Source organism: Erpetoichthys calabaricus, chromosome 12 (assembly GCF_900747795.2).
Source record: "Erpetoichthys calabaricus chromosome 12, fErpCal1.3, whole genome shotgun sequence".
NCBI lineage: Eukaryota > Metazoa > Chordata > Cladistia > Polypteriformes > Polypteridae > Erpetoichthys > Erpetoichthys calabaricus.
In genome coordinates this window covers 81,566,297-81,628,523 of record NC_041405.2, presented here as the reverse complement: position 1 = coordinate 81,628,523, position 62,227 = coordinate 81,566,297, and the positions used below count along the sequence as shown (strand labels likewise).

Here is a 62,227-nt window from a genome sequence, read left to right as displayed (position 1 = left end):
AAAGACAACATTGGAGAAACTTCATTTGATCTAAAAGAAAGGTATAACTGGGTGTCATCTGCATGCGAGTGAAAATGAACATTATGTTTCCTAATGATAGATCCCAGTGGAAGCATGTAAAGTGAAAACAGTAAAGGTCCCAGTACTGAGTCCTGCGGGACACCATATCTCACTTCTGTGTATAATGATGGAGTACTGTCAGCACATTTCTGTACATATTGGAATCGATTTGATAAATAAGAACTAAACCAAGTGAGCACAATGCCTGTAAGCCCGACATCATTTTTTAACCTGTGCAGTAAAATAGAATGGTCAATGGTGTCAAATGCTGCACTTAAGTCTAACAACATAATTACAGTGGAGTTTCCTTCATCAGAGGATATCAGAATGTCATTTACAACCCGCGTTAGTGCCGTTTCTGCACTATGACCAGTGCGGAAACCAGACTGGAATTTCTCAAATAAATTGTGATGCGTAAGGTGTGACTGAAACTGATTGGCGACTACTTTTCTAGTATTTTAGAGAGAAAGGGTAAATTTGAAATAGGCCTATAATTATTTAGTATGTGTGGGTTTAGGTCTGACTTTTTAAGTAATGGTTTAATGACTGACACTTTTAGTGCATCAGGTACTGTGCAGTGCAATAATGAACTATTGATAATGTTTAGAATAGGCGCTGTAGGAACATCTATTGCACTTTTTACTAGTTTTGTTGGCACTGGATCTAGGGAACAAGTAGTGGGTTTCATTTTAGAAATTAAAGTTAAGATTTCCTGCTCAGTTACAGGATTAAAATTACTAAAGTGCTGAATGCAATTTGAGGCAGGGTCTGCTAAGCTAGTATGCAGTTTGTACTGTGATCCTGAGATCTGGGATCTTATATTTTTTATTTTCTCATTGAAGAAGTTCATAAAGTCTGTACTGCAAATATATGTTGGTATTTTGTACTGTAGATCTGAATTCCCATTTGTTAATTTAGCAACTGTTCTAAACAGTACCCGAGGATTTTTATTATTGCTTTCTATTATTGTAGAATAGTATTCTGTGCGAGCTTTAAAGATAGCTTTTTTATATTTTTTAACACTCTGTGTCAATGCAATTTGAAAGACGTGTAGCTTTGTTGTTCTCCATCTGCGCTCCAGTTTTCGACACTCTAATTTAAGAGCTCGAGTTTTTTCATTAAACCAGGGAGAGTTTCTATGTGCTTTGATTACTTTTGTTTTAAGGGGAGCCACTGCCTCCAGAGCATCTCTCAAGGTCACATTATAATGTCATGTTAGCTGATCTAAATTGTTTTCTACATTTACATTTGATGTTAAATGATCTAAATGGTTTTCCACAATTACTCTCGACTTACTCAAAGTATCTATACATTTTGAAGCAGAATTACAATCTAGATGTCGCCCTGTCTTTGTTTTAATCTGTGCGTTGGCAAGGGCAGGACTAAATCAAACGTATGATCGGAAATAACATCATTTAATGGAGTTATATTTAAATTTGGAATTTCAACTTTGTAAGTTATAATTAAATCTAATGTGTGGTTATGATTATGAGTTGGACCTTTGACAATCTGACAAAATCCTACTGAATTTAACAAATAAGTAACACATTTGCTAAAAGTGTCACTTTAAGTGGTGGCGTGGGCTCCCGTCAGTGATAAGCTTAGCCTCAATAAATATTCTAAACCGTTAAAAGCGATAAACAAGAAAACGTCCTGTGGGTACATCAATTTGCAACATCAGCATTATGTAAAATTAGTTTCATTCAATAACGGAAACTGCCTTTCGCGCTTCATCTTCAAAATATGCCTATTTTCTTTTCGTACAATACTTATACCTTCCCATCCCCCACACGGCGAATTTGCACGAACATACAAAAGCCATTTCAAAGTTAAATTAGCGTATCAAAACGCCGACTCCTATGTTAGCCGTATCACGCTCAGCAGGTATTGCCTTTCAAACTACCGATGTGAGACAGAACTACAGCTTTGGTTGAGGTAAGTAACAAGGCGTTGACTTCGCCACGCCTTGTTAAACTACAAATCCCAGTCGACTTTGCGGCAAACCACGCAGTCAGTAAGGAGTGGGGGGTGTGACTGAATGCTGCAAAACTCCAGCTGACCAGAATAAATGTCGTGGCAAGAGGAGAAAATAGTTGAAAAGACGATGCCTAAGAGTTGTGACAGATCACGAGTTGCTACACGCGGAGTATGAAAAAAGCAACAGACATCTGACAGCAGAGTTAACATGGCAGCCTGCTAGGAAACGTTTGTCGTTAAAAGACGAAAGCCTAAGGACCGACAACTGAAGCGATGCAGACTGACAGGAGCGAATAGAGCTTCCAAATAGATTGGTATCCGCATCCCATTTTATTGTACGGAGAAAAGAGTGCATCAGAAGCAAAGAAGTCAACGTCTGTTCACCCGAAGATGCTGTCCATTGAATTTTGAGCACAGACGCGGTTGCGTTCTCCTCTTCCCCCTTTTTCCCTTGCTTTTCTGGAAGAATTCATCCTCGCAGTTGCAACGTTGCCAGCAGAGATGCAGCAGCAGCCGCCGCCACCACCACAGCAGAAGGAGTATTTGTTCAAGGTGTTAGTGATTGGAGACCTAGGAGTTGGCAAGACCTCGTTCATCAAGCGCTACGTCCACCAGATCTTCTCCCAGCATTACCGTGCCACTATAGGGGTGGACTTTGCCTTGAAGGTCCTTAGCTGGGACGAGCATACAGTCATCCGGCTTCAGCTCTGGGATATTGCGGGTAAGAAACTGAGTCCACCTCCCCTCTTTGTCTGCCCTGCCTCAGCCCCTTATTCCGCTAACATGTAAATTGTCGTTTCCGGCATTCCCCATGTTCTTTCAGAAATTATATTTGAAAGTGTTTTTTAATGCGGACATTTATGCTTTCTTTAATCCTTCAGACTTTTTCACCCTGACTACTCTTAAGCCTGCTATTATTATTACATCTATCACTTTTTAAATTACCGATTCAACGTTTAATGACTTTTCTCTTCACAACTTGAATTACTCATTCTCAGGTTTTGTTTTCTCTAGTTCGGTCTTGCCTTGTTACTCTTCCATTTATCAGAATTTTTTGCCCCCACACCCATCTTTTGTATTTATTCCAGGGCTCAGTCCAACATTTCTATTTTTACCGACTTTCCCTTGTCTCCTTAATTTTCATTTTTACTCGTTTCATATTCTAATTATGAGTCCTGCACATTATGAAGTGTGTGTTTGTTTAAAGCGTGGAATTGGTTTTGTAGGAAGCATTAAAAAGCATTTATTAACTGGAGCGTGATATAAACAAATCTGTAAATATGCAAAATATACATAAGTATGTATAACAAAGTTTATAAGTCACATGCCTTGTTTTCTACTGGCATCACAAGTTGCGTATGCCTAACCAAGCACCATAAATATTATGCTCCAGCCTGAGTCCTCTGGCCATTTTTTCATTAATCATCAGTTTGTAATCTACGTGCTGTATGTGCCATCACAGAGGGCAGAATTGTAGCTTTCACTTCTTCCACTTACTTACATTTTTCTTAATAACTTCAAGGCCTCTGACTCTCTGGCAGGCAAGTGGGCCCTTTTCTCACAGTGCAGCGTCCAGATTTAACTGCTAAGCTGTTGAGTGGGCTTGCTGTTCAGTGCATTTTGCATGTTATTGGTCAAGCCTATTTGCTCAGCGGGAGTGTGGTCTTCCTTTTTCACAAATTTAATTCCACATTGATTTTTGGGTGTTTGCTTTAGGAAGCATTTTCACAAGAAATTTGGTCAGAGCCATCATATGCCAGCTGCAGGCATCATTGGTGATTTATGGTTCAACATATTTTGATAATAGCATAGACATAGACATGCTACTCATATGTGGGTTGCGTTATTAGTTTTAAATAATTCTAGGCCAGCGATAAATCTTTATTTTGTATGATGTACTTAACTGCATTCATTATCCCAAGGGCCAAGAGTACAATTCAGAATCTGACTGAAAGCTCTGTTCTCACGTAGTCATAATTAACATCTTTGAAAGTGCCAAAATCAGGATGATGAGTCAGTCATCCCAAGACATCTATTTAATTGACCTTGGATGTGGTTGTGTTTTTCTTTTTTCTTTAAAAAAAAAAAAAAAAAAATTTGTAAAGAAAATTGCAGGGTGACTGTACGTGTCATCAAAAGGCATTGCAAGTAGGCACACTAGTTTAATTCACTGGGCACCTCTCTGTTAACTGGGTTGCTTAAGTCCAGGTTTAATGAACTTGATAGTGGATTTCTGGATTGTCTCCACAAGGCTCATTTAATTTTCTTGTACATTTTGATAACTAGCACAGGTGTGGTATATTTATATGTATAATAATGATAAAATACTAAGCGCCATTCAATAAAAACACAAAACCCCACATAATCTGCAATCTCTCTCTCTCTCTCTTTTTTATATATATTCTGGAAAGACCAGCTTCGACACAGACCGGCAGACACCAATAGTTCAAACACCACCACACGTTTATTTACAGTGAGTAACAGTCCCGCACACAACCCAGTGTCCCTGCACCACACACCCTCAGTCCAGGCCTGTCACAATCCTGTCCTCTCTTCACTGCCTCCACTCCTCTCCTCTCCTCCAAGCTTAGTCCTCTTCTACCCGACTCCAGCTGACGACTGGAGGGAGGTGGCCCCTTTTATCTCTACCGGACGTGCTCCAGGTGCCCTCTGATAAGCTTCCTGCGGCACTTCCTGGTGTGGCGGAAGTGCTGCATGAGCACCCGGAAGCACTCCAGGTGTCCCCGGTATTCCTTCTGCCAGCACCTTCGGGTGTGGCAGAAGTGCTGATGTCCAGTGCTTCATAGTCTTCAGGGCACGTCCTGGCAGTGGACATGGGCCCCTATAGGGTTGAGTTTCCATGCTCAATTCCCATGGCCGCCATACAGACCAGGGCAGCTGCCCTCTCGTGTTCTGAGGGAGTCATAGTCCCTCTCCCGGTCCTTCTCGGCATCCCGGCTGGGCACAGCCACCTGCCACATGTCCCCTCTGTCAGCTGAGACCCGTATGGGCCAGCGGCCCGTCCCACGAGGGCAGGTCTCCTATGGCGGCGAGCCGACACACTCCAGTCCAAGGTCCGGTCCTGCAAAACACAAGCTAGAACAAGGGACGGAGATGTTGCCTTGATGCCACCACTTGGTGTCTCTTCTCACTTTGTACAGGCAACGCTCCCCCCTTCGACCTGCACCCTGGCACTCGCCACTTTGGCACCCCCTCCGAGGTTTCCGTGCCCCCCCAGACGTTTTATGTCGCCTACATATATATGTTTGGTATCATTGTTTTCAGAATTTATCGAACTTTAATGTGATGTTGTTAGATTTTCAGATTCTTATTCTGTTTCTAAATTATAAACTAAAAAATATCAAGAACTCATGTCCTGCGAGATGAGACTTTGTGCCAAGAGATTTAACCATGCCCGGGGCCAGAAATAAAGGACAAAGAATAGGAAAGCTGCTGTACAGGCTTTCAAATGTTCAAAGCACCACGCGAGATGCAGATCACGTGGCACGGCAGAGGCAGCAATCCAGCAGCTGATCGAGCAAAGAGGAGGTAAAAAAAAAAAATTTATTTGTTTCCCATTGTATTACTGTTTAAGAGGGGGTTTCGGAGGAGCGACTGCATCTCCTTAGGGGGTGTTTAGCCCCCCTCTTCATATTGCGAGTGGCAGAGACACGAAGTGGCTGCCGCGTAGCGCAGGCTGGGGGGGCGGGTTGGCGGGCAAAGCGAGCAGGGGGCGAACCCCCTAGTTTGTATATAAACAGTTTGACAGAGTGGTGTCTACTCCAGTGTTCTGCAGGATTTCATTATAATGTTTTAAAAAGCACCATTAAAAGCATCATAAAGTTAAACCCAATTCTGCATGAGGGTGTATAATGTGGCTTTCCCTGTACCACTGTGCCATCCTTTATAAACACCTTCTGCTTAAAAGTCTTTTTTTTTTTTTTTTTTAACCCACATAATTCGGACTAGGGTTGCAGGGGAGTTTTGCTGGAGCCTTTTCCAGCGAGCATAGGGCACAAGGAAAGAACAAACCCTGGAGTGGGTGCTATTCCATTGCAGGCTGAACACACACTAGGGCCGATTCAGTGTTGCCAGTTCACCTAACCTGCATGTCTTTGGGCAGTGAGAGGAAACCCACACAGATATGGGGAGAACATGCAAATTTCACATAGGGAGGACTCGGGACACAAACCCTGGTCTCCTTACTGCAAGGCAGCAGCACAACCTCTGTGTCACCCAAGTGTTACATGCTGCATGTTAATTGCAAATATAGCATTGTTAGATGATAGCACAAAATGAAAAGCGACTACAAAGCAAAACAAAATATTTTGAACACCAACAAAAATATCTTCTATAAAATATAAAAAAAGGAACAAGTATATACAGCATTATGAAATTCTAAGAAAATGCAAAGTAATAATAATAAGTCTTTATATGCACATGGAGCAGAGTGATATGTTTAGCCAGGTTAGGGGAGCCAAGACTGGACACTAGGAAAAGAGGGTCAGTGCTCGATCAATCTTTATTTTGAAACTGTAAGGCCACTTGGGTGGCCGTTGACTCAGTATATGATTCCAAGCACTTGAATTGTGTACATTTGTATTTCTCAGATGTACTGTATGTGTCATGGTCAGTGTGGAAAATATTGCAAAATCATCGACTGATTGTGCTGTGGCAGGACAGCAAACCAAGCCTAAATGTGCTTTTGTGTGATTGTTCACCATCATTACCTAGTTAGTAGTCAGAGATAAAACAGAAAGTAAGCCCAGAAGAGGACTTCAAGCTATACTACCATGTAATGGTACAGTTGGCTTTGCTAATTTTGGTCTTTTTTTGTAGTTTCTTAAAGGTCTGGTTAATTTGAACCCTTCATTTGTACAGGATTCTTATTCCCGATTCTTAACAGATAGTGGAATTTTTGCACTGAAACTAATTTCAGAAGTAAATAAATCTGAACTGTGGATTTGGCCAGATAAAGCTGGACTTTATCATAATCCTGACCTCCACTTCCCACTTGGATGTATTATGTTCGTTCTTTTTTTTTTTTTTTTACTGTTGGTTGTTATAGCTTTGTTGAGGATTTTAGGAACTGAAAGAAGGCTTATGGAGGTACAGATAGGGATGCACCGATACCACTTTTTTGGAAAACGAGTACGAGTACTTGCATTTCAGTACTCACTAATACCGAGTACTTGCCGATACTGAGTACTTAATAAAAACATGATTTAAATTTACAGGTAACAGCTTTAGTCATATAACTTAACAAAAAAAAAACAAGAAACTCTCGTCTATCCACTGGGAGGTTAGGCTAATTAGCGACACGGGGCTAACACTGCTTGTCCAAATATCCGTGGTGAAACTAAACGCAGAGGAGGCTTGCAGTAGGCTGTGGATATGTTTTTTCACGGAGTCGTGTAGTTTAGGCAGCTCCGTGTCAGTCATGTAGCGGCGGCTTGGGACATCATATCTGGGCACCAGAACATGGAGGAGACGCAGGAATCCCACATTTTCTACCTCCGAGAGTGGCTGGGCACTCAATGCAATGTACTCGATAATTGCCTGTGTTATTTTCACAGCACGTGGATTGTCTCTGGACATTTTCTCTCGTCTTGCAAGAGTTTGCTGCAGCGTGGGTTGTGTTGGTTTAGAAGCGTGGGTAAACTCTTTGTACTCGTTGTCGTGTTGGGATTTTAGGTGCTTGATTAAATTACTTGTGTTAAATGCGCTACCTTTTGAGCCTCCTCTGGACAATTTCGCTGAGCACAATTTGCAGTCCGCCTTTGTTTTGTCGTCTTCATTCACTTTGAAATAGTTCCACACGGCTGACATCTCTCGCCTCGCCTTCTCCCCGCTCTGAGCTGCAGCCGGGGCCTGGGGGCGGGCACTCGGCGCCTGTGATTAACCCCTTACACGCCGCTCAAACAGACATTTCTCAGACCGTGGTATCGGGGGACTTTTAACGAGTACGAGTACTTTAGAAAATGTGGTATCGAGGCCGATACCAGATACCCGTTTCGGTATCGGTGCATCCCTAGGAACAGACATTCTTTACACTTAATCTGTACTACAGATTTCTCAGTTCTGACTCTTTTCGATATTCTTTGGCTTGGGTCATGGAGAACGTCTAGTGCTGCAACTTCTTCAGTTCCACAGTTGAGTATTTATTTCAATTTTTCACATATTGATGTGAATTTCTAGGTTAACTGGACACCTCTTTATATGTAGACTGAGAAAAACACTATAGCATACCATAATGTAATGTTACATTTCTCAGGCCAGGCCCACGTAATCAGTTTGAGATTTGCAGGTTGTGGGGGGGAGGTTGGGGGGGGGGGGGGTTAATGGAGTTTACCTGACAGCATTAGGCACAAGACAGGAAACAATTCTAGAGAAGACACCAGACCATCGCTGTAGCATATGAGTTCAAATTTTTATATCCTGGTCTTTTATAAAGAGCTAGCTTTAAGTACAGTACCTAGAGTTGCTCAGGTTTATAATACATTTATAAAAACTTAGACTGAAATCCTATTGTATATATTTAATTCAAATAGTTTAAGATGCTGTGCATGTAGTGTATCGCATGTTTCATAGTTACTTGTTGTTGTTGTAGGATCTTAAAGTCATTTGAAATTGAAAGTCATGTCAGTGTATACCGGAGGAATGTATGGAGTAATTACATTAGCTCTGACACCGTCTCCTAATGCTGTCACTCCATAACATTTGGCATGAAGTCCTAAACACGTAGTCTGGTCCAATAACATAATTTAGGAGGATCAAGAGTGCACTTGATAATTGGAGATTCAGTTTTAAATATTAACTTATACAGTAGCCTATTAGGTGGCTCCAGAAAAGGATCTCCATTGGATAAAACATAGCCTGCTGGCTACTGATGATAGTGTCACTGGACTTAAACAGTATGTAGTGCCATCTCTGGGTAGCTGATTCTGTGTTTGCAGATTGATAATGCCAACTCTGTAAGTTTTAGGCCTACAATGTCGTTCATGGTTTCTGAAGTTGTTGCAAGTGTTCACAAAGAAATTCTTTAATAATTCTTGAATTGACTGAACAACAGTGTAAAATAACCTAAAGAAAACTAAATGTAAAAAGCTTTTAGGATCCTTAGGAAATTTGGCTTCTGAGGTTGCAACATGCACTAAGCATGTATTAAAAATGTATTTGAAAAGAATTTGTTTTTTGTTAAACAAGGATTGGTTTATTCCTTACTAAAGCTTACCATTTAACTTCAGCAAATTCCTGGCGTATTTCAGTGTATTCTGTCTGTTATCTGCAACCTGTAGGGGGATCTGTCACTTTCTGGTGAAATGTAGGACTGATGAATATCCGTCTTTCTATATGGGGGCTCCATATGTCACTTTAGGATCAAAGGAATTCACTTTACAAAGATTTGTCACTTTAGCTCAAACATTGTGGTGATGAATAGGGAGCAGATGGACTGTCAGATCTATATTTATACATTCTGTTTGTTATGGAGTTGTATGTATTTTAGTTCTATTTTTTCAAAGTTCCACTTAATTATTTCATTTAACTGTCATAGGTATCAATTATTAGAACAAATATAAAAAAATACTAGCATATCTAAACACACAAAAATATTTCAGCGTATCACCTGCTAATGCACTTGTGGCTTTAAAATGTAAAGCACAGTTTTGGCATTTCTGAGTTGACAGACTGTGAGCTGAAACAAGCTTTCTAATTAAATAAGCTGAGTTAAAACAAGAATATACATCTGAATGCAAAACTGGTGAACATGGAAACCCCCGTAGTCACGGGAATAAGAAACACCAGTTTAGCCTCTGGCTGTTAAAGGTACAAGTACCTTAAATACTGATCCTCTTGTACTTGTGTTGTGAATTTCCATTTTAGATTTGTTGTTGTTCTACCCATATTTCAAATGTACCTCACTCAAAATGGAATTATATGACCACTCAGATTAAACATGTGGCAGGCTATTAATTGTATTTTTAGTTAGTTCACATGCTATTTGTATTATCACATCATCCTCTTCTGTTTATCTGAAAAGATATCAGTAGACTGTTTCTGGCTGAGTTATTACTTGCTCCATCACTGCTACAAGGCAATAATCATTTTTATATTTATCATGCATGGATCTGGTTTTTTTTTTCTTCTCTTCCATTCTTATATACTGCCATCAAATTGCAGTTGATAGATTGACTGTCATGCCAACCAATTAGCCAAAAATTAAGGTTTGAATATTCATATTAAAAATAACTATTCAAATATGTATGAACATGGGCTAAAGGCTCTAGGTGATACATATATGTTTCTACTTTACATCTGTTTTTTTATGGTTTATTATTATTTTTATATTTTTGCTTCCGGTGCATCTGTAAAGCATGAGGTGCCTGTGACTTCAAATGAAAGTGACACTTGAAAGTACAGCCCTTCACAAAACCGTATTGTCTGTGCATACAAAGTGATCAAAGAGATCAGTGGAACTTGAACTCTTCATACCACCTGTAATGCATATATGAAACCAAACCAAAACAAAATCATGATACCATTAAACATGGCTGTTACTGGTATGCAGCTTTTTGGTCCTTGAGCTCAAAAGAAGTGAAGTCATCGACAATCTCTCTGTTATAGAAATTGAGTCACTATGAGTATATTTGTGTTTCACAATTAAAGCAACCGAAGCAACTAAATATTGCATTGTAATGATCTTTAAGTATTTCCTGTTTATTGTAATTATTTAGCAGATGCTTTTATACACAGCAGCTAAAAACAATCTGTAATAATGAATTAAAGTATTTATCCGGAAACTGTCAAGTTAACAAAAAATGCATAGCAAATTATTAAAACATATCACAAGAAAACTAGTGTAGGCCGTAGTTAGTTTTTAAAAATGCAGTTGGTGGAAGACATTTAGAGCGCACAGAGCTGCTTATATTTGAAGTGTGTGAAATTGGTTAAATGCTGCGGATGGAAACAGTGGTTGTGCACATCAAATACAATACAAATATCCTTAATCATTTTTCATTACGCTTTTGTTATAGGCATTATGTACCAAGGGAGCAGCCTCCTAAAAGTGTTAATTGAGATAGCTAAATTTGTTTTGCGGACACTGTAAATGGCCTCTAAAATGGTAATTTTAAAAGTGTTAAAAACTAAACCAAAATATGATTTTTCCATAATGTTTAAGGAAACCAGCTTTTGTATGCTACAGTGCTGTGTAGATGTATATATAAAATCCAATTTCTGTCCACTTTTCATGAGAGAACTACTTATTGGATTTATTTCTGTTTTTTTTTTCTATAATTTGCTTGAACATTCCAGTTGATTTTGTGACTTCTCTCATTGTGCCATGTATCATAGTTCGCTTGCAGTACCAATTTATCTGTGTGAATCTGAGAGACACACAGTGGGCCGAGGGGAGGGAGGCGGGGGTCCTCCTCACATGCCAGCCTCGGGGTGCTTCTTACCTCTGCTTAGCCAGTGAATGACAGAACTACTTAATGGATTTAGATTGGGTTTTTTTCTAGAATTTGCTTGAACCTTCCGGTTCATTTTGTGACTTCTTTCATCTTGATAAGAATCATAGTTTGCTTGCAGGAGCGATATATTCGTGCTAATCTGAGACAGAGGCTATGGGCAGAGGGGAAGGGGAAGCGTGACGTCGGGAGTGGGGAGTTGGTCTACATGTGTGTTATGGAGTGTTCCTTGCCTCCGCTAGCTAGTGATACCTTTTTGTTTATTGATTTTTAAAGTTTGTCCTGTTTCACTACAGCAGTGGGGGATGGCTAGTATATAATAGAGAGACAGAGAAAGAGAGAGGTTGGCAGCATGTACTGATACAGCGTGTTGCTGCACCCACCACATGACGAACCACCTCAGGGTCCCAGATTAGGACCCAAGTGCAGCTGTCCAACGGGTGACTCCTCAGCACCACACTAGTTTGAACAGTGTATAGTTAACAGTTTTAGCATAAAACAGAAAATCCAGCATCTCTGGTTCAAGGGTAACTGAAACAGAAGCTTACATTTAAGTTGCTGGAACAGTGTTTAAAATTCTGTTCTTGGTACAACTGTAGATCAAAAAAGCAGAGCAGTGGAGTAGAAAGTTCTGATTAGTGATGATACAAGCTAATAATTCAAAATTGTAAAAAGGCTGATTGTGGAAGTATTGTGCAAAAAGAAATCTGCAGAATACAGCAGTTTTTCCATAGCACGTCTTGAAAAACCTGATGCCAAAAGTAGAGTGAAGTAACATATACTAGCAAATGTCAGATTTTTCTCTCAAATAAGACTGGTTTTGAAATACATTCAGATTATGTTAGAATAGTGCCATTTGATTTGCCAGCTCATCTGTAGGTAATCCACATACATATAGTATTAAGTCCTTTTATTTAAACTCTTTTGGTCTATTCAAAAAAGAACTTGATTAAATCATTTAAAAGTGCATCTTAAAATTCTGAGTTAAAAAAAATATATTTATAATTTCCCTTTTAAAACAAAGTGGTAGCCTTAAAAAGGAAAGTGCTCCTGTGGCTGGTTCACTTCTGCTTTTTTGAGCTTGGTATCTTTTGCATTCCGATTAGTTTTGTAAATGAAAGAGACCTAAGCACATGGTTTCAAACATATTACCATGTATGTTTGCTGCATTTATTTATTAACTTTAATCTGACATCAGGCAAGTCCTTTTTGCTGTAGCTGCCATCCGAATTGATTATTTTTGTGTTTGTTTTGTAGCTCTTTGTGTAATAGGTGACTCATTCTAAATCAGGCTTATCTGTTGCATCCTGAGACCAGACACACCGTCCTCATTGTTTTAACTAAGTGAGAGAGCTGAAAAATTCCACCTGTGTGGATTTTGTGCTGGAAAGTCCTTTGATTCACATTTATGTTAAAATTATAAGTGTCTGAGTAAGTGACTTGTTTAGTTAATCTTCTCTACATGAAGTGAATTAGCTGTGAAAAATATAAACGACATGACATCCCTTGGTACTTGCAAAGGTTCTTAATCCATTTCAGAGTCACAGGAGCCTGGAGCCTATCCTAGCAGCACTGGGCACAAAACAGCTCTGGGCAGGGTGCCATTCCATTATAGGGCCCACTCATGCAAGTGCCCAGAGAGCCAATTTGAATGTGGGTACTTGTGTGGGAGGAAAAGCAGACTACTAGAAGGAAAACACCCACCGGCATTAGGAGATTTTACACATTCACACACACAAAGACTGGCCGTTCGAGTTCAAGCTAAGGCACTGGATTCACAGGTTGGCCCTTGCCACTGTGCCACCCAAGTATAAATAAGAAAAATAAAAAGACTTCATGCACAATGACCAAAAGAGATTGTCAGTAAGTGTTATACTTGGTGGGTATTTTAAAAAAAAAAAAAAAAAAAAGCAGTAAACCACAACAGTTTACTGCCACAACAAGACTTGTAGCATACAAGATTAAAGCATGTATACTGTAGATAAGACAGAAATGGTAATCAATTCATCTTAGGTCTTATGAAAAAGCAAACCTGATTAAAATCCATCCATGCATCCTTTTTTATAACCTGCTTATCCACTTCAGAATTGCAGGCATGTGGTGCCTAACATGACAGCACTGGCCACAAATCTAGAACCTACCCAGGACTGGGCATCAAGCTATGACCCAGCAAGATATCACACACACAAACACACACACAATGCATGCTCACTCATAATCTTGCTTGTTATCCAGTTCTTGCTTGAGGTTAACAAGTAAGAAGAGAATGAATTGCCAGAAATTTCCAATCATGCTTGTTGACCTTAACCAAGAACATTGCCATCTTAATTTCAGTTCCTGTTCCTTAAAGCAGTAAATCCTCATGAAAAACTGTTAACTTTTTTACTGTATTTGGTTTGGTGTGACATATGCTTGGGATATGTATAAATGTCTGGTTTTATTGAAAGCATCTCTTAATTATATTGTGTTTTTATGTAATCTCAAGGCACTGAGCAGAGGGTACAGAAGAAAAGCAAAAGAAATAAATTATAGCAATTTAACCTTTTTTCCATGGTCCAAATTATCAGTACCAATATCTTATAAGAAAATCACTCTGAGGGCACTGCTTTTGTAAGTCAGTTAATGTGCCAGTGAGCGAGGTACACATTTTATTGTGTTCTTACTTGTCTTGCTACTGGATAGTGGTGATGTCTTTTATTTTGAACACACAGGTAAAAATTTCATTGTACCCTGTTCATGTGACAATATTACTATTATTACTGTACATTATGCTTTCGTGCCTTGTAGTTACTTGGATCTGCATAATCAAAACTCTTAGGTAGTAGGACTTTTTTTTTTTTTTTAATGTTTGCACTAGTTTATGGTGATTTCCAGTTATCCAGTTCCAGTGATTTCATTCTTTCTAATCCTATCCGCACTTCTCTCTCTAATTTCCAAACTACTTAGAATGTCCTTAATAGCTACTGTGACTACTGAGAATTATAAAGCTCTTTACATGTGAAACTTTCAGAAAAATATGAATTGAGAGCATTTGCTTTTTTCCTTTTCTGTTAATATTATTTCCTTCTTACCATTCCTAATATACTTAATTTCCTCCTTGACCATTATTTTACTACCAAAGAAACTATTTGGGCCAGTTTCGGCATTTTCTTTAAACAATATTCTGCTCTAACTGCCATTATGCTTTAGAAAAATCTGTTTGCCTTGTTGCAGTCATGTGCTCCCAAGCCCTACAGTTATCAGAGGAGTGATGTGCCTTTTAAGTGTCACATGGGTGCCTGTTGACATGTTTGTTCTAGCAGATCAGTGAACAGAGAATTATAGCAACTGCTCAGCCATAGCAAAGTTGTGTTAGTGGGTCTCTGCATTTCAGGAGGAGAGCGGAGTTTGAAGTTGGTGTTTTACATATGTCGTGTGGGAGTAGCATTGGCTTCAGCCTGTGCAGTGTCAAAGAGGTACAGCTGCAGGGCTTGTCAAAGAGAATATGGACAGCATTTGAAATGACCTAGGATTCAATGAGAAGTAGTAAATCTTCCTAACCTGAGCCAGAGATCCCTCCAGAATTAGTTCCGCTTTATTAATAATTAGAAGGTAGAAGGCATCGATACACTGGTCTTGAAGAAGGTTGTGGATGGCCATTATGCTTTCAAGAGTCCCCTTAATGAGTTCTACTTACATAGCATCAAAAGTGTAATGTGAAATTAGATTAGTGAATTGGGTAACCATGGTGGTTGCATACACTGTACATATCCAATCGTATATGTAACTCTCTTAAGTCATTTGGAACACTGGATTTTTAGTTTTAGTTTTGGTGTCAATGCATGTTTTTATTTTTCCTTTCTTCTATTGCTTAACAGTGTTGGGTTCTGACATAAATGTACATCATCTGCCATGACTAATCTAGTTGAAACGGCCATTTTTGCTTTGATTTTGATCTTTCGTTATACTTTAGTAGAAATGTGTGTCTGTTCTTTCTTTCACGTAAGCATTTCTAAAGAGAATGTTAGTAACAAGGTAGTTGTATTATGTTCATTCTAATTGCCAAAAAAGCTAAAATCAAGAAACTGAAAAACAAGATTGTATTTAATTCTATTGTGATGGACAAGGTCAGTTGTTGAAAGCAGAAGAACGTAAAGGAATACATGCTAGTGTTTCTGTGAAAGCTTAAAGAATCTGGATTCCTTCCGTCTAAAAGGAAAGCTCCAAAAATGTCCCCATGTTAAGCTCCATGATCTGTGTCCACCTATGGGGAAAGTTGAAATAAGTGCTTTCCTTGACTCTGAATTACAGTAGACTTGGTATGAAAGCAGAAGACAAGACCAAAGTGTTTGGGTTTATCTGTAGGACAGATGATGGTGTGTTTCATGTTCATTTCAGCTAACTGAAGGCAAATTTCCTCTTTGCAGGTCAAGAGCGCTATGGAAACATGACTCGGGTCTATTACAGAGAGGCCGTTGGAGCTTTTATTGTCTTTGATGTAACAAGAGCATCAACGTTTGAAGCTGTGCTCAAATGGAAAGCTGACCTTGACTCCAAAGTGACCCTTTCCAATGGAAAACCTGTGCCTGCTGTCCTGTTGGCTAACAAAGCCGATCAAGTTCGAGAAGGTCTGATCCCCCAGCTGCCCAGACTAGAACCCTTCTGTAAAGAACATGGCTTTGTTGGCTGCTTTGAAACCTCTGCCAAGGTAAGACACTTTAATCCAAAAATGATGTAAATAATAAAGAGGATATGAACCTGCGGCTGACATCAAATTAACATATTTTAATGAAAAACACCAAGCTTTTACACTCAATCCTCCTAATACTCCTAAAGTTGTAATTAATGCACAGACAGTAATCCCACTTCTGACACTAGTGTAATGGGTTTCACTGGGACGTTCCTCAAACACAAACTTCACATTGTAAATACAGTATATATATACCTTAACTGTCCCAGATAGCTTAGTTTTCTTAATGATAGCTTTATTCATACCCCTAAACTTTTATGTTACATAATTGAAGTCCACTATTGTTCATCGTGGCACTGGAATGCACTATGTACATGTGACAAAACTGATTGTAATAAAAGATGGTATTGAGAAAATATGATAAAGAGAGCGTGTACATTTAAACAAAACACAAGAATTTGGCAATACTGGAGGATCAGCCATGTTGTGACCATTTAATTATGAGCACAATACAGAATAAAGGCAAAGTGTTCTTCTTTTTATATGTATGCTTTGTTCTAGGGCCTACTAGGATATTGGAGGCCATAGTACATGATGCAGTGTTTAATTATAATAAATTTCTGCTTAGTTTTTTGAGATTCTGAACATTAACCGCACTGACTAATCATTAGGCCATCTCATCAAAGGAATCTGTTTGGCCCGCAAGTGTTGTGAAAAATCCATCTGCTTGAAATTGTAATGAAATATTTCCATGGCCAGGTTAGGAAGTACAGCATTAGAAAATCTGATATGTTGTTGCAGAAGTCCTCCCATTTTTTTCCCCTAAAAGAGCCATGTTGACATTTGATAATGAAATAGAGAGTAACACTGCAGAAATCAACATAAACGACACTTAATTTGTTGGCTGTAATTTTCCCACACCTCTCTAAAAGCTTGTTTGCTGTAACTCATTCCGTTCTCCAAGTAAGTGAGTTATAGACCGACTAACCTCTTTGCATGGTTATTACCTATTAGCTCTCTACCAGATATGCAGCTAATTGCTTGTCTATATGTTTGATCAAGAGTTCCTGGATAATTTTCAGTGTCTTTGGCAACATTTAGGTCCTAGAGCTAAGACAGTATAGAAGAAAATTCAAATGATGTTCATTGTGCAACAAAGCAAAATTTCCTGTAAAGGAATCAAGTCTTCCAAATCAACATAAATGACACTTAGCTTGTTAGCTGTAAGCTGTAATTTCCCCGCAATATTTGGCATTTGTTTGTTGACTTGAGCTCAGTATAATATGCTTACATAGTACAGAGAAATCATTTGATATAGGACAGCCTTAACTGTGACATGAGTAGAAGTGCATCATTAGAGTCCATCTTGCAGACTGTGTCCCTGAAATGACCAGTATAACTTTAGAAAATTAGTTTCAGGGTTACCCTTCACCTGCTGGCGAACGGTTTCACTTTTTAGTGTTGCGCACTTGCCAGGAGAGAGCGAAGTGATGCATGGCGTCAAGGAGAACACAATTTCATGAAAGGAATTATGTTACATTTCTGGAAGTTCTTGTACATCTAGGAATTACATTTCAAAGTCTGCTTCTCCATAATTTCTACAAATACAGTGTAAGTGAAGTTTTTCACTTTATCTGGTCACTGTTTTCAGTTTTGGAAAGTGAACATGGTCATTATCACGGACATACTGTGCTGACATTTTGTTTTGTAGTGCTTGCCCCAAATGCTGCATGTTACCTCAATGTGTACCTCTCCCGTGGAATTTAAAATGTATGGTATTCATGAGGCATGTGGGTGTTGGTGAACACCAAAAAGAAAAGATTTTGCTTCCTGGACACTTTTGGGTGCATCGTATGGATTTTGGCCTGCTCACCACAAAAGTCACCTTTAAATTTTCCTATTGTTTACTGTTTTGCAAATGCCTATTTTTGGGATTTCTTCTTGCATTATAATTATACATATACAGTACAACAGCTACAACCAGCACATCTGTGATGATCTAAAAGCAGTGGCATTACTACTAGGAGTTCCTGTTCTCATTCCCAAAAGTGATTTAAATAAGCTGCCTCACTGATTACAGGCCTATTGCTCTTACTTCAGTTCTAATGAAAATTATTTGAATGGCTTGTTCTAACCCATCTGAAGTCTGTTACTACTATTGTTCTTGGTCCTCTTCAGTTTACATATCAAGCAAATTAATCTGTGGACAATGCCATTAGCATGGGCCTTCACTTTGTGCTGGAGCATCTGGACTGTAAAGGAACTTATGCCAGAATACTGTTTGTAGACTTCAGCTTTTAACACTATTGTCCCTGAACTGTTGTTAACTAAACCTCTACAGACAGAACTGAATCCTTCCATCTGTAAATGGATTTGTTTTCTAGCAAACCAAAAACAACGCATTAATGTGGGCTCCCACCCCTCTGACTGTCTCCATATTAGCAAAGGTTCCCCTCAAGACTATGTACTAACACCCCAATCTCCCTTACTTTATTCTCTGTACACCAATGACTGCAGGTCCACTGATCCTTCAGTAAAAACCGGTAAGTTTACTGATGACACCATCATTATTGGTCTAATTACTAATGGCAACGAAACACCTTAGGGAAAAGAGGTGTCTCATCTTGTGTCTTGGTGTGCTTCCAACAATACCTTTAAGACAGTGGAAATGATCATTCACTTTCATGGACAGCAGTTATAACCTCTCCCACTAGACATTAGTGATTCTGCAGATGGTATGGTGGAGTCCTTCATGTTTTTGGGCACAATTATCACAAACACACTCGGCTGGGATATTAACACCACCTCCATCACTAAAAAGGCTCGGCAGAGGTTGTACTTCTACACCAACCAAAGAAATTAAATATTTCTCAACCAATCCTATTTCAATTTTACAAAGCCATAATTGAAAGTGTAATCACTTTCTCCATTTTTGTCTGGTTTGGTTCAGTAACAGTATGCTCCTAAAATGAATTATAGCATGTTGTAAGGTCTGCTGAGAATACATTTGATTGTGCTCATCCATCTGTGGCAGACCTGTATACATTTCGTGTCACTAACCATGTCAAAAGGATCACCATGGACTCATATCACCCAGCTCATCACTTACTCCAAAAACTCCCCTCTGGTAAACGCTTCAGGTCAATTAAAACTAAAACTAACAGACACCTCAGTAGTTTCTTTCCCAGAACCATAGCCCCGTCAAACCAGTAATTTAGCCTGACTTCTTTGTATATTCATGTGTTCTGTCATATACTGTGTGAAGGTGTGTGTGTGTGTGTGTGCAGTATACAGTATGTACATGTATGTGTGTGCACATGCATACACACTCAGACTTTCACTTGGACATCATCATTTGTACATCTCCTTTATAATTGCACTGTTCAATAACTTTGTATGAACATTTTCTTTTTAACTTGTGCTGTTTATGTTATTTATATGTGATTTTGTGTTCTGTTATAAGCAGCTCCAAATCTACCAAGTCAAATTCCTGTACATTAAGTACTGGCGAATAAAAGTGATTCTAATTCTAATAGTAGTCAAAAATGCCAAGTACTTCTGTTTTATTTCCAAATGTGACAGCTGTGCTGCTGACCCAACCACTTGGTGACACTACAAAGATATTTTTCCATATTTGAGACTGATATTTCCACTAATAATTGATGATAAGATTAAGAAAGGCATTTTTTGGTCTACAAATCATACACATTATCGATGGCAAGAGGTTTGAAAATCTGTTTGTGGGGCCAAAGGAAAGGATGTTGGATGGAGAGGATGGCGTTGAGAATTTTCTTGGCTAGTAGAGAGGACCAAACTACATGCAGCTAGACCACATGCTTCAATCATACAAAACCATAAAGTGCATCATACTGGTAAAATTAATTTTCTGTTATTAATACCAAATAGGTATATAATAGGGCGGAGTGGTGGCTCTGAGGCTAAGGATCTGCTCTGGTATCCCGAAGGTTGCCGGTTCGAATCCCCGTCACTACCAAAAGAGATCCTACTCTGCTGGGCCCTTGAGCAAGGCCCTTAACCTTCAATTGCTCCAGGGGCGCTGTACAATGGCAGCCCTTGCGCTCTGACCCCATGGGGTATGCGAAAACTAACAAATTCCTAATACAAGAAATTGTATAAGGCGAAATAAAGAACAAAAAAAAAAAAAAAAATATTAACAGTACTTGTTACCTGCAAATCTTGGTACCGTCAGTAGCATTGTGCATGGTACAATGTTTCACCTTTCACCTTTTCAGCAATGAAAAATTGGTATTGGGGCAAGTGGAATCCATCAGTGCTGGCTGACTAGTTAGACACTGAAATAAGACGTATCAGATACTCGGCACAAATCGGCAGCAAAACATTTTTAGCTCACTTAAGCTGATGCAATTTGTCGGCATCATTAAGTGATCAAACACACTAAATTCAATACACGTTAATTTCAAGTTTCTCCAAATTCCTTTGTGATACAGTCAATCTGAAATTATATTTGTGTTTAACTTGAAACTGTCTAACATAATCACCAAACATTGTTTCAGGAAGCAAACCTTGTGAAAAAATTTGTCCCCCAGTGGAATCTACTTTGGATTTCTCAAATCTCGCTCTTCCTTCATCTTTCAGAGTTCCCTCTCCTGGCTGTTTTGTTGAAATTATCCATGTAATCTGCAGTAAGACAACAGAATTTTGCAAAACCGTTAAGCAGTTTGTAATGTATATAAATTAGCCTTTAGTCCTCACTACCAACAAAGAGTTAATATCATTCTGTTTGACTACAACAACACAGAAATACTGGTATGGTGCTGTCAAGTGGGCAAGACGATCATTGATTGGAATAATTCGATTGGTTCTGGCATTTTCCCAAAAGATTGGGAAAGTTTCAATAAGATAATTTGAGATTATTGTGAGTCTTTCAGGTAACAGACCACACGGTCAGCAATGCAGGATTAATGTGAAGTCTTTGTAAAAGTAAACTGGGTGAATTTGTGTGAAGCTTTAACCCTGTAAACAACACCTTTCGGTTTAATTTTAAGTGCAAAAAAGAAAACTGCCCCACATGGTGCTGCCTTAGTAATTTTTAGGTGTGAAAATTCCAGTCTGGTAACTGTAGTTCTGAAATCCTTAATGGGTGATATCTCCTCATGTTTGATAACACTGCCGTCCAGGAAGAAACTGGAATGTCCGAATATGTTGTGTTTTTATTTCATCTTTAATTTGAATGTGGTAGTGGATGAAGGGATATTTGTGTCCAGCTATAGAGAGTATGGTGTCTGTGTGAATGAACATTTTTATCATCTTCCAAGTTTCTCTTTTGGTTGTCTTTCATAAATATCTTTCACTCCTCCATTACCTACAACATATGTTTTAGTATCGGACACCAAAGATTAATTTGATTGGGAGGAATTTTCAGGTTGGAAAGTGCATGACCGACGTTCAGCTTTACTTGGCCCAACTGTATGTTATCTTAATGTTACTGAAATGGATGTCTTGGCTTCAGCCCCAGAAAATGCTTGACATTTTAAGGCTGTATTGTGGGTTGTGGTTATTAATAAACTTTTTTCTTTTTTTTTCTGTTTGTGGTCAGGCTTGGATACTCTGAGCCTGGCACCAAGTTTTCTGGATTGTACCATTCTGCTGAGTGATTAGTACAAACGATTTTTTTTCTTTCCTATTTGCTTTAGTTTGTGTTGCACAAACCTGATAATTAAAACTAGTATTTGGATACAAGGAGATGAGGAATGTAACATACTGTTGTTAGTAGGCCATGTGGTGTGGGTTTAGGACCTGGATCAGAGTTGAAAGAAGGACTGACTGTTTTAAAATCCTTAAGAGAAGATCCTACCACTGTTGTGGTGTTTAGACATTTTTAGACATACATTGACTTTTCTGTGCCATCTGCTTGATCCAATTCTTTAGAAAGATGAGTCAATTCTAAACCTACTGAATAATCGACATATGGGGTAGCAAGGAATTAGCAGCTGTGCCAACAGCATTGGCAACAACCAAGCCAGGTGTGCCAGGAGTTGGCAAATGGGCGGAGGGACACACTTAGCGCAAGGACAGCTGTCAACTTACAGGGCACAGTCACTCACACCATAGTGATGTACAGTCGGTAATCAGCCCCACCTGTGTGTGTTTTAGGGTTAGGAATACCAAGAGACCAATCCGTGCAGACATGGGGGGAAAAAGTGACGCATGCAGTGTTCTGAAGCCGGGGACTAGCAGCACTAATTCATGCACCATAATGCTGCCTCTCTAAACTAAGCCAAGTCCTTTCAGATAAATCCACTTTTGGATCATCCTGGAAATATAAATTATGATTTCTTGGTGTAATCAAATTTACATGCTTATGCAACTTCCGTCTTTTTGTACCTTTTTACAGAGTCCCACTAATGTCATCGGCAAATAGCTCTTTTATTTAAGTTTAATAATGTTCATTGTACCTCTGTTTCTTTTAAAGTTATGAAAGGTGCTTTCTTGTGTGCGAACAAATGCAACATTTCAGACAAAGTTTGTTGACAAATGCAGCTGGCTCCAGTAACCGGTGACTTATCTGTGCTGCATCATGGAGAAAGGTCTTTTTAAAAGTGTACACTTCTGACTGATAAATGTCCCTTTGGCTGCCAGTCTGTTCTTTTTTTTTTTTTTTTCCTACAAAGTATCAGATAATGGGATTGAAGCAGCAGGAATAAGTTGTTCTTATAGCAAGTTTTGTATTTTAATACATTCTTGTTTACAAAGTACTGGAGAGTGGTGGCATGATGCATATTGGTCAGAAATGCAAGCAAGAATTTCACTACACTCTGTACATGTGATGTTTTGACATGGCAACCCAACTGTAAGGCAGCTTTCTGAACTCCATGCTGTTTTGGTGCCCTCATCTGGTTGGAGCTTTGCTTTCCATTTCATTTCTGACTCCCTTCATCCTACACAGACCACTTGGCAGAGGGGGCTGTTCAGCACAATATATTTGAGCTGCTGATCTGAAACCAGCATTGCATTTAAATGAGCAAAATCCTCTTCGGTATACTTAGCAATGGTCTGCTCCTCATCTCAATAGTGAATGAGGCATCTGTTCTTTCTGCCGTGTCCCTTCCTCACTGACAAATTGCCTGGCAGCCACACTGGAAAGATTGCCTCACTGAGTTAAGCCATGCCAGTTAGACACATTCGCCCTGCCCGTGTGGTACGGGTATCACATGTTTTAAAATCCATTTAATTTATTTTACTGCTTCTCTTAGTTTTTGGCAGGTCTGCACAAATGTGCCCTGTGTATGACTTAATACAATTCTGTATTTTTCTGCATGAAAATTACAGTATAAATACACAATAAATGATAAGCTTGTTTGACTCATCTACTCAAAATATTTACACTTAAAGGGCAATTATTAAAATCTTCATATGTAAAAAGATAACTTGAGCTTCTTTGCACAGTTTAACAATTTGCTATCATAAAGTTTGGTAACCTGGCACATATTATGTCGGGGTCCAGACTGACTAAATCATCAGGTTGGTCCTGTTGTGTGGGGTGAATGATGAAGGAACGTCAAAGCGTGTGAGATAAAGAATTTCTGTAATGACCAGAGTAAGGATTTGAGGACAACTAAAGGAAACCGAAGTGTCTTGAAATGTTACAGGAGGTGCTGATTTTGACAAAAATGGTTTGGAACCCGTGGGGCACTGCCTTGCTTTTTGTGCCCCATCAAACTCAGTAAAAACTTTGTGGACATTTCTGAGGGAGATTTTAAAAAGATTCTCTAAGTATGTATCTACTGTATATTGATTTAAAATTACCACAAATCACAATGCTCTACTAGTATCAAAACCTAAAATTATAAGTGGCCTCATCATAAAATCAACTGGAAAAAATGTCTTGTTCTTTCTCTTTCCAACTTCTATGTGGGGTCGCTATGCTTGATCCACCTTCTCCAAACAGCTCAGTCCTGCATCTGCTCACCAGTCAAGCCCTTTTCCTTCATTTCTTCTTTTACTTTATCCATCCACCTCAAAATTGGCCTCCCTTGTTTTCTTTTCCCCTGTACTTGCGTCCTCATCACATGTCCATACCTCTTCTTCAATATACAGGGTGGTCCATACCTCTCTATTATAATAAAAAAATCTTTTTGGAAGATTTGAGTTGAGACCTTGGCCATGAGATATTTTCAAGTCATGCCCTCCTCTCGACCATTTTCAACCACGCAGACGGTAATCTCACCTCTCATTTTGTGTGAATGCTTTTCACAGAGACATTTTCTGCTCTTTCAGCTCTTATAAATTTTAACATTTTCACCACTTTAAGTCCCCAATGAAAGAAGATGTATTATGTCCAAATCTTATTGAAGAATTTCATCACGAAGGGTTATCTACAGAAAAAAATTAGTACAAAGGCAATCCTAACAGCGAGAAACAATGAACTCAAACAAATTAACTTTTTGAGGGCTGAATATTTTTTCCAAAAAACATAGTTTCTGAAAAGCAATGGTTTCACACAGAAATCAACATAAAACGTCTGTTGCTGCATGCTGTGGCTGCCAGTTTCCCAAGATTATGCGGCAGGCTTGCTGCTAGGCTGTCTTTGCGTGGCTGGAACAAAGTCGCAGTGCGTTGCAATCTGGTTTCTACCTATTCTCATTGTTACGTGGCAGTCCTCCCTGGCGAACATTGTCAGTACGATTAGCTGGGTACCAATCAGCTGAAGCTGGAACCTCACATTCGTTTTCAATCACTTGTATCAAAATCGGAGTCCGACAAGTCATAGTCCAGTTCAGAGATATTAGGCAAAACGTCATCCACTGAATGTTTTTGTTTGTGTTTTGATCTCTCGCCAGATGTCAGTGCCATTTTTACCATTGTTTGCGCCTTGCTACTCACACGAGTGCAGGAAATCTCGGTCAAACTAATGAATCTAACTTTCCTTCTAGGAACGAGAGTCCAACTAAAACATCATAAGTTGGTTTTGTCATAGTTTACAGTCGATTACCATCATCAACTCCTCCTTTTGACAAAAGTCGACATCAGCCCTAAAAGAGTTAACACCAAAAATGTTGATCGGTTACACAGCAAATAGACTATGCTGAAACAGTTGGTGGTGAAAACATCAACTTACAATATCCCGAAGAATAACTACAATCATTAACACCATCCGGTCTTCCACTGCACAAATTACTGTAGAAAGAAGGATGTATCCAGGAAAGGTAATGTAGTACATCCTCCGCGGATAACATTACACAACAAAGGAGCTCCTGATATGCCATTCATATTAAAATGTTAACAGTTTCACATTAGAATAGCTTTTGCAAAGACCATTAAAATATCTCCGAGCCAAACATTTGAAAAAGTCGTTTTATTTAATAGAGAGGAGGAAACAAAATTTAATCACGGGAAGTTGTACGTTGTGTTGTCCTGATGAAAGTCCAAACACAGAATCAAAATTCAATGCAATATTGACAAAAATTTAATTAAAAAAAATTGTTTTTCCTGAAGTTTTACAGTAAAAGTGTAAGTTTTAAAAAGTATTTGCTTGTTAATTTCAAAGCCAGACGGAACAAAATCGTATTATCAATGAATAACTCTAATGCAACTTGAAACATAATTTACTTTCAAATGTTTTACTGTTTTTTAATATGGTTAATTACTTGCTGTAATGTAAAATAATTCTATTATGCATATGTAACAATTCCCATGAAAATTAAAATCTGTTTAAATTGTACAACTGCATCCCCATCTCAACATTCTCGTTTCTGCCACATCTAACTTCTTCTCCTGTGCTCTGTTTACTGCCCATGTCTCAGCTCCATAAATCTTTTCTGGTCTTATGACTGTCTTAAAAACATGGTGTTCTCCTCCTACCATATTCTGAATGGCGACTCGGCAGGCACTAGAAAATTGTGTTTCATTCTGTTTCATCATAGCTTATCCCTTTCGCACTTATTAACAGTATTTGGGTGTACAAGAGCCTTTGCCTTTTCAAAAATGAAAGGTTTTGTTTTGATTAAAAATGTGCAGTCGTCCGCTCACTTCAGAGTGTACACAGGCAGTGACATTTCAATCTGTACGTTTAACCCACACGGAGCAGGCTGCCACTGGCCTTGTCCAGCAGCCTGAATCTTACTCTATTGGTTATGTATAATATGATATCATATAATCATTTGTAAGCGTGAGAAAAACTGCGCAGTTACCTGTAAATCGATGCTAAACTTGGTCACATGTGCGATTTTGCAACTGTAGAGCTTACTAAAATGTGTGTTTTGGAGTTTACATTTTTTGGGGGGGGAGGGGTTGATAAAGAATAAAATTAAGGGTTTGATAACAGTGTTTACCCTTTTCAAATCCATGTACAGTATTTCACAGAAAAGGTTCTGGATCAGTGTTTTCTTAAAATGTGAGTCCAGGTTTGCTCTGTGGCGATTGTGGGTCACATAGACACACAAAAGGTAAAATTGGGTTGCAAGGAGAGGAAAAAAAGGTTGTTTGGTCTAGATGAAAATAAACTGCTCAACTGTCTTTTCGGAAATTTAACATGACTGAACACAACGCACAATGAGACAAAATGATGTACTCAAGCGAGATAATAAAAGTGAGAAGAAAACCCTGTGCCTGTGTTCTTGGGTAAGATCCCACTTTGGCCAGTACAAAAGTTTGCACCCACTGATAACTGTGTCTTCCCATCAGCTTTCCTGATGCATGATGGGAATTGTAGTCCCTGTATCGGCAACTTATTTTTGGGTTGCCAGCCGTGCATTATAATCCTCTCCCTGCTACACCAATTATTCTTTATTTTATGTTGAACCAATTGAACCACACACGCAAAAAAAAAAAAAAAAAAAAGTCCCTTCACAAATGATTGGCAAACACACAGACAATTTTATTTTTATACATTTGGCCTCATTTAAACTGCTTGCTTCATTTAAACCAGCAGGTTTTCATTTTTATTTATATACCGAAAAATTATCATAAAATCAGACTTATACGTCTGTTCAAAAATGCGACTATTTATTTATTTTTTGCTTTATATCTTCTTGCCTCCTCTAATCTCGCATCAGTTTTTCAGATGCATCGAATTTTGTTGCAGCAGCCCAGTCACCGATTTCTTTCGCTACTTCAACGATATTTAATTTAAAATCGGCTTCATATTTTCTTCTGATTGAGCGCTCCATCGTAAATAAGGGATGCTCTGATGATAAAGGTGTATGAGGGTGTGAGATACAAAAAACATAATTCAGTACAAACGTTGCTTCGAAATAGTTTGGGTATTACCGTGTGGTGACGTAGGCCCAATAGCGAGAGAGAGAGAGAGAGAGAGAGAGAGGTGCACACGGTGATACAGTGAATTGCCACACCCACATAGATGAAAAAGGCAGTGTGTCCTGTGGTTTCTCTCTCAGGTGGCTGTTAGCATATTATATAATCTCTTGGACCAATAGCGTGAGTTTTCCACATTCGACTTATACGGCCGACATTATAAAATACCAGAAATTATACGGTAAAATCAAGTCCTAACTTATCCGCGGGAGAACTTATCCATGAGTATATACAGTATTTATTTATGTATTTAGATCTATCTATTTTATTTATTTATTATTCTGTCTTCATGCAGGAGAATACCAACATTGAAGAAGCGGCCCACTGTCTGGTTGAAAATATTCTCTCCCAAGATGACGGTATGGCAGCAGAGATGGATCCCGATGTCATTCTGCCAGGTCTCAACAACAATACTAAAGACAGTAGCAGCAACTGCGCCATCTGCTTCAAGTTCTGACAAGGACTTAATAAAAATGGCAAATTTTTTGGATGAAGAACCAATTGCTGATCTTCTGAAGGCCCTTGAGGTGCTGGGTCTGTTTATTGCTCTTTGTAGTCACAAACCTGAAACCCGCTATACTGGGCAGTCACCAGAGGTTGAGGAGGTCGAGCTCTGTGCTTTCAGGAGAGTTGCTCACACTGATAATGTCAAAGCCTCTGCAGGGAGAGGACTGAGAATGAGGAAGCCCCATCATCCTGGAATTGACAGTCAGGCTGATGGATTTTCTTAGGTTTGATTTCTGTCCCAATGAGCTGAGAAGTGATGCCAAAGAACACAGGTGGGGTGGGGTTTGTTCTGGGTGTCCAAGTGTCGTTTGCTTTCAGTTTTGAATGGATGTGTTTCTTCATGAGAACTGCGCCGGCCTGTGAGCCTCATCCTTCCTCGCATCCACAACTGATTCAGATCAGTGGAATTTTGAGGTCTACGCCCTTACAAGTGCCACGTCCGCAGTGTGCCTGCCACTCTCTACACGTTTTGCATTTTCTCTTTGCCTTCAGTCGCTTTACCTCTGTTGTCCCTGGCCACCAGATATTGGGGTGACTCGTCTCCTGCTTCACCTCAGGGCTCTGACTGCCACATTTTAGACTACCTCTTTATATGATCTGCAAACTAAGCTGCATATTTGTCACAGTATTTCGGGAATTAAAACCAGTGAAAGCTCTCTTGTGTATCTGTTGTCAAATTACTGGGGAGGTAAAAATGTTTGCAAATTTTCATAATCACACAGCCATGCAGTTCTATTTATTTATTTGTTTATTTATTTAAATAGATGGCATTTTGTTTAGCAGGTGGCGCAATAGTGTACATGGAGGATCCAGGGACATGGGTTCATTTCTGTTTGTGTAGAGTTCGTATCAATGTGATTTGGCTGTACAGTTAGGTCCATAAATATTTGGACAGAGACAACTTTTTTCTAATTTTGGTTCTGTACATTACCACAATGAATTTTAAATGAAACAACTCAGATGCAGTTGAAGTGCAGACTTTCAGCTTTAATTCAGTGAGGTGAACAAAACGATTGCCTAAAAATGTGAGGCAACTAAAGCATTTTTTGAACACAATCCCTTCATTTCAGGGGCTCAAAAGTAATTGGACAAATTAAATAACTGGAAATAAAATGTTCATTTCTAATACTTGGTTGAAAACCCTTTGCTGGCAACGACAGCCTGAACTCTTGAACTCATGGACATCACCAGATGCTGGGTTTCCTCCTTTTTAATGCTCTGCCAGGCCTTTACTGCAGCGGCTTTCAGTTGCTGTTTGTTTGTGGGCCTTTCTGTCTGAAGTTTAGTCTTCAACAAGTGAAATGCATGCTCAATTGGGTTAAGGTCAGATGACTGTCTTGGCCATTTAAGAATTTTCCACTTCTTTGCTTTAATAAACTCCTGGGTTGCGTTGGCTGTATGTTTTGGGTCATTGTCTATCTGTATCATGAAACGCCACCCAATCAATTTGACTGCATTTAGCTGGATTTGAGCAGACAGTATGTCTCTGAACACCTCAGAATTCATTCGGCTGCTTCTGTCCTGTGTCACATCATCAATAAACACTAGTGTCCCAGTGCCACTGGCAGCCATGCACGCCCAAGCCATCACATTGCCTCCACCATGTTTTACAGATGATGTGGTATGCTTTGGATAATGAACCTTCTCCATACTTTTTTCTTGCCATCATTCTGGTAGAGGTTGATCTTGGTTTCATCTGTCCAAAGAATGTTTTTCCAGAACTGTGCTGGCTTTTTTTAGATGTTCTTTAGCAAAGTCCAATCTAGCCTTTCTATTCTTGAGGCTTATGAGTGGCTTGCACCTTGCAGTGCACCCTCTGTATTTACTTTCATGCAGTCTTCTCTTTATGGTAGACTTCGATATCGATACGCCTACCCCCTGGAGAGTGTTGTTCACTTGGTTGGCTGTTGTGAAGGGGTTTCTCTTCACCATGGAAATGATTCTGCGATCATACACCACTGTTGTCTTCCATGGACGTCCAGGTCTTTTTGCATTGCTGAGTTCACCAGTGCTTGCTTTCTTTCTCAGGATGTACCAAACTGTAGATTTTGCCACTCATAATATTGTAGCAATTTCTCGGATGGGTTTTTTCTGTTTTCGCAGCTTAAGGATGGCTTCTTTCACCTGCATGGAGAGCTCCTTTGACCGCATGTTGTCTGTTCACAGCAAAATCTTCCACATGCAAGCACCACACCTCAAATCAACTCCAGGCCTTTTAATCTGCTTAATTGATAATGACATAACGACGGACTTGCCCACACCTGCCCATGAAATAGCCTTTGAGTCAATTGTCCAATTACTTTTGAGCACCTGAAATGAAGGGATTGTGTTAAAAAATGCTTTAGTTGCCTCACATTTTTATGCAATTGTTTTGTTCAGCCCACTGAATTAAAGCTGAAAGTCTGCACTTCAACTGCATCTGAGTTGTTTCATTTAAAATTCATTGTAATGTACAGAACAAAATTAGAAAAAAATTGTCTCTGTCCAAATATTTATGGACCTAACTGTACATGTGAATATGGCGTGCAGTAGATTGGCGTCACTCCCCATCGTGGGGTTCAGAAAGTGAGTAAATGTTAGAAAATCAGAACTCTTGAGCAACCTTTTGGGCCAGTGTTTATAGCGCCTTGTAAGAAAATGAAGAAAGGTGACGTGACTGAAGGGAGTTAGTACAGTGGATTGAAACCGTTACTTTAAAATGACTGAAACAAAAACATGGAGGCACAGTTGGAAACTCAGGGAAAATCTCGCTCCAACATTACATACAGTAGTTTGTGTTTACACAGAGGACCTTGAAACCAAGGAGTAAATTAGTATTAGAAGTGCGATGGAGAGCAGGGCTTTAGGAACCTTCAAAGCTTGACTTTATTATTTTGGGCAATCTGGGTGAGTAGGATGGACAAGCTTGTTGAGCTGAATGGCCAATTCTTGTTGAAATGTTTCTAATATTCTAAAGTAAACCTGTTCAAGATGGCCTATGGTCTGTCAGAGGTTGTCCAGATTGTGTGTTTCCGAAGTATGGAGAACAACAAGAAGTAAAAGCACAACAGCCAAGAGTAGCTGATGCGAGAAAAGGAGCCAGGAGTGCCTGAGTGAGTCAGGCTCAAGCTACTGGGTAGGCTCCATTACGGCATGCTGGACCAGTTGAGCAGAACACAAGCACTTCCTGCCTTGCACCTGATGGCTCCAGGATTGGCTCTGGCCCCTAGTGTCCTTAAATTAGATTAAGCCAGTGTGAGAACTTTTGTATATAAAGAAAACCGTCAAAAGTGTGACACATCCATCCATTTTGTAACCTGCTTATCCAGTTCAGGGCCAGTGCAGTGAGGGCAAGACAGGAACCGATCCTGGATGGGATGGCAGTGCCGCACTTTGTCAAACACACAAACACCTGACCCATTTCGAGTCACCACTTGATATGCTTCTTTTTTAAATGACCAGTGAGAAGGTGCAGACTCCATGCAGGTGATGCCCAGGATCTGAAATGCAGCACTAACTTCGGTGCCACCCTGACGAGATGAAGCAGGAGAAGAAAACTGAGACTTGGGTTATTTGGTTAGTGGACAAGGAAAGCGAGAAGGTGACCGCTGGTGTCCCCAGAAGTTGGCCAAAGAGGAGCACAAATGGATCACTGCATGGAGAATGAAATATGAATATAATCAATCTAAATTATGAATAATAAAAAGGGGAGGAGCCTCGAAGAGGGCGAGAGATGGCCAAAGGTGTCAGTTGTGCAGCACACACTTAGGGAATTAGGAATACAAATGTTATAATGAAACCGCGGCTCTCCTTCCACAGTATTGTCATCATTTTGATGTGAGGTAGGATGGGAGCAAAGCACCGCGTAAATAATATCAGAGTATGACAAGACGGCTTTAAGAGACGGTCACACTCACGAATACAGAGGAAAGGCGCTGAAGGTACACGTAGAAGAAGAGGTAGCAAATAGCTTTAGTTCTTCTATTGTATTATCTGTACCTTGGCTAGTACACATACACACACACACACACACATATATTGTACTTAGCATCAATTCAGAGACTCCAGTCTATATCCACGGAGCAGCAAATCCACCGCTGTGCAGTCGTGTTCAGCTGCAAAAATTCGCAGTACACACTTCAAAATAAAGAAGTTCTTCAGGGCGATGCCATATTAGAAACAATTTTGGTCATCAACAGTACCATCCACGTGGAGGATTCAGAAAAAAATGGATTTGTTTACATCCCAGCGGCTTCGCGATTTTTAAAAAGACTCTTGCTGCATACACCACAAAACTGGTCTTCTTGATCTGTTTGTATTCATTCTGCCAGGCAGTTTACAATACATTTAAAATGTCCGTTTTGCCCACGTATCAAGAACCATTTCAAGGCACAAAGACCCATTTTCATATGTAATGAACACTTCACAGAATAAAAAGGATCTTTGTCAAGCAACGGAGCTACGAGGAACCACTCGACCCGGTAAAGCGCCGCTTAAGAACCGTTTTATATTTATAAGAGCGTAATCACCGCAATTCACACGGAATTTTGCCTTGCCAGCGCATTCGTTTCGGACAATGTCAGTCATTCCTTCATCGGGGCAGTAAATGACTTCATAATCCTGTTAGAAACAGAGCGGCATGCAATCAACATCATCACACACAGTAGAGCTTTTCTACAGTATGACATTTCAAATATTAGTGCAATAAAGGTAATACGAAGTTATACAGGTGAGCAGCCAACCGCAGTGCTTAATGTCTCTGCACTGGCAATCGGAAGGTTGCCGGTTCGAATCCCATAAATGCCAATAGGGACTCTGCTCTGTTGGGCCTTTGAGCAAGGCCCTTAACCTGCAATTGCCGAGCGCTTTGAGTAGTGAGAAGAGCGCTATATAAATGCAAAGAATTATTATTATTATTAATGTCGATCTCTGCCAAAAATTGTTATATAAAAATCAAAATGCAAGGCATCTATGAATAAGTGAAAAGTACACAATACTAATAAAAATATACGGAGCTTGGCAGGCAAAACATCGAGTTCGGAATGTGACAAACAGCCCACTGGACAGCGTGCATGGATAACAACGGACGAGTTTCCGTGTTTAAACTTCCCCTGTTTGCAATAAAGTTTTTAAGGGTGGTGACCATAACGTCAAAGGTCTAAACTTAACGACGCATCGTTCAAAATGCAATACAAAACGGTAATTGATATTTTATTTTGTTCTTGCCCGTATTTTTACTTTGGTGAAACTCAACGTCGAATGCGCAGTTGCATGGACAGTTTGGCATTTAAGTTTGGGAAGGCATAAAAACCATAAAAAATATTTGCATTTTTCAGGGTCACAACCGCATTGCTGCATATTTACTGTATGTCACATTCCAAGGCACAAATCATCAGTTGCTCGTAAGGCAAACAGTATAACCCAGATCTCACTTATCATAGCACACTTAAAACTTTAAAAGTAAGACAAAGTACACAGTTTCATTAATGATACTGAAATGACGGTTTTTTGCCTGTGTGTTGCACATGTGGCAAAATAAGCACTTTCTTATTGTTAAACCAGCTAGTAATGTATGGGTGGTGTAACATCCAGGTGTTTTCAAAGACATGCGAGTTAGGTGGTTTCCCGATGAAATTGCCTGTTCACCTCACGATGGGCTGGCCTGGCGGCGGGAGATTGTCCCCGTCCATAGCCGACGCGTGATTTGAGGCGACATTTTGTAACGTACCGGCACTGTTCCTGCCTTTCGTCCAATATTTGCTGGGTTAGGTTCCAGCTTCCCTGCTTCCTTGCTCTAGATATGGATGGATTGTTGTAAAGTTGGATCACTTCATTTTTTATTTGCTTCATCAAAGAGACATTTTTGTTTATTAAATATTTTGCCCCCCCCCCCCCCCCCAAATTCCGACTTTTGGTAGCACGATCTTAAAATATAAAATCGGCAACAAAACAGCGCCGTGACACGTGAACGATAAAACGCTCATACCCGCTAAGCGCAGCTGAAGTATAGTAAAGCTGTTAAGCCACGCCCCAGAGGCGGAGACTATGACGATCTCCTTTTTAAGGCCAACTGGATCTACAAATGGGCGCAGTGAGCCCTCCGAGCGGACTCGTTACCCGAGATCTTTGGTAAGAGCAAGCGCAGCTCTTGTGATTCTCAATTTTTAAGTCTGCTTCTTTTCCTACAAACGTTTCTTGTTTTCCTGTTTACTCAGATCCTGCACGTGTAGGTGAGTTATTTATTAGTATTGAGTGCCCCTTATGACGCACCGCAAAAGATGAAATCTAAGCAAATGAAAAGTATTCACACCATGACATTAATCTTGTTTTCCTTACTATAAGAATTAGTGACTTATCACAAAAAATTGCATTTATGATTTTGATATAGCGGGCTGGATAATGGATGGATGGAACTTACTTAAATCTGGTCAAGTACATTTTGTGTACCCCATTGGCAGATATATTTGCTAAGTAAAAGCAAAACAACTCCCATTTAAAGTTTATTTTTGTGTAGTTTTTTGTAGATGCATTTTTGCAGTGTCCCCTGTATGATATAATCATTATTTTTATATATTATTGTTATTATTATATATTATTACTTTGATATAATCATTTTTTAGCTGAGATCTGCATTAAGTTGCAGCTTGGTCCTTTCTTGGCTGACCACCTGCCTTTATTGTGGAAAGCCGAGGCTCAAGTTCAGTCCTGGGGACCCCCTGCTACTGCAGCTTTCTGTTCAGTTGTTTTACCTGTAGCACATCTCATTATTTAATTAGAAGGGTGTTTTCCTCCTTTTCCTATTTTCTCTTTTTTAAGGCCTTTGCTGTTGTATCCTAAAAAATTGTGTCAATAAGTGAAACAGACACTCGGCAGAGAAAGTTTTCAGCTACTTGAGTGCACATTAAAAAATAACAGTTCAAATATTTAGAAAAGCAGAAGGAAAGCGACGCTGCTGATGATAACCCTGAAAAACCACATAAAACACACTAATTTATCTCCAAGTAACACACAAACACCTAATATACTCCAATAAAAACGTAGCAAACTCGTGTTGTATTTTGTGAATTGTCATTGGACTGGGTGATTAATGAAGGCAGAAGTCCAACTAAAAGTTGGACTTTATAGGAATATATATCTGCGGGCACAGAGAATGGCTGGCATGACAAAAACCGCAGAGCACTTTGTGGCAGCGGCGCTCTGTGAAATGGGGTCCTCATGCAAACCCACCTTAAATCTCTTGTAAGCTTCATCGCACCCCTACAGGTTAAAAAAAGACGCTGAAAGACTACCTTTACATCCCTCCCTTGCTGCTGGGCTTGCTTGCGGCTGATCTATCGCGTGATCCGCGCGGTACTTCGCAGACTTATAAGTCCAAATGCACCTCTCAGTTGCGGATTGTTTGTTTGCTTTTCTCTCTCTCGGACCTTCCCTGCTCCTGATGCGCACTCCTTTGAAGAGGAAGATATGTTTGCAATCCTTAAATTGTGGGACGGATTTGCCATCTCCGTCTTGTCAAGGAGCATGTTTAAACTTTTGAAAAAGAGACGTTTGTTTGCAGTGTTTGAATTAAGTTCCTGTCTCTACAATCGTCTGTGTTTATGTGCAAATCTGTGACCCAAGCGTGACAAGTGGTACCAGAAGTAGTTGCACAGATGAACACACGGATGAACGCAGAACAGTTGTTTCAGATAGCTCAAAATGTCCCACTTCCTCCCGACCCAGAGGATGATCTGGTTCCTGCTCCTGCTCCTGCTCTACCTACTAATTCCAAGGATGTGCTGATGAAGATGGGTCCTTCTGAAGACCCAGAGATGTTCCTTTTAACTTTTGAACATGTGGCAACTTTGCTGGGATGGGACAAACGAAACTGAGCTGTCATCGTCACCCCCTTTTTGTCTAATGATGCCTTAATTGCTTTACGGAATTTGCCTCACGATAAACTCGGCGATTATGATTTCTTGAAGCGATAAGTTATTTTACGAAAAACTATGAGCTTTTTGTCTAAAGGTTTTGCGCTTCATGATTGGAAACTGAACATGGACGGTCCCATTCGTGCGCAAATTCAAGATTTGATTCATAAAGTTCACTGCTGGTTTGAGGGCAGCGAGATGGAGCGCATTGTGGAAAAGGTTGTCATGAATATACTGCTGGCTGGGATCCCTGCAGTTCTCCAAGATGAATTCCTTCGTCATGATGTTGAATCGTTGATTATCATGGCCAAACGTTTGGAGGGTTCTCAGACAGCTTGGAGAAAAAGCGGTGGATTTGCTGCTCCTTATGCGGTTCCACAGCATCCGAAAGATCGCCCAGGAAATGCTCGCCGTTTTGAACAGAGATTTGAGACTCAACTTATTGTTAACCCTGAAAATCGGGCTTCGGTGTGATCAACTCGGTCACTTGGCGAGGGAATGCCGCCTATCCCCTGCTTAATCGATGGAAATTGGTCTTGCCTAGGTTTGTTGCTCCCATGTTCCTTATTCTTCAGATAAAAAGGATGGCTTAATGGTCTCGGTGAAGTTGGGGGGCCGCGAGATCTCGGCATTATCTCGGACTCAAGAAGTGACCTTTGTATTGTAAGACGGGACTGTCTTGACGACAGGTATCTGTGTAACACTGAAATTGTAAACATACGTTGTGTACATGGAGATGTTAAAGACTATCAGACATTGCTTCTTCCTTTAACGTATAAGGGTCGTCATTTTAAAGTTTGGTCTGCCGTTTCGGACTCCTGCCCCTGGCCCTTACTGATCGGCAGGAGGAATTCCCTTTTTCCTAAACTCATTACTGAATGTCGGACGCCAGTCAGTGAGCCCCGCATCAAGCTTAGCGGGGTGGGGGGAAGAGGAGGAACTGGTTGAACCCTAAGTGGCTGTTGGGGAAGTTCTCGAGCTCAGACTAGATATTGAACTTGATCTCTCCAGCGAGACCGAGGGTGACAACTCCCCGCAAATTTCCCAGGGCAGCTGGCTGGCCCATCTACAACTTCTCAACTTGCAAATGCCTCCGAACAAGAACCGAGCACTAGCGAGAAGACGGATTTTGTGTGCTTGCATCATGCTGATAGCTCTTTAAAATATGCATTTAAACAGGCTCGCACTGCTAGTGACTCTTATTACCAAGAGCGTGCATCCGGGGGCTTAAAAACCCCGCACTTTCTTGAGAAAGACGGCTGCCTTTTTAGAGTGATATCAGATCATTTAGTCGAGGAATTTATTGAACAGTTTGTTGTACCTGAAGTACATAGGGACATTCTTTTGGAATTAGCTCGCTCTCACATCTTGGGAGGGCACCTGGGGACTGATAAGACAAGAGAACGTTTATCAAAACGATTTTATTGGCTGAATATGGGGAAAGATGTGGAGCGATTCTGAACTTCTTGTCCTGATTGTAAAATCGTCTCTGCTTATAAACCCCCTCGGGCTCCCCTTTCTCCTATGCCTATTTTGGAAGTCCCTTTCCAACGGGTGGGATTAGATATAGTAGGGCCTCTACCTAAGACTAAAAATGTGTATCAATATATACTTGTGTTAGTTGACTATGCAACGCGATATCCGGAAGTGGCTGCTTTGAAAAAAGCCAATTCCTCCACTGTAGCCAAAGCTTTGTGTGAGATTTTCACTCGTATTGGCATCCCTAGACAAATTTTAACTGATCAGGGCACACCTTTTACTTCTCGTGTGATGAAACAATTATGTGACAGCTTTGCTATTAAGAAATCAAGTACCACTGTTTACCATCCACAGACGAATGGTTTGACTGAACGATTTAACAAAACTTTAAAACAGATGATCAGGGGAGTTGCTCATGATGATCCGACGTCTTGGGACTCTGTCCTGCCTTTCATTATGTTTGCGGTACGGGAATCACCACAGGCCTCCACTGGTTTGAGTCCATTTAAGTTGTTGTTTGGCAGGCGTCCGCGAGGCGTCTTGGATGTTGTACGAGAGGAATGGACAGGATTTGGGACAACAGCTCATGGGCCAAGCTTAGCAGATTGGGTAATTTCGTTGCATGAAAGAATTTCTAAACTTTCTTCTATTGCTGTGGAGCATCAGCGACGTGAGCAGGAAACTCAGAAACGTCTTTATGATAGATGCTGTAAGCTCTGTGAATTTAAACCTGGTGATCGTGTTCTGGTACTGATTCCAACGGAACCGCACAAATTCCTAGTGTAATGGCAGGGCCCTGACATTATTGAGGAATGTATGGGGACGGTAAATTACAAGGTTAGAATACCGGGCCGGCGCAAACCATTCCAGATTTTACATGTTAATCTCTTGAAGGAATGGCATGACCCGCAAGGGGGTACACTTCTTTGGCTGCAGTCTCTTAGACCGATGTTGCCATTGCTGACGATTTGACTGACTTGCAAAAGACAGAGTTGTTATCTTTGATTGAACGGAACGCTGATGTATTTTCAGACTTGCCAGATGGGACTAATCTTGCAGAACATAAAATCACTACTGAACCCGGTGTTAGGGTGCAGATGAACACGTATCGGATTCCGGAAGCACAACGGAATATTGTGTGCAAGGAAGTCAAAAAGATGCTGGCATTGGGTGTAATTCACGAAAGTAAAAGTGACTGATGTAGTCCGGTTGTATTAGTCCCAAAGCAAGATGGCTCTGTTCGCTTCTGTATTGATTTCAGGCGCTTGCATAAAGTCTCAAAATGTGATGCTTATCCAATGCCCCGTGTTGATGAGCTGTTGGAAAAACTGGGTCAGGCATCCAATGTATCCACACTGGATCTCATGAAAGGTTACTGGCAGGTACCCCTTGAGGCTGACAGTTGCAAAAAAACAGCATTTGCGACTCCTGACAGACTTTATGAATTTACTAGACCCCCATTTGGTCTTCATGGTGTACATCTAACTTACCAGCGTATGATGGACCAGATCTTGCATCCTCATTCCGAGTATTTGGGGCATATCTCGATGATGTCGTGATTTTCAGTAATGATTGGTAAACACATTTAGAATGTCTCCAGGCTGTCCTTGAAAATTGAAGACAGGCTGGTTTGACAGCTACCCCTAAGAAGTGTAAATTGGGTATGTTTGAGACTCATTATCTGGGCTACTCCATGGGCAGGGGTTTACTCCGACCTCAATTCAGAAAAGTGGAAGAGATGCTTGCTTATCCACGTCCAGAAACGCAGAAACAAGTATGTGCCTTTCTGGAGCTTGCAGGTTATTACAGAAGATTCATCCCTGATTTTGCAAATAGGGCTGCTCCTCTTTCAGATCTTACTAGAGGCAGGAAAAACCGCCCTGTTGTATGGACAGACGTTTGTGAACGTGCTTTTTGTGTTTTGAAAACTGCTTTGTCTTCTTATCCAGTTCTGCGGAATCCCGACTTCTCTAAGGATTTTGTTCTACAGACAGATGCAAGTGCATTTGGTGTAGGTGCCGTCCTGGCTCAGGTTTTTGATGGGGAAGAGCACCCTATCACATTTTTGAGTAGGAAATTGCTTCCTAGGGAGCATAATTATTCGACCATTGAAAAGGAGTGCCTGGCAATAAAACAGGCTGTGGAAGCGCTTCGTTATTATTTATGGGGTCAAAATTTTACATTAGTGACAGATCACGCTCCACTTCAGTGGTTTTACCGTCAGAAGGAAACGAACTCTCATCTCATGAGATGGTTTTTGGGTTTGCAACCTTACTGTTTTACAGTGAGGCATTGACCCGGCTCTGAACATGTTAATGCTGATGCCCTGTCACGCTTGTTTGAGCCTGGTTTGGAATGTTGCTTGATTCACAAAAATGTGAATAAAGCTGAGGGAGGGGTTGTGAGCTGGGGGGCTGATTGCACCCCTACAGGTTAAAAAAAGACGCTGAAAGACTACCTTCACATTGCTCCCTTGCTGCTGGGCTTGCTTGCGGCTGATCTATCGCGTAATCCGCGCAGTACTTCGCAGACTTAAAAGTCCAAACAGCACTTCTCAGTTTCGGATTGTTTGTTTGCTTTTCTCTCTCTCAGACCTTCCCTGCTCCTGACGCACACTTCTTTGAAGAGGAAGATATGTTTGCATTCTTTTAATTGTGAGACAGATTTGTCATCTCCGTCTTGTCAAGGAGCTTGTTTAAACTTTTGAAAAAGTGACATGTTTGTTTGCAGTGTTTGAATAAAGTTCCTGTCTCTACAATCTTCTGTGTTTCTGTGCAAATCTGTGATCCAAGTATGACAATAGTTATACTGAAATATGCCAAGAAGACGTTAGTCTTGTGTAATACTTAAAGAGCCATGTAATGGTGACCTTTGTGAAAGGCACTATATAAAAGGTTTCTTGTATAGGCATGTAGCTCACACTTTCAACCCAGGCAGTGGTATTCATATTTGGGCACCAGCAGGAGGACCTCAGGCTTTTTTTGTAAGTAAATAAATTGCTGAGATGAACAAACTTCTGCTCGCTTCTGTTTTCAGTGCCCTCACCTTGCAGCAAACAAATTAATCTTTTTACAACACATTTATAACATGGTTTTAAGCCAAAGAAGGTTTTCGTGAAGTAAACACTTTATGAGTAAATATGCATCAATTCTCAAATGGTTACTTTAACACTCTAAGAGTTCATTCAACACTGGCATATTTAATGTGTGCAGTTAGTGGGTTTTCAGTACAGTAGGATTAGTCAGATTGACGATTGTTGATGCTACATTTGTGGATGTCCTTCCCTGTGATGGAGGGGCGCCCCATTTAGCAGATGTTCCTGCCCTGTGCCTGATGTTTGTTGAGGCACCAGTTTTCTTGTGACCCTGTGTTCATATATGGTAGGCTCCCTAGCAGGACACTAACAGATTAAGAAAACCTGAGTTTAGCCCGTGTGATTGTATTCAGCAGGAGTCCTTTTAAAATCGGGAACCCATTAGAATTTCACCAGTCTGTTACCATATTCTCATGGTTATTTAAGTAAGGAGCTTGTTATGGGTCTAAATAAGTACAAGTTCTTTCTGGAACATTCACGTTGATGGGCCTTTTGGGAACCAAAAAAGGTTCTTCTATAGCACCACTCTGAAGAACCACTCTGGCACCTTCTTTATTAACACTAGAATTACCAAAGCCTATGAAAAAACTCATAATCCCAGCCCACCTTAAATCCCTTCACACCTCTCTGTTAGTGTCTTTTGTGTTGTAAATGTGTCGATCAGCACAAGTACCAAGCAGCCTGCTATCCCATCCCTCCACCAACGCAGAATGGGCAGAAAGTTCTCTCAGCTCAAGTCTGTTTACTAGCGTGTGAGCTGCCTGGAGTTGTAAAGGGTAAATAAGTATCATTAATTGTTACATGCATTTCATGTGTATTCTGTGTCTACATTGTTAAAACAGAAACGTTTTTCATGTTTTAGTAATAATTGACAAAATGTAGACATGAAGTGTATAATGTGTGAAGCCTGAAATCCAAATATCAAATAAACACTTTCACAGAAGGTACAAGTATAACAAAACAAGTGCGCTTTTATTCCAGAATATAATTGCAGAAAAAGAACTTGCGTTAGGGTGCGACATTGACATGCCCTTAATACGACTGCTTTGGTGGTGCAGCGGTAAGAACTGCTGACTTATACTCAAGACGTTTGCAGTTCGACCCCAGATGCCTCTGTTTTGAGTAGTGAGCTGCTCTTATTCTTACTATTATAGAATAAAAACATACATTTGATTTGAGTTTAACAGCCGGTATAAATGTATGGCACTTGTAAAGGTTAGCGTTTATTTTTAATTCAGTTTTTTTCTCTCAGTTGTGTTCACACTCCTGATCTGACACTGTTTTCAAATAAAGACATGCTAGCAGAGGTGAATTCAGATGAGGACAAGGGTTCTACATTGGAGAAAGAGAACAGAAGCCCTCCTGGCAAGAAACGTCCACTCACATATAAGAACAATGCGGATGGCACTGTTTGGATGCAGCAAGAGGTCAGGCGTCATCCTGCCAGTTAGTCTGCCTCACACCTGTCCTTGAATGAAACAGCATGGCTTACAGAGCTCGCTAACATATCGTGCAAAGTCCAGTTTGTGATTATGTTTTGCGATGGTCTTTATATAAAAACATTCATATGTTACTTATATAAAAGTCAGATCTAATATTATTTACTAGTGCTGGGCGGTATACCGGTTCATACCGAAAACCGTTTTTTATTTTTTTTATGATATGGATTTTTCTTATACCGCAACACCGGTGTAAATTGCCTAAACGACGTTCGGAACGTGGCGCAGCGGGAGACTGTTCAAGTGGGGACCTTTTCACTGCTACACCACCAAATAGTGGGCGGTAGCATAGGTATGCCGCGCGGTGAAAATGGAGAGAGAGTATTCTGAAACTGAAGCTGACGATAAAGTTAAACATAATGACACAGAAGAAGTTTTGCCGAAAAAAAAAAGGAATCACGTCCGTTTCCTGGAGATACTTTGGTTTTAAAAGGTCAGATGTGTAAATACTGTTTCTATACTACTGGATAACACTGCAAGCCAAGTTGTACTTGTTTTTGTACTTGCTAGTGTATGTTTTGCTTGTATTGATCCTGCGATGTGCTGGCGACTCGTTCAGAAATGGGCGCAACTCTGAATTGATGGCATAATTAAACATGTATAACGAAGATATTTTTAAAGTTCTGAACACTCTGTCGGCTAAGTTAATAACTAGTTTTAATTTCACAAAGACGTTTATCTGTGCGGTGATTGCTGCAGGCGCCTGCTGTTAGTGCGGAGGAAGTCAGTTTAAGAAGCGTAGTGATTAACGACTGGGTCGGGGAACACTTAACACAAAGTATTTGATGTGCTGCATTAACTTGTGACGGGGTTTGAGAAAATCTAGTAAATTAAACATTGATTTTAGGATGAAGTTTAGTTTACAACATTCTACTTTAATTATAAAATAAACTATGAGAATAAAGTGGAAATGTCGACTTTAATCTTGACATAGTCAACATGTCGAATTTATTCTCGACATATAGTTTGTTTTTTTCTTCCGTGTCTATATTTTTTTTTCTTCACAGTGGCCCTAATGCGCTTCCATAGGGCTATACCACAAACAGCATTATAAATGCAAGTTGCAGTTTTTATTATTTATGTATGTAGCTTAGCTTGAAGCAAGGTCCATATTAATGCAGTTTGCCTAAATGATGGTTCAGTTGGTAAGATGTCATCACCAAGTTGCACTTGTTTTATTTTATTTTAATTTGGTGAATACTGTGTAATGCACCTGGGCTTGAAGCCTTGAAGTAATGGTGCAGCTATCAGTAATACTATTATGTATTTTATTGTTGTTATTTATTAGTTTAAATATTATGCATAATGATGGTAAAATTGTTTAAAATGTCACTTAAACGTGTCAGTGGACAGAGATTGTTAACATTAACAGAAAGTGTAGTTGGTTTACAAAAAATATTTACTATTTATTCCTTTTCTAAGACGTGTTCAGTGCAATACAACTTTTGACAAACACCTCTGGATACTTTACTAAGTCTAAATGCCTCTTTGGATGGTTGAAAATATGTTGTCAAAATCATAGTTTAAGCTTTTGCAAAATTTGTTCAATTAAAGGTTCTATATTTTGACTGCATCTGTCATGCAATGTGATTCCTTCTCTTTAGTGCCACCCCCTTGAAAACTATCACTTTATGGGGCCATGCAAACCTGGATTAATACTTGTGTGCACATTAAAATGTCTTTTTGTACGATGTACAATTCTCATAACGGTCTCATAGGTTATTCTTAGCCAGTCTACTGCAGTAATTGCAGTGGAAAATGTAGTTAACATCCACTCGTGCATGGGGAAAAAAATACCGTCTAATACCGTGAAACCGGCAGAATTTAGAAAAATACCGTGATATAGAATTTTGGTCATACCGCCCACCTCTATTATTTACCTTGATTTATTTACTTATCTTCCCACAGCATGAAGTCACAAGTAAACTGCAAAGCTTCCCGTGTTTGATCGACATGGGGATGCTCACAAAGTACATGTGTACTGAAGTGACTTTAGCTGCAGGTGGAAGTTCCTGTCGCACCCTACACAACTGTGTTTGATCTTATTCAGGAAAAGATTCCAGTTGCCCCACGGGAGGAAGACTTTCCGAGACTAAGGTCATGAAGCTTATGAAATCATTTCTGGACAAAGTCAGAATCGTAACAACAGTTGCATGGAGCTGCCCAGTCGTGGTTCAACAGTTTGTGTAAATTGCCACTGGACAGGTTTAAATGGCAGTGAAGTGAGTGGGCACTGTGCCCATACAGCTGCAGTTCTGTGATTTGGCTTAAAGCTGCTAGGTTAGCCTGCAGTCTCTGAATACTTGATGTTAGAAAGTGCAGCTTCATTTATCAGAGGCATCTGTGACAGGAAGCAAAAATGGAGGATTAGAAAAAAATATTCAAAGCAATACAAGCAAAAATTAAACACATCAACTGGAAGCTGAAGCCATAAAGGATGTCTGATGACATCGTGGGCACCACACAGATGTTGGGACTCCGGTAAAGCTCTCACCAGGCCTACAATGATGAGCAGAACTTCTGTATGGACATTGTAGTTCCAGTAAGAACAGTACGCTGCTATGCTAACAACAAGCCATGGATTACAAGTGACATCAAGGGCCTTTTGAACCAGAAGAAAATGACTTTTAAAGGCGGTGAGCAGCATGAGCTCAAGCGTGTGCAGAAGGAACTCCGAGTCCAGCTCAGGGAGGCGAAGGAGCAGTACAGGAGAAAGCTGGAGCAGAAGTTGCAGAATAACAGCATGAAGGAAGTGTGGGATGGGATGAAGATCATCACTGGCTGCAGCTCGAAGCGGGGTACCACCATCGAGAGAGATATGGAGAGAGCAAACCAGATGAACAACTTCTTTAACAGGTTTGACCACCCTAACCCACTCTCACCTTAAAGTACTGCACCCTCCACCCATCCTTCTGCTGATACCAGCATAGGAGAGAGTCTCCCCCCACCCACAATTACAGCAGCCCAGGTAAGCAGAGAGCTGAGGAGACTTTGTGCCAGCAAAGCAGCGGGTCCAGATGGAGTATCGCCACGAATGCTGAAGGTCTGTGTGCTGGAGCTGGGGAGTCCTCTATAGCACATCTTCAACCTGAGCCTGGAACAGGGGAGAGTTCCGAGGCTTTGGAAAACATCTTGCATCACCCCAGTCCCAAAGGTATCACATCCTAGTGAGCTGAATGACTTCCGGCCTATTGCTCTGATGTCGCATGTGATGAAGACCATGGAGCGGCTGCTGCTTCACCACCTGAGGCCACAGATCTGCCACGCTCTCGACCCTCCGCAGTTCGCATACCAGGAGAAGGTGGGAGCGGAGGATGCCATCATCTACATGCTACACCAATCCCTCTCCCACTTGGACAGAGGCAGTGGTGCTGTAAGAATTATGTTTCTGGATTTCTCTAGCGCCTTCAACACCATCCAACCTCTGCTCCTTAGTGACAAGCTGACAGAGATGGGAGTAGATTCATACCTGGTGGCATGGATCGTGGATTATCTTAAAGATAGACCTCAGTATGTGCGTCTCGGGAACTGCACGTCTGACATTGTGGTCAGCAACACAGGAGCGCCGCAGGGGACTGTACTTTCTCCGGTCCTGTTCAGCCTATATACATCGGACTTCCAATACAACTCGGAGTCCTGCCACGTGCAAAAGTTCGCTGACGACACTGCTATTGTGGGCTGCATCAGGAGTGGGCAGGAGGAGGAGTATAGGAACCTAATCAAGGACTTTGTAAAAAATGGTGCGACTCAAACTACCTACACCTGAACACCAGCAAAACCAAGGAGCTGGTGGTGGATTTTAGGAGGCCCAGGCCCCCATGGACCCCGCGATCATCAGAGGTGACTGTGTGCAGAGGGTGCAGACCTATAAATACCTGGGAGTGCAGCTGGATGATAAATTGGACTGGACTGCCAATACTGATGGCTCTGTGTAAGATGTTCTATCAGACGGTTGTAGTGAGCGCCCTCTTCTACGCAGTGGTGTGTTGGGGAGGCAGCATAAAGAAGAAGGACGCCTCACGACTGAACAAACTGGTGAGGAAGGCAGGCTCTATTGTAGGCATGGAGCTGGACAGTTTGACATCCGTGGCAGAGCGACGGGCACTGAGCAGGCTCCTGTCAATAATGGAGAATCCACTGCATCCACTAAACAGTATCATCTTCAGACAGAGGAGCAGCTTCAGCAACAGACTGCTGTCAATGTCCTGCTCCACTGACTGACTGAGGAGATCGTTCCTCCCCCACACTATGCGACTCTTCAATTCCACCCAACGTTAACATTATTCAAAGTTATTGTGTGTTTGTATACCTGCATTGCTATCACTCTTTAATTTAATATTGTTTTTTACTAGAGGGCTTTGACCCCCGGCTTGCTTCGCTCGCCAACCCCCATGTTTGGTTTCCTTTCTTTTTTGTTGGGATAGTTGCATATAATGTCATATCCCTAGAACCTGTGCCTGACCAACGAGATATTGATGAAGGTCAAATATTTGATGAAGACACTGTGTCTGATTATTCGGATCTGCGTACAATCTAGTGCCCCAATCACATTTGGAAATCCTGGGAAATGAGAATGTTAGGCTGATTGAGATTCTTCATGGAACTGTGGGTGTTTTAGCCTGTGTATTACCTACCTGCAATGGCATGAAACGCCTCTTTTATTGTCTGCACACGCAGGTGTCCAGGAAACACTATGAAAACCTGAAGGAAATGTTTCAGAGCCAAACAGACTTTACAAATTGCCTGGCAAACTGCACTTTTAGTTAGATTTTCCGCATCGCCTACAGTTTATAAAAAAAAGTGCTGCTTGCAAAAAACCTCACAGCAATGCATACTGTCTGTGTGGTTGTGAGAGCCCGACTTCGCCGAGTTTGACTTCGAATATAAGGAGCTAATAAATCTTTGAGGTGCAATATTCCCCCTTGGCTAAAGTGGTATCTTTCGAAAAGAATTTCCTCCGGGAGCAATAAAGGATCTTGCAGATCGCGCAAAACCCTCTTTATATGAAATTCTCTTCTTATAATTTGCGCACCGATATCAATTGGTCGCTCATTCATGAATGGTGAAGCCATGTCTTAATGAATTCCATGCAGGGACACTGATTAAGTGCGTGAGCTAATCCTTGTTTACATACAACAAACCTGCTCCGAGCAGGTTTGAGGATTTGGATGTGCTGCTATGACAACACATCCAGCAAGAGTTTCGAAAAACCGACAGATCCAGGATCAGGCCAAATCGTCAACAATTACATCTAGCTAAACGAGTAATCCACGTACGGAAAATACCTCCCTGCTCTGCATGTGTTTAGCTCCAATGTTTGTAAACGTCTTTATGAAGTTCTACTTTGTCTTTTCCTCATTGTCTTTTAATTCTGAGCCAGATTGGACGTTCTTTTTTTTCAATTCCACTTGTTCTGGGCTGATAATTACTTTCTTTATTTTCTGAATTTGCACCTCGATTATTCTTTTTTGCTCTTTTTTCTGTCCAACGCATTTGAGTCTCTTTTATCCGCGCTGCTTTCTTCTTCGCTTAGATGTCGACATTTCATTTATAACGTACTGTCCTTATACGCTTTATATGCGCTGAGAGCCCTGGATCTGTGTGTGCTCAAATCCTTCACAAGACTGAATGTTTTGCTGCCTATTGTCCTATTTGATAGATTGTAAGTAGGGCATGTCTTTGGTCTCGCGGATCTTTAAAATGTCTTCCGAAAAGATCACGTATCGTAGACTTGCTTTTTGCTTTCCAGGACAGGATTTCTTTTTATAATAGATAGATTAGTATGCTGCTGCTGGAGTATGTGAATTTCCCCATGGGATTAATAAAGTATCTATCTAGAAGCATCAGCCTCCTCAGGCATCTCTATCTTCATGTCTTAAGTCTTCACATATACAGTATTTCATTTTCCTTGGAACAAGGCGGACATGTACATAACTAGTATTTGTTTAACCTGTCCAGATTCACAGGGACATGGAGTCTTCTGGGGAAAAGGTGCCCTAAGAAGAAAAGACCTGCAAAAGGAGTCTCAATCAGGCCTTCATGTGGATAGATTTGGAACAAACAAGTCACCCTCCTGTCATAAACCAGTCTGAGACCAAAGAGGGGACACCTCTGCCTGAAGTGGCTGCCCACAAAGGTTAAACGGGCACGGCAGGAGCCCATCATTAATTAGCCAGAAGCAGGTTCATTTTAAGAAGACGATGAAGGCTCTTAAAAGCATCCGTCAATTTGTTACCCCAATTAATTCAGTTCAGGGTCAGTTTGAGGCAGTGCCCGTCCAGGTAGCATTGGCACAAGGCATGAATAACCTTGGACAGGAAGCCAGGCCACTGCAGGGCACGAACAATTTACACTTTTGGGATTTTTCTGGGAGGAGAGCCACAACTGTGCTACCCCATATTAAAGCACCAACATGGAAACAAGAAGGTCATTTTTCTGATGTGTTCACCTGTGATGACATTGGTGTTAGGTCAGCAAATCATTGGCAGCTTTACTGACAGAGATGTGCTGCAAAGATTAAAACAAATCCCTAGGACAAGACGAGAACGCAAGAAATTTGAAAAACGAGGAAACTATTCAGTCCATCAGGCTCGCTTGATTAGCTAACACAGACGTGGACTGATTTGCTGGTATTCTTGAAGCTCACTGAAAAAGTGCAGTATGAGTCCGGCCAAGTGACTAAATGAAAAGCAATTGTTCAATGGATACCTGCATGCCTTTGATATGTCATTGCAAAGCAAGTGTGAAAGTGTGAGAGCGAGTATTCTATAGAGATATTCTAAACCCATTTGTTGGTAACCCTAAAAAATATCCTTATTAATCGGATTAGAGTGGTTTTTCAAACTAGCCTTTCTCTTTAATTGTTGTCATACATTACCAATAATCCAATCATTTAAATGGAGAAAAGTAGTCTTTGCTGCTTGGCAAAGGAGAGAGTTGTCTAAGGAGATAATAAAGAAAATTAATGACAATCATGTTAAAGACAAAGGGCTGTAAGACCACCTCCAAGCAGGTTGATGTCCCTGTGACAACAGCTGTAAATTTATTAAGAAGTTTAAGGTCCATGGCACTGCAGCCAACCTCCCTGGATGCAGAAGCAAGACGACAGTCCACATCAGAAAAGGGCAAAAGGGTAGTGAGAATGGTAGAGAAAAGGCCAAGGACAACCTCCAAAGCGAGACAAGCTGAACTCCAAAGTCAAGGCCAATCAGTGACTGATCACACCTTCCGTTGCCTTTTGAGTGACAGTGGTCTCAATGGAAGAAGAACCAGGAGGACTCCACTGTTGAGAGAAAACCACAAAACAAAGTTGCTAAAATACATATTGACAAGCCACAATGCCTCTGGGAGAATGGCCTTTGGACAGATGAAGCAAAACTGGAGATTTTTGGCAAGTCACATCAGCCTTATGTCCACCAATAAAAAAGATTAGGCTTTCAAAGAAAAGAACGCCATACACACTGTGAACCATGGAGGAGGACGTTCAGTTATGTTTTGAGGCTGCTTTGCTGCGTTTGGCATGGGGTGCCTTGAGTCTGTGCAGGGGACAATAAAATCTCAAGACTCAAGTCATTGTGGACCAAAAGGGTACTGCCCAGTGTCGGAAAACTCTGTCTCAGTCGCAGGTCATGGATCATCCAACAGGATAATGACCCAAAACACACAGCTAAAGGCCCCCAAGAATGGCTAAGAGCACAACATTTGAGTGTTCTGATGTGGCCATCTATGAGCCCCGATTTGAATCTTATCAGACAACTATGGAAAGAACTGAAACATGTGGTCTGGAGAAGGCACTCCTCAAACCTGACACAGCTGGAGCATTTAACTCGGGAAGAGTGGGCCCAACTATGTGCAGAAGTCTCACTAAAAGCTCAGGAATCGCTTGTTTGCAGTGATTTGCTTGTAAAGGTTGTGCAGCAAAATATTAAGTTGTCATTTTTGTCCATGCCATTTTCATTTGTGGTATTATTTGAAATATTCTGTTGAGTCAAAACTTTATTTTTTTGTTAAATACAGAATAAACAATGATAGGTGTCAATTACTTGGGTCAGTTTCAAGTTATTCCATAGGCAATTGTGGGTGGTTCTTTTTTTGTGAGGGGTACTAACAGATTTGTCCCAATATCTCATCCGGATCCTTCTTAAAGGTTGCCAAGGTTTCTGCTTGAACTACATGGCTCACTCGTTAGTTCCAGATTCCCACAACTCTTTGTGCAAAGAAGCACTTCCCAGCTTTAGTCCATACAACATTTCCCCGATGTTAGCGATCACATCTATAACTCCTTTGGCATTCCCCATTGAGTAACAGCTTCTGAAGTGAACACTCTTAAGGAAGAAAATATAGAAAGTACCAACTCTGGAAAATATGAATTCTCAGAAGCCAAAATGAATGAGAAACTAGAGAACCTGCTGTCTACTAGTAGGGTGCTGAGGGCCACTTGATAGACGTGATACACTGGAGGAACAACAGCATTTCATGTTATTTTAGGTCACCTTTGGTATCATATAAGTTGAATCACCACATGGCATGGAGTAAGGAATACAGGGGCCGCTATGTAGAGAACAAAGACAGCAACCAGCAGCTACAGTGCCTCTAAAACGTACTTGTCCCCTTGGAGGTTTTCACAGTTTATTGTCATGTAATATGGAATTAAAGAGTATTTATGCTGATCAAGGCCCAGATGAAATTGGACTTCTGCAAACTGGTCTAAATGAATTACAAATATCCATCCATCCTCTTCCGCTTATCCGAGGTCGGGTCACGGGGGCAGCAGCTTGAGCAGAGATACCCAGACTTCCCTCTCCCCGGCCACTTCTTCTAGCTCTTTCGGGAGAATCCCAAAGCGTTCCCAGGCCAGCCGGGAGACATAGTCCCTCCAGCGTGTCCTGGGTCTTCCCCGGGGCCTCCTCCTGGTTGGACGTGCCCGGAACACCTCACCAGGGGGGCATCCTGATCAGATGCCCGAGCCACCTCATCTGACTGCCCTTGCTGCGGAGGAGCAGTGGCTCTACTCTGAGCCCCTCCCGGATGACTGAGCTTCTCACCCTATCTTTAAGGGAGAGCCCAGACACCCTGCGGAGGAAACTCATTTCAGCCACTTGTATTTGTGATCTCGTTCTTTCGGTCACTACCCATTGCTCATGACCATAGGTGAGGGTAGGAACATAGATCGACTGTTATTATAAATAATAAACACAAAACAATTGATCATATAAGTGTTGCCACCTTTAATATGACACCCCGGTGAGAAGAGCACTGGTGCAGCCAATTGATTCAATAGAGATAACCTGTCTGTGGTCAATGGGCTTCAGTTGATTGCAGTAGAAATGCGCCTCATGTGAAGGACCAGCTCGGGTTGACCTAACTGACATAATGAAGACAAAAAACTCTCCAAACAACTCTGTGAAAAAGTAAAAGAAAGGCACAACGTAAGGGATGAAGATAAGAAAATGGCCAAGTAACTGAGTGTCCAGTTCGATCACTCACTTAAGAAATGGAAAGGATGTGGCACTGCTGTAACTCTGTAGAGCAAGTGATTGTGCAAGAAGATGACTAGTGAGGAAGGCTACCAAGAGATCTCGGAGGCACTGGAGCTTGGAACTCCATCAGACAGGAGAGGTTGTGCATATAACCGTTGCTAGGGTACTTCACCAGTCACAGCTTTAGGGTAGAATGACAAAGAGAAAGCCACTTTTTTTTTTGTTAGTAAATTAATTAATAAAAATAAAAAAAATCTGCATGACATCTCAGCTGTAGTTTGCCAGAATGGATCACGGCTAAAAAGACTTAAGACAGTATTCAGATCCCTTAACATTTTGTCATGTTTTAGCCTTGTGCTAAAATCATTTCATGTTTTCCCTCAATACCGCAGGGTAGCAAATGAAAGGATTTTAAGACGTTTTTACATATTTGTTAAGAATAAAAAAAATGAAATATCTCACTGACACAAATATTCAGAAGCTTGACTCAGTACTTGGTTGAAGCCCCTTTGGCAGATGGTGTCTTCTTGCATGAGAATCTTGCACATCTGGATTTGGGGATTTTCTGCCATTGTTCTCGACAAACCCTCTCAAGCTCTGTCAGGTTAGATGGAGACCAGCAGTGGACAACTGTTAGATGGAGACCAGCAGTGGACAACTGTTTTTCAGGTCTCACCGGAGATGCTCTTGCTGGGCCACTCAATGACGTTAACAGAGTTATTCACAAGTCCCGTTGGAAGGTGAAATCCTTAAGGATAGCTCTGTTCAGCCTTCCCTCCACCCCGTCTAGACTCCCAGTCCTTACTACTAAAAAACAACCACAGAGTATGATGCCCCTGGAATGGAATAACACTGGTGAGTAGCATCATGTTTGGAAAAAACAGCACCACTCATTTTGGTTTCTTCTGACTAGAGAATCTAGTTTCTCACAGCTGGAAAGTCCTTTTGGGGTCTTTTTGCAAACTCCAAGCCTGCTTTTGTGCAGCTTTTGCTAAAGAGAGGCTTCTATCGGACAACTCTTGGCCACAGAGACCAAATCAGTGGAGTGTGGCAGTGATGGTTGTCATTCTGGAAGTTTCTACCATTTCTACACAAATTTAGCTGAGCTCAGCCAGAGTGACCGTTGGGTTCTTGGTTTACGTCTCTTACCATGGCCCTTCTCCCACAATGTCCTGGAGCTACCCCCCCACCCCCCAAGCTAAACTGAGCAGAGATGTACTTACTCCAGAGTTCATCCATTTAAGAAATAATGAAGGCCACAGTGCTTTTGGGAACCTTCAATGCTACAAAATTTGTAGTCTTCCTCAGGTCTGTGACTGAACACAATTTTGTCTCTTAAGCTCAGCAGGCAATTCCATCAACCACTTGACTTGGTTTTTACTCCCCTACACACTGATAACTGTAGGACCTTCTGTAGACATCCTGTCCACTCAGTTGAATGGACCACAGGTAGAGTCCAAACAAGGTGTACAACCACCTAAATAATAATGTGTTAATGGCATGGTTCAGTTTTTATTTTAAATACATTTGTAAAAATTTCTAAAATCCTGTTTTTGCCTTTGCTTGATGCCAAAAAAAAAAAAAAAAAAAAAAAAAAAAGTCTATGACTGCAATGTAACAAAATGTGAGAAAGAGTGAAGGTGTCTGAATACTTTCTGAAGGTCCTGCAATAGGCTCCGAATTCAGCTGTTAAAAGTTTCTGTGGTTTGATGAAACCAAAATGGAGCTTTTTGACCATCAGGCTAAACATCACATTTGAACACTGCACATTATCAAAAACACACCATCTCCATCACGGTGCCACCATCATGCAGGAGAGCTTAGGCCCTGGAAAGTCTGTGAGAGTAAAATGAATGCAGTAGAATATAGGGAAATCCCAGAGCAAAACCAGATAGATGCAGTCAGCAAATAACCTGGGCATTGGGAGAAAATGGATTTTCCAGCGAGACAACGAACTCCAAGCACAAAGCCAAAGCTACACAGGAATGGCTTAACAACATTAATATCCTGAAGTGGTAGAGCCAAAGTTCAGATGTCAATCCAACTGGGTTTTTGTGGCTGGACTTGGAAAAAGGCTCTTCACTCCTGATCCCCATGCAACCTGACAGCACTTGAGCAAAAGGGGAAAAACTGCCGTGTCCAGATATGCAAAGATGATAGACCCGTGAACACAGACTCAAGGCTGTCATGGCTGCCAAATGTGTATCTGCTAAACACCGATTTGAAGGAGGGGTGAATACTTGTGTAGTCAATTTTGTGTTTTATATTTATAATTGGACATTTTACCGGGATCCATTTTCACTCTGACATTAAAAAGTCTGTTGATCAGTGTCGAAAATGCAAAATTAAATCCACTGTAATTCAGTTTTGCATAAACAATATAATGTGAAAAGTTCCAAGGGATGAATACTTTTTAAAGGCACAATACCAAGTACAAGGAGCTAGTAGGACTGAACTTATAGCTTTCTAGATACAAAAAGTAGCTGGTTTAAAGTGATACCAAAGTAGGATTATTAGCAGCATCAGTGAAATCTCTACCAAAAGTCATGAACAAAACAGCAAAATGGGTTTAAATATTCAAATGCTTTATTGAAGAGCTCATGGCACTGCAGGAGAGCTCCTAACGGTCCACCAGCCCCAATGAACAGATGTGCTTCCAAAGACCAACGGGATGCTGTCAAGTGAACACCACAAGAAGGAATACCGGAGGCATCAGCCGGCACATCCTCTATGGACTCTCGTCAACCCAAAATGGCCAGCTTTCAAGCCATGAGATGCCTGAACTTAGCATCTTGACCTTAAAATCTCCAGTTTTGTTGAACTGCTTATAGCATGTTGGCATGACGCAGACACCGTTCTTAGTGTGATTTTCTCCAAATCCAATGCTTGGCCACTGTCCATGTGGACTTAACACATTCTCTGTGGGTTGGGGACTGTTCCGAACCTAGCATGTAAAATGGCCTTGTCCTAGTGAGTAAGCAGACCCTGGGCCAGGCTGCCTTCTTTCTTTGTGTTGGTTCTAACGTTTGTTAAATGCCAGGATATTTTCTAGCTCCCCATAGATACAGTTAGATTAAAAAATTCAGGTTATTACATAAAATTGCAAACAGACTGGGCTCATTTGTTTCCCCCTCCACATTTTGGCAGAAGAAATAGAACAGCATATGAAAAGAAAAAAAAAAAAAAAAAGTAAGCCGGATGGAACAAAACATAACTATTAAAACAGAGGTTTTCTTAAATAACATCAAAAAGGGAAACCTACAAGTGACAAGTGAATGCATATAAAATAAATGCTTCTTTTTATTTGGAATAGGTTTTCTACATGGCATTATATCCCAACACACTTCTATTATAAATAAATACATTGTTTAAAGGAATGTGCTTTCTAAATCACAGGAATAATTTTGGCATATTTCAATTAAAAAAAAGAAAAAAAAAAAACACGCAAAAGTATGATGTAGCACCCCACTGTCCGCTTGTTCTTTTATGGAGAGTGTGAATGTGAGCCGATATTGGAGACAAAAGTGCAGCAGCCTGGAAAAAAGGCTGCAAGAACAAAATCTTTAGACAGGAAAGCAGCTGGGCCAACCTGGGGGTGTGGGGGGTCTGGGACTTGTGCAGGGAGGTCGTTTGGGCCCTGAAACAGCCTGCAGATCTGTGGCAAAAAGATGGGTACAAAGGATTAGAAAACCAGCAAAAGACCAAGATATGGAAAGCTTCTTCCTCCACAGAACTGCATCTGCATGCTTTCTGCTATTCACTTGAGGCTTCCACTCATGCCAGAGTAGCCTCAATTGTTGGCCTGTTACAGGTTTGTAGGCTGGAGTTGGCAGCGACACATTCAAGTCGAAATGAAGCGGCATTCAAGGACCCAACCTGAAAGGCTTCATTGTTCTTGCTAGAGAGTTCCCATCTCTATACGTTTACTACTTGAGTTCCATTGGCCACATGTATGACTCAAGGTAAGTGCTCAGGTTGGTTAAGATATACTACTGTACAGAGGAAGGTGGCTCTTTGGTTTAAAGTGTCTCTTTCTGGCCAGCATGATCATCGGAATTACTTGTGTTATTTTGGTTGTATATATCTGGGCAAAAACATCAATAGATTGACATTAAGGAAAATGTGGCACAAAGTGACAGATAAAATCTAACCCTTTGACTCTTTGTCTTTCAGGTTCTGCTTCATTGGTCACTCAGTTCAGCAACACGGACAAAAAACTTAGTCAGGCGTTAAGCTGAGACAACTACACTTTGACCACTAGATCCTTGCTTTCTTTACACAGGTAATGCAGTTAACACTGGACACAGTCCAAAGACCTTAACTATACACAATAACACCACATTCAAATCGCCTGCATACCACAGATGCAGCTACTCCCATTAACCAGGCAAGTGCCAGCCGGTGCTAATTTGTGAACCAAGGAAAGTGCTAATGGACATTGAGATTGGACAGAACTGGGTGAGACCGTTTTTATCAGTCTACAAAGCTGAAAGCCAGGCAGTACAAGTGTGTAATTGTGGAGTTATCAATGCATTTTGAGAACAGTCAGCGTTAAGCCATAAAACTCTTCCTTGTACTGACAAGGATAAATCAAATCACGCAAAGTAAAACCTAGAAGACACAATAGAGCAGTATCTGTGATGGGCATTGAAAACCAAAAGAAATTCCTTAATTTCGTCTAAGAATTCACATTACATCAGAGGCATGTTTTAATGTATTGCACAAGGTTCGGACGTTCTGTCAAAAAGGTGCAAAAATCATAATTGAGCCAGACAAGTCAAGACCACCTAATACTGTTTAGTTTGCCAGTTCCTTTTACTAGTTCAACAACACTGGCTCTTACATTTCACAGTCCTTTGGTGCCACCCACTGGTCAGTTTGGCACACAGTTTCTGGTCTGAAATCAATGTAAGACCAAAAATAGAGCGCACAAATATTTTTGTAAATACAGTAATCCCTCGCTACATCGTGGTTCACTTTTCGCGGATTCACGACTTCGCGGATTTTATATGTAAGCATATCTAAATACATAACGCGGATTTTTCGCTGCTTCGCGGGTTTCTGCGGACAATGGGTCTGTTTACTTGCTTCCTCACTTGGTTTGCCCAGTTGATTTCATACAAGAAATGCTATTGGCGGATTGCTGAGAAGCTACCCAATCAGAGCACGCAGTTAAGTTCCTGTGTGCTGCTGATTGGCTCAGTGACGAGTGTTGCATTAACCAGGAAGTCTCATCTCACTCATTCATCATTAACGTGCTAATGCTTCAGGGGCCGTGTCCAAGCACCAACAGAAGATGCAAATGATTGCAGAAAAGGTAAAAGTTTTGGATATGTTGAAGGAAGGGAACAGCTACACCGCTGCAGGACATCGATTCTCTTTATTTAAAAAAGGAGGAAAAGCATATAAGATCTACAGCCGCAGTGTCCTTTAACCAGGGTGCAAAACGAGTTGCAAGTGGACGTGATAAGGCAGTAGTCTGGATGGAATCTGCTTTAGGAATCTTTGCAACAAGGTCGACGACGTCATGACCTCCTACAAGCTGCTACGTGTACTTCGCTATACAGTAAGTGTAAACTTATCTACCGATTTCATATTGCTTAGCAGTTGTTCCTGTTTTTAATAGAGTAAATGGTGGGTTGTAAACAATACAGGGAGGGTTTAAAAATGTCCAAATACACGTTAAATAATTAAATAAATATAGTGTCCCTACTTCGCGGAAATTCAGTTATCGCGGTCGGCCTTGGAACCTATCTCCCGCGATAAGTGAGGGATTACTGTACTATTATTTCCAATTACAGAGCCACTTAAGGAGAAAGACCTGTTATGTTATTTTTAAATCTAAGTATTGCTAACAGGTGAGCTTAAGCAAAACACAAAAGATATTCCAAAATGGTTTTACAAGTCCGTTTAACCTGAAATATGCAATTTTTGTTTTTTTATTGTTGTGCTCAGCACTAATATTGTTTTACCCTGTGTATGACAGACACCACCATTAAGGTCATATGAAAGAAACGGTTCTTGCATGAAAAACACCTTTAAGCAAACCTGAGAACACAGACACAAAATCAGTTCTTCAATTGCCTGGAAACAGTTTTAGAATTAAAAAATACATTTTACTGTCCTTCTGCATCCTGAATCTTTTAAGTATTTATGTATTGTACCAGGTTTGGCTTTTGTTTGACTGTAGAATGTGCATAAGCCCATTAAGCAAGGAAAACCATAACTGAAAAGGATGAAGTGGCATAAACTGCAATTTACAAGAATACATTTTTATGTACTGATTACCCAAGACGATATGTGAATATATGAAAGTTTCACTTGGGTCATAAACAAAAATCTTCTGGGCCTGCTGTACTGCAATTCCAAAGAAATGACTGATAAAGAAACTTCAACTTATTAAAACAAATGCTATATGAATCCACTAATCTAAAAAGTGTAAATCCCTTAGTTTCTTAATTTTTTTTTTTTTTAAACATCAAATCAATTTTTTTCTGTTTTTAGTGTAAAAGAATGGCAGACTAATCTGGTTCATAGATATAAGAATTTCAAAGATCAAAGGGCGACAGAGAGTGCATGTTTAATTATTTGTTTCTCTGAACCATCATCCATTCATCCATCATTCCAAAACTCCTGGTCCCAATCCACATTTTTTTTCAGATTATTCTCCTTTAACTTCACACACCTTAGTAACAAACTGAAAGCACCAGGCTCTTCCTTCAGGTAAACAAAGAATCAGAACAGAGACGTCTGCTTTGATCTGCTTCAAATGGATGTGGAAAAATAATAGTGAGTGGAGGGATAAATTACTGGAGCAGTAAGAATACAACAGTTTGAAGTCAATGTGCTACGTCCTTCCAGCCGTCTCCTGGTATTTGGTGTTGATAGTAACTTCTGCCACATTGCTTCTTGTTTTCTACATAAACTGCATCTGAAACAGAAACAGAATGAAAATGTTAAAAGGGGAAATTTCAAATAGTTAATTAAATGTTTAAGCAGCTCTAAAGCAGCACAAGAAATACAAAAAAAAAAATCACTTTGCCTCTTTTAAAAGATGGTTAAATGTTAGAATTCCATAAGTGTGTTATAAAGTTGCCTTTTTTTTTAATTTAAACTCATTTCATCGAATAGGGATGTCACAATGCCAGAATTTTTGTATTCAATACTATTACCAGTAACATTTCACGATACTCACACCACAGCAAAAACAGAAATTGCATTCAAATGTTTTTTATTAAAATACTTCCATTATTCAAGTGAACAATATTGTGCCTTTTTATGTAATAGAATATATAAAAATACTAATAGTAAGAGAAGCTTTTAGTGATATGTCCATCAAGCAGTTACCCAATCATTATTTAATTAAGCTAATATTAGTATTTATAAATAGAAAAATAATGCAGGGCTCAATTTTAATGTGTGATAGACATGGGGATTCCCCCAGGGTAACAAGTTTACGGTAGTGTCATCTTTTGGGGCTGGTGGATTTCAGCAGAGTTTATAAAGAATGATATCATCACAGAATACTTGGCTTATCTTATGTACACATTCTAAATTTGTTTGAAATTCTCTCTCCAGTAACTAAGAAATACTGCTAAAAGTCAATACTAAAGATAACATGCTTTTAAAATATAATTTGTTAGAGAATTACTTTGTTGGATTTATAACATACTAGCCAACCCGCGGTGTAGTATACGCCACATAATTATGTATTGATGGGTGAACACTTCCTGAAAGACACAGTTGTCCAAATGGGGTTGGTTTTGAGGATACGACTGTAGGTGAATGAAAAGATGTTACTCTGGAGATGGCAACATACAATACATCGATTCACATCGAAGCATAGACACTGCTAAGACCATGGGATACCCCTTGCAAACTGTTTTACATGCTGCATACAGCGATTCACATCCGCGACAAATATGATTCTTCTTAGATGGTGCTTTCGCGTCCACCCTTGCTCTCGAAGCACACACACTGCTTGGTCATGTGCCCGCTCGCAAGAGCAACTAACAGAGACCCGCCCACCAACTCTAAGACCATGGCGTGTAAAACAGTTTGCGATGGTGGACGCGGTCATATGCGTCATAACTGAAAAGAATGCAGTGGAACCTCGGTTCACAACCATAATTCGTTCCCAAACTCTGGTTGTAAACCGATTTGGTCGTGAACCGAAGCAATTTCTCCCATAGGATTTTATGTAAATACAATCAATCCGTTCCAGACCATACGAACTGTATGTAAAAATATATATTTTTGTAAGTTTTTAAGCACAAATATAGTTAATTAAACCATAGAATGCACAACGTAATAGTAAATTAAATGTAAAAACATTGAATAACACTGAGAAAACCTTGAACAACAGAGAAAACTAACACTGCAATAGTTTGCACTATAGCAACAAAAAATTAACCTTTGAAAAAATCTGTAATTTAATAAACCACCAAGAAAAGTAACATTTCAAAAATGCACACTACGAACCAATCGCTGTAAACAGAAGTGAAAACAAAATCAAGCCCAGTGCATTCTTTAACTGCCTTCCTACCTTATGAGTCCAGCCCTCTCTCTCGCTCGCTCGCGCTGCCTGTGTGCGCGCACGGCTCTCTCTCGCTCTCTCTCTCTCTCTCACTGCCTGTGTGTGTGCGCGGCTCTCTCTCGCGCGCTGCCTGTGTGCGGCTCTCTCTCACTGCCTGTGTGTGTGCGCGTCTGTCTCTCTCTCTCTCTGGCGCTGCCTCTGTGTGTGTGTGTGTGTCTGCCTCTCTCTGGCGATGCCTGTGTGTGTGTGTGTGTGCGTCTCTCTCTCGCGTGCTGCCTGTGTGCGTGTGCGCGGCTCTCTCTCACTGCCTGTGTGTGTGCGCGTCTGTCTCTCTCTCTGGCGCTGCCTCTGTGTGTGTGCGCGTCTGTCTCTCTCTGGCGATACCTGTGTGTGTGTGTGTGCGCGTCTCTCTCTCGCGCTGCCTCTGTGTGTGTGTGTGTGTCGCACAGGAAATGCACAGGGAGAGACTGAACCTCGCAAGAGCAACTAACAGAGACCCGCCCACCAACTGTAAGACCACGGGATACCCCTCGCAAACTGTTCTACACGCCGCATACAGCGATTCACATCCACGACAAACATACTTCTTCAGCGGTGCATGTGGAGTGTAGCAGAGACGAACGCGAATGACGCTCTGCTCTGTGAGTTGCTACGTCCGAGTTGGTGGGCGTGGCTCTGTGAGTTGTCGTCGTATCCAAAGGTCTTACAGTTGGTGGGCGTGGCTGTCTTGCGTGCTTTCCATGGGTGGCTACTTGTCGGCGGTGCGTGCTTTCCATGGGTGGCTACTTGTCGGCGGTGCGTGCTTTCCATGGGTGGCTACTTGTAGGCAGCTTAGTGAATTTTATATATATATATATATATATATATATATATATATATATATATATATATATATATATATAGATGCTACTGTAATCTTAAATTTGCACCATTTTTAAACCAATTTAAATTAAACACTAAATAATGTTTAACTATGCTCTCAAAGAATGCACAAATCTACTTCTGAACTAACTCCAAAAGAAGATAAAAGTGCTAATAACAAAAGCCTGTGTGTGTGTGTTCCCCCCCCCCCCCCCCTTGATGTAACAGGTACAATTCCAATCCAAAATAACAGGTACTTTCCAGACATGACTTCTGCATTTGACACTGGGGATACCAGGAGAAGTTGGGGAAAGTCCATTCGCCTGGGTGTGTGGCCTTCGTCCACTGTCAGAGACAGGAGTGATATATCAGAGGAGTTGCCTTGGAGTCTGGGTGAGTGGAGTGAGGTGGGGAAAAACAGCTGGGAGAGAGTGTGGTGCCCCAGAAGGCCAGATGTGACATGACAAAATGGCAGCTGAATAATCCAACAGACCTTTTTAAGTGTCACTCGCCACCAGTCTGACAAAGTGCGGATTCCATTCTTTCATCTTCTTGCACTCTAGGGTCATTACAATATGTTGTCTTTACCCACTTTTTCTCATGTATTAGTAATTTTGGTACAAGTATTGGTTTTTGTGACATCTCTATTAGGGACAGGCTTTTACATTTTTGGAAGTGTTACAATTTGCTTTACCGTATCCAAAACATTATAAAGTGAGGAGAATTTATAACTTGCTTTTTTCTTTTTTTATTCACATTTTCCACACTGTCCCAACTTTTTCTGATTTGGGGTTGTATTACTAACATATAGGAAATCAAATATTTCCAAACATGTACTCACTTTCAGTAATGTTTACAAATCTATACAGACACACACAGATTCTGCTTTGTAATAAAAGTAGTTTATTTTTATGGATATTACTTATGTTCAGTAGCTATTTGTAAGAGTTGGGCAGACATATCTATGCAGAAAAATTTTCAATTTTCAATTTTTGAACAGTTAAACCAGTATTCTGAGCTGAGAAAACTTTCAAAACTTTGACCAATTCAGGTTCACAGGGGCCACAGCTTTATTTGCAAGGTGATAACAAGCCCCAGACTGGGCACCACTTTACTGAGGTTCAAAATTAAAAAACTACAGCAATTATAAAAGATTTTGGAAAATTGAAAAAAATGCATTTGGAAAAACAAAATAAAAAACACCACAATCAGACCCCGCCAACATACAGTTATGCACCAAATTAAAAAAATTCACAGTGCAGTCATGCAAGAGGGATGTAACAAACGTGTCAGACATGGGAGGAATGAAGCAGCTAGTAACAGGTCAAATTCAAACAAACAAATACTTTATCACCAGTCACTCGATTTCAAACAGGTCATCCAAAAGACTGACACTCGTCTACATTGGAGCC

At 40.6% G+C, this 62,227-nt stretch overlaps 2 protein-coding genes across 2 annotated transcripts in view; one reads left to right on the top strand and one right to left on the bottom strand.

The window, feature by feature from the left end:
* Positions 1-2,069: 2,069 nt before the first annotated feature.
* On the top strand, positions 2,070-28,655 carry zgc:162171 (uncharacterized protein LOC565931 homolog). The gene is made up of 3 exons (XM_028815730.2): positions 2,070-2,758; positions 15,914-16,194; positions 27,767-28,655. The coding sequence occupies exons 1-3, from the start codon at positions 2,539-2,541 to the stop codon at positions 27,926-27,928; spliced, it is 663 nt and encodes a 220-aa protein (XP_028671563.1). The 5' UTR covers positions 2,070-2,538; the 3' UTR covers positions 27,929-28,655.
* A 26,039-nt stretch (positions 28,656-54,694) lies between these two features.
* si:ch211-200p22.4 (phosphatidylinositol-binding clathrin assembly protein) overlaps positions 54,695-62,227 on the bottom strand; it is a 153,690-nt gene continuing 146,157 nt past the window's right edge. Inside the window, 1 exon segment of the mRNA XM_051935113.1 lies at positions 54,695-58,349. Coding sequence (XP_051791073.1) covers positions 58,335-58,349 — 15 coding nt within the window. The 3' untranslated portion in view covers positions 54,695-58,334.

What these genes read in the sequence shown, in the direction of transcription:
- zgc:162171 (XM_028815730.2), top strand. Translation starts at nt 2,539, where the DNA reads ATGCAGCAGCAGCCGCCGCCACCACCACAGCAGAAGGAGTATTTGTTC. An exon ending in TCAGCTCTGGGATATTGCGG is followed by an intron (nt 2,759 to 15,913) that starts GTAAGAAACTGA and finishes TCCTCTTTGCAG; the next exon opens with GTCAAGAGCGCTATGGAAAC. An exon ending in GCTTTGAAACCTCTGCCAAG is followed by an intron (nt 16,195 to 27,766) that starts GTAAGACACTTT and finishes GTCTTCATGCAG; the next exon opens with GAGAATACCAACATTGAAGA.